The following is a 72089-nucleotide window of genomic DNA, read 5'->3' as shown; positions in this document are numbered from 1 at the left end:
CAACTCTGTGCAGTTCTTAGACTTCAATGGGAGGAAAAACTCAGTGATGTAAGAAAAATAAGAATGTTTTGAATGTTCAGGTTTACCTTTGCAGTGTTTACTGGCTTTGTAGGGCCATATCTGTTACTAACACTATTGCTTCCTTCTAGGTTGAGTGCTATGACTATGATAATGATGGGTCTCATGATCTCATAGGAAGTTTTCAAACGACAATGTCAAAACTGAAGGAAGCATCTCGGTCCTCACCTGTAAGTCTTACATAGTCTAAGCTACCTGTGTGTTCTTGGTAAGATGTTTTAGTCATTTTGGAGCAAAACTTATGTCATCTGACTTGCAGGTGTTGAAGTTGTGTTAGGCTACTACTGCTATTGTAGTTGAGGCCAAATCATCATTTACATTATACATCGATTTTCCTAGGATTAATATCTTGGTTACAGTTTTTTGTATTACATAGCTAAATACCCAACCATCAATACAAATTTCACTAATCATAAAAATACAGAAATAAAAAAAAATTAGATTGTCAAAAGATAGAATGCAGCACAAATTTAACTACTGTTTAAGGGGCAAAACTTCTACTGTTATTTTCAGGTTTTACTGAAAATTATTTTAAAGGTGTGGCACTTATCAGTTATCATGCATACATTGATGAATATGAAAAAAATCAGTATTTATGCCACTGCACAAAAATGCAACTGAATGTGTTAGTCTAGGTGGCTCTTCTTTAAAGTAATATTACTTTTCCTGATCCTACAGACTGTAACAATTTGCAAACCTTTTAATAGGCAGGGTTTACATGCAGAAGACAGAAGTTAGCATAACCACCTTGACATAAAAGCACGTACTTGTTTTCAAGCTGTGGTAGTGAATTCCTGTGCAGTGTGAAGTGTGTTGTGTAAAGGCTCCTTGAGAATACAAATATCGATTTTTATTGCACCCCTAATACCATAATAGGTGCAGTCTCTTTTGAATTTAAATAAGAGATATTTTAAGTTATAATCTGTACCTGTGCTGTTTTTGGAAATGACTTAAGAAAGTTGTTTTGATAAGAACTGTGGCCATACCTACTCTAATCATGTGTGATCTGATTAATTTGTTGTCTGTAAAATATTTCTAATGCACATTAGAACTTGACTTTATATACCCCAAGTGTGATCTTTGTTTACTCCCAGAATTCTGACATCAGTTGCACCTATGGGAGATTTGGCACAACTTTCTTCAAGTGTACTTGAGGCAAGCATAGATGTGACTGTATCCTCAGTTGCTGAAAAAACTGATCTTGTATGCCTGAAAGGGATGGGAAGCTTTTAATTATCTGGAGAATTGCTGGTCTTAGTGTGGAGTTTTTTTCTCCTTCCTGTAAGGTGTATCTTTTCCCCAAGCATCCTGTTAGCAAACTCTGGTTGGAGGATTATAAAATGTAATTGAAGGATTCTCAATGCTGCTGTGTGTCTGTTACTAGTGAGTACCTCACCAAATGACATAGTACAAAAGCAAGTCCCTGAAAGACAATTTCCATCACATAGAAATGATGCTGGTGGTGAAATGTATAAAAAAAGAGGGTAAGCAGAGGCATGTAGACTTCTCGAGTCTTGACCGTGTTAGTGCATTTTTTTCACTTGAAACCAGTTGCAAATTCTCTTTATAAAAAATTAACTTAAGCCAAGCAGCAGAACCTGTTCCTGTCAGTGAGCCAGAAGGCATGTCTAGAATACTGCTTCAGGCTGTTCATGAACCAGACACGCTGCATTGTGCCATCACACAGCATTGATGAGGGCAGGAGCTGCTTAACCTGGCTAGCTGTCTATTGTTAAGGTATTGGTTTAGTTGATGAAGCCTCGACGAGTGATTTTGGAAAACTTAAACATATAATTCTTATTTCATATGTTACTACCACAGCTGCTGGAAACAGTGATACTTTGCTTGATTTGCCATGTCTTTACCAAGTGGCAAATTGTTAGCAGAATCCTCAGAGAGAAAATAGTACAGAATTTCTTTGTCCAAACAAACATATTACTAACCTTTTGAGTAAGAGAGGATTTCTGTCCTGATAATGATTTTTTTTTCCCTTGCTGATATTGGGCAGGCTGGGTTTAATTTTGCTTGATTGTGAAATGAACTGCATTTTTAATACAAGCCCAAAGTACCAGTCCTAGAATAAAGGATTATTAAATTTGGTGCATAAATGATATTATAGCGCCTTTGTTGTATTTATTTGCATTCATGCAGGTTGAATTTGAGTGCATCAATGAAAAGAAAAGACAGAAGAAAAAAAACTATAAAAACTCTGGCATTGTGAGCGTTAAGCATTGTGAGGTCAGTAATATATTCTGGTATGACTCTGTGTTTTAAAGCATAACAACTCTCATCTAATATCTCTTCACCTTCAAACTGTAAGAAACTTTAAAATGGCTGTGAGTTCCAGACACAGTAAGTATTTAAGGGACTGATTGATATAAGGAGACAAATTGACAGCTGAATCACATGTTTTCCCATGTCACACACTTTCTCTTGAAGATGCCATTTCTATGGCAAAGGTCACTTACCAGTTTGTACGGTCATTCCTTAACCTCTGCATTTCCCAACTCACTGTTTTATGGTGAATTAAAATTGTGTAACTCTGTCATATGTTGTTTTATAAACGATAGTCTTTTTGGAGCAGCTTTGTTGTCTGCCTGTAATTTTGTAAAAGGCTTGATTCTGATGCACTGAGTGAATGCTGGCACGTGCTGCTGATATCATTGCAGCAGGTGGGTAGGATAGCTATAGAGTAAAACTAGTGCTTTTCATGGTAAAGATAACAAATCTAGAACCTCAGAAGTTGCTGCAATAATACTTGCTGGTTTTTTCCCATTGAAAAAAACAAAATTTCTCTCTTCTATTTTTAGATCATTGTAGAATGCACATTCCTTGATTACATCATGGGAGGGTGTCAGCTGAATTTCACAGTAAGTTAAGTCATTTATATGAAGTGGCTTTTGGGTTTTGGAACAGACTGAAGTACAGAATCGATTGCCTGTGCTCTTCATTTGATGATTGTATTTTGCCAGAGTGCATCTACTGTGTTTAGAGAGAAATATTTTCTTTACGTATGGCACAAAGTACCTGTAGTTATGTTTGTTAGGAACTAGCTAAGCTGTGTAGATGGAGACCAAGGAGAAATTTACAGTTCTTTGAAAGCAACATACAGAGGTCATCATATGGGTTAGGACCCTTAAATTATGTAATTTGTGAACCAAATGTAGCACAAATAACAGTGAGATGTCTTCACCCTAGTAATAAGCCTCATCACCAAAGCAGAGAAGACCCATTGAAGTCAGAGAGAGAACTCTGGGCTTCTGTGGTGCCTGACTAGTTGTACTTCTGAGAGGAAAGATGTATGTAGCAAGATACAGAATGAAATTAATTTACCAGCTTTTGAAGAGCTGCCGTGAATAGTAACTGAAAGTAAACACAGTGAAAACCTGACAGGTTGCCCAGAGAAGTTCTAAATGCCCCATCCCTGGAAGTGTTCAAGGGCAAGTTGAGTGGAGGTCTGAGCAACCTGGTCTAGTGAAAGCTGTTCCTGCCCATGGCAGGCAGATTGGAACTAGATGATCTTTTTGGTCCCTTCCAACCCAACCCATTCTATGATTCTCTGATTCAGATGAAAGTTGTTTCAGCCCTTCTGAAGAGATGCAGAGCTTTTACTGGTTTTGTAGTGACATTGTTTTAAGAGTGTTAATATTCAAGAAAGCTGAATCTAAGTGTTGTGCCTGTTAGATTTGTAGATGTCCTCCTAAGGACTGTTTTCAACTGTTCCATGATTTTCACTTTGGCTTTGCCAGAGGCATGAAAAATAATTTTAGCTCTAACAGCAATCAGACTTAAATATTACATTTGACAGGTGGGGATAGATTTTACAGGCTCCAATGGAGACCCTCGCTCTCCGGACTCTCTGCATTACCTCAGCCCTAATGGAGTTAATGAATACCTGACAGCCATTTGGTCTGTAGGAATGGTCATTCAGGATTATGATGCGTAAGTGTTAAATTTTTATTTAGGCCTTTTTTTTGCCTTTTTTTAAGGTATATATAGATTTTGATGGTAGTTTATAAACCAGTGTTGAAGGTGCCTGCAGATATATTGGAATGAAACTGTTGAGCTAAAATATAGAGCTAAAAATAATAATCACTGCACAATCATATAATCACAGGCATAAACTTGTGTTTACAGCAGACAAGCAAGGCTTTTCGTCTGTGATGTAAAGAGCAGCATTGATTTAAATAAATTATTTCATTCTTGCTAGTTTGGTGCTAAAGACTAGTTTTGGTCCTGCCAACAATTAGAAGGGGGAACTTCCATTTTTAATTTTGCCTCTTAATAAAGAGCATTTTTAGTGATGAAAAGTAGCACTGTTAGTGAAACTTACTGAACTATGACAGCTTTTAAAGAAAGGCACTGACTTAATTTTCTTTAAAATTGCTTTTTTAGAGATAAGATGTTTCCAGCCTTTGGGTTTGGTGCACAAATTCCTCCTTCCTTTCAGGTAATGGAATATGTAAATGCACTACCTAAGACAGCTGAAAGAACTTACTTCAGGAGGAGACTGTATATACAGTCCTGACTATGTCTTTTGTGTATTGACAGGTGTCTCATGAGTTCCCAATCAATTTTAATCCTTCAAACCCATTCTGTAGTGGTAAGTCTGAGAAAGTAAGATCAGACCTAGAGAATGAAATGGCTAAGGTGAAGGGATAAAAACTCTTGAAAAGTGAACTGAAGCATGCGGTTCTAATTACATAATTAGTTTAATCATGTGGCAGGAAACAATTATATGACCAATTTCCTAGTTATGAGAAATAGCATTGCATCTGTCTTCTGTAATGATTTGTGAAAGAAGTGTTTTAAACAGCTGGGGCACAGGGCTGGGAACAGTTCTCTCGTGTTGTCAAGCTACTGTATTTCACTGCTGGTGTGGAGTGTTCTGGTTTGAGTGTGATGCTGCTAATGCCTGTTCAGTGTGGTGTCTCTGGTCACACTACTAACTACCACAAGCTGCCAGGTGAAGAGAACTGTTGTAATTCAGTTACATGCACTTCAGCATACAGTATTTGGCCTTTCTGTTCACGTAAAGCCATTCATGTTATATGTGGTCCTTAAGCATTGGTTAAGCAGAAAGTCTCCATTGTTCATGAATCACTTATTTTTTTCATCATGGTTAGTTTTAAATCTTTGTGTTATCTCTTGAGTTAAGTAATTTATACAGCTTTAGGTAGATTGAGTGCTTCAAAATGTCCCAGTTCTAATATGAAAAAAAAAATATGATCCATTTCTGTTCTCTAGGGATCCAAGGCATTGTTGATGCATATCGGGCTTGTCTTCCTCAAGTGAAGTTATATGGACCAACAAATTTTTCTCCAATTATAAATCATGTGGCAAGATTTGCTGCTGCAGCTACACAACAGCAAACAGCATCTGTAAGTTCTTTATCATGCCATGTGTATTTTTTCTTACTTTTTTATTTCCCTTCTATTTTTCTCCTTTAATCTTGTTTCAACAGCTGGTCATTTGCCTTGTGAATTAGTGTTTGTTACTCTTAAAACAAGATGAAAGCTACTGTTTTTTTGCAGATTGTACACAATAACCCTCTCATAAATTAACTAAATTAACTCTTCAGAGTTGAAATATCAACTTAAAAATGCACAATATCTTTATGGTATCGTCTGTTCAAAGTTCTTGCAGTACTATACAGGTGTTAAAGTCTAATTTAAGCCTTTACACACAAAAGAGTGATTTAATCTCAGCTGAGAAAAATCAGCTAGATCTTGTTTCACATCAGGTAGCTGAGAGAGAGTTAACTAAGGCAGTAAAGAAATGGATGATAAAGCTCCTGACACCTATGCACCAACACAGATAATTAACTATCTGTACTCTAAAGCTTTAGGTCCTTTCACTGTCCAAATTAGTAGGCATATTCAGGGAGGAGTGGGCTTCTGTAGATGAGCAGCTGTTTCTTTGCAGTTTTCTACAGTGGACAAGTGTCTTTGGGTGATCATGACAGTGTTTAAGCCATTAACCATTTCAGTCTCAGACAGATACCTTGGTAGTAAACTTCATAAAGCAGCTAGAAAATGTGATTGAAAGAATTTGAAAATGGCCATGATGTTTTTTCAGCACAAAAAGGTGTGGTTTAGTATTTTCAGGATGCTATAATGAAGTCAAGGATAGCGTTTCATAAAGGTATTGATACACCAGAGGGGAAACAAGTTTTACGGGCGTTATCTGTCCAAAACCTCAATAAACTGCCTTCTATCTCAGGAAAAATAATTGGAAAAGAGGTTAACTGTTGGTTTGTGTGGGGATTTTGAAGAGGAGAAGGGTGATACCATTGGGTTTTTGGAAGGTGACTGTTTAAAGATGACTTCTTTTTAAAAATGACTTCCTTTAAAAGATTGATTATGTTGTCCCTAAAAATTTCTTCAGACCGTACAGATGAAACCTGACTATAACTTAGATGTTTGATTGTAAAATTCAGTGAGTGCACTGAATGTACTCGAAGTAACAACAGTATGTAGTCTGTATGTGCATTTTTCTAAGTGTACTTGCCTAGATGTTTGCTATTTCTTTACCATAACACGTTGTTTATTGATTGACAGCAATACTTCATACTTCTGATCATAACGGATGGTGTGATAACAGACCTTGATCAAACTCGAACTGCCATAGTTAATGCTTCAAAATTGCCCATGTCCATTATCATTGTCGGTGTTGGAGGAGCAGACTTCGATGCTATGGAGTTTCTTGATGGTGACGATGGAGTTCTTAGATCCTCATCAGGAGAACCAGCTGTCAGAGACATTGTTCAGTTTGTGCCGTTCCGGAAGTTCCAAAATGTAAGTAATCTTAATGTTATACTTAATAAATATTATAGAGGTATCTGAGTTTGCTAGGATATCCTACATATAGCCCTAAGCTTTTGTAGTGTCTCCAAGATGAACTCTGAAATAAATCTTTATCAAATGGTAAAAAAGAAAAACAAACAAAGAACAGAAGACTACAACATCTGTAGAATTTCCATTAGGTGAGCTGGTTTGTCTTTATAAAGACTCTGTTTCTGGTCCCAGCAGTACCTTTCTGACTAGTTGCTGCAGGCAAACGACCTTTGTAAAACTCTCTCAGACTTGATTAAACAAATGGATGTGTTTTTAATTTGGGAGAAAGAACTTACTGTGGTTTTGTTCTTATGGTAATTTTTTTTCTAGTGGATGCCCATTTGTGAATGTGTCTTAGTCTCACATTTTAGTGCAGTGTTAAAATTCAAGGCTGAATCAGGGAGGTCATAATCAGTAATGATGATACTTTTCATTTTCATTGAAGCAAATATGCAAAAAAAAAGTGATAAAAGAACGGGCTCCTGACATTTTTTAATTTCTGTAAAAGCCATTAAAATATGTGAAGGCTAACTGAGGACTACTTTTAAATGTCATATGGTTTGAAACTGTTGATTAAAATAAAAAACACCAAAATTTCCTCAGGATGGGGAAGATCAATAATTTTGTTTCTATAGTAATATGTTCTAATTTTGTTTTGTGTCTTAATACTAATCCTGTTAATACTCCTTACATCTTATTTTGCCTTTGTGTTTTTGTTTTTACTTTTGATACCTGTTCATTGTTTAATCTCAGAACAACTCAAGGCAAACTGAACGAAGAAGGAGAGCAAAATCAATATAGAATATGCTTACCAAAAAATGCACTTGGGTTAAGATTACCTAGCATCCATATTCAGTATAAATTTATATATTCAAATGCTTTCATTTTCTAGAAAAAGGGATATTTTTCCCCCATACACTTAGTCTTACAGTAAAAACAGTATCTCCAGAAGAACTGCTTGATAAAAAATACAGTTACTGTGGCTGAAACTTGGTGAAAAAATTGCAGATTTAGACAAGTCCCTGAAGGGTCATCTTAATCAGATAGTGGAAGTATGTTTACATGGCTGGAATCTGATGTCTGCACTGTATATTTCATATGAAAAAAGGTACCTTCAGACTTGGCAGCCTTTTGTGCACTCAGCTCTTGTTACTTTGGTGAAACAAGCCATCTGATTTCTGGTAACAGGAGTGAGAAGGTAAAGATATCAGAGAAGCTTTCATCTGTCACACAAGGGCACTGTGTAGAGTCCTTTGTATAACGTCAGACTTTAAATTGGCCGAGTAGAGGAGGTGCTTATTACTTGTCTTAGCATCTCTGTTAACAACTGGTGGAAACTGAAACTTGATGTTCTTTTTTTATAAGTCTCCAAAAGAAGCACTGGCGCAGTGTGTCCTGGCAGAAGTCCCTCAGCAAGTGGTGAACTACTTCAGCACCTACAAACTGCAACCTCCTAACAATCCTGCTGCGAAGTGAATGGGCTGAGCAGAGGACCTGAGACTTTATGCTTGCTTTGCTTGCTGTATCCACAGGCTTTAGTTCTCAAGATACTTCTGTGTACATGTACACAATGCCTCTGTATGGTAATGTCTGTTAGCTAGAAATCACTTTGCCAAGTGTGCCTTTTAAGGGCCAAAATTATAATGGTGTTAATATTTGCTGTTGATTTGAGAGATAGTGCTTACATGGATGCATTTTATTTTGAAAAGTAAGAGTGGAAAAAAGAGGTTGAATATGCAGAGAGAAGAGGGAGAATGGCTGAAAGTGGAAGAGCTGCCTGTTTGATAAATATGGCCAGTGGGAGTGTTCAGTTACTTTTGTGTGGAGTCAGCACTGAGTACTGCAGTTTCTCAGTGATCATAAAACCAATCTGAAATAGAAAAGAGGGTATATCCCCACCAAAACATGTGCTTGAACAAATCTGGAATATTTCAGGCTTCTGTGTCTATAACAAAATTTTGTCACGGGAGTTTCATGATCAGACAAGTGCCTCAGAGCATTAAGGCCTTCCTTGCACACTGGCTTCACATTTACCACTTCAGTGCCTTTGGCCAGTGCCTGGGATTCAGGGCTATGTGAACATCAACCAAAGAAGTCATTAAAGTATATATTCTTTAATAGTATGCCTTCTCTTACGGTAGTATGGGAATAACTAGGATGAATCAAGGTAAACCTCAAACATCTCAAAAGAATACTATTGACCTTAGAGGCTGCTACTGTAAGGGCTGTACGATGTGTTTTAATGTGGAGTGTACTGGAAAACGAAAACTTTGGGTTTTATTTTCGTAAGGGTTTTCTTTTGGTTTTTTTTCCCCCCCAAAGAACAGTCATGACTATTGATCTTTGAAAGACTTTTTGTGAAACAGGAATCCACTTTTTGCTTAAGAAGTTTCTTATCTGATTTATGACTGTATATTTTCAGGCAAAGGCAGTTCTTCAAAGTGCTACCTATATCTATTTTTGTCATATTTTGAGTCACACTGCTTCTTCATGAGCCTACCAATGAAAAGTGCCTACAAAAAAGCCAATATTCCCTCTTCCCTCCCTTTAGGAAGACATAAGAAAGTCAAGTCTCTAAGCCCTAATCCTATAATCATACTGCATTTCTTTAGGGCAAACAAACTTCTGGTTCATTTTGTTGACTTGAGTTTTCATCAGTTATACCAAGTGTAAATCATGTTGTTTCTTAGTGGAAGCTTTCTTGTCCCCCAGTTGCATACTGCTTGCTGAGGATTTCTTCTGATCCTGTCACTGTGTGTAACATAAGTGGGTGTAAAAGGTCACATTTATCACTTTGAAATGCCAATCTTGAACGTTAATTTTGCAGTTTCACATTTGAAGTGGTTTAGAGTTAGGCATCCAACTAATTTCATGTAAGAACAGAATGGACTAATGCTAAATTTAGCACACTTGGACACTCAAGGTTGCACCAGGTTATCATGTATGTGACTTACCAGCTCGCAGTGTATGTGATTTTTGGTTGCTGGACCTGCTTTGTGTAGGTTTTGTTTGTTTCTTTTTTTTTTTTTTTTTTTACAGATATAATCCTGTAAAAATCTGAATTCACATTAACATTGATGGATGAAAGATATATGAGATGTATGTATTGAGATTGTCTTATACAAGATAATTGACAGTTATCAATCAATCATGAATGGATATGTTATCTTCATTCTATTTTCCTTGGTGGAAGGGGATCCTAAATGCTTTCAATAGTGGAATACAAAGGAAGAGATTGTGTTTCATATTAAGTCAAGCTCTTTTTTAAAAAATGTAATTCATGTATTTATGTAAAAAATCTATAATCATCTTTTTATCAGTGTAATGCAAATCTGTTACTATTTTATATATAAATTATAAGGAATTGCCATATCAAATATGCAACACAAAATACTAAGATCGAGGAAGTTGTTATAATAAACCTAAATCACACTGCTGCAAATTGAGAGTGTATGATTTTGGAACAATAAACTGTTTCACAACTACCTGCTCTGTACAGAGCTAACTGGATGCAGTATTAATGCTTTATCTAGATTAACTGAAGTGGATGGGTACTATTGATAGGATTACAGGATACTACTGAAGTTCCTCTGAGCTGTCTGCCAAAAATATAATGTATCTGAGTTCTGTTATCAATTCTGTTTTAAGTTGCCATGGAAGTGCATTTAAATAAGTGTTTTAGATCTGATAGTGGCAAGAACCATTTTCCGGGTATAACTTCTCTTAGAGATGTACAGCTAATGCCTGTTGAAAACTTCCAAGGTAGACTGAAGCAATATTCTGAATCAAAAAATGCAGCAGATTGAGTCAAAGTGAAAGGTAGTTACTGTGTTGTTTTGCCTTTTTTTTATTATTATTTTTAATGTATTTTTACGTGTAAAAACTGAGTTATTAGCTTGAGAACGAAAAGCTAAATGACAAAATACTATCAATTTTGTAAAGTGAATGTGCTTGTAGGTCACTGGCACCACCTTGTGATAAAAGTGATGTATGGCAGTCTTTGTCATCGGATGCTTTTCACCATTTATTGGTCGTAATATAAATATGTACAGCAGAGAGCTAATCTGTAACCAGAATTTTTTTACTTTTCTATGTATTTCAGTTCTGATGAAGTTAATTGATTTGCAATACCCTATGCATTAAAATGATAATTTCAGTATACTGTTTTGTTGTACTTTTGTTTTCAGCATTTTCTGCGTAGTGCTGAATGCTGCTTTTGTGATTCCTGTGGTGACTATGCCACAGATTTATAACAAGTATCATCAGATATGAGGAAAAATGCCTTTTCATTTAGTGGTTATGACTCTGCAGTGTATGTTTTGTTTTATAAAGCATCTTATATTGGCTTTTAGCAAGAAGATATTCTGAAACTGGACAGTTTTAGCTGTCACTGTTTCATGCTCTGTGCCACATTACAGTTTTCCCATGCATGCCATTTCATACAATTATTATCAGGTTTTCAAAAAAATTTTTCAGAACAGCATCTACATTTTAATTGGAGAGGCATGGAGATTTGATTATTTGTACTTTTCAAATACAACATCCTATTCCATCCTTCAGTTTCTTTACATTCAAGTGTAGTGAAGTCTGAGGTACTTTATTGGGAAACAGAGATATTGGAGACATAATGTTGCAGCAGAATTCAATGCCTTACAGAGCCTGAGTCAATTTTGATAACTGGGAGTTGTGTCTTCTAAGTGCACTAGCGTAATTCACTTGGCTTCTCCAAGGCAAGAATCTCCAGTCAAGAATCTCCAGGGTAGAATTAGTTTGTGAAAGGATTTATTACAGCTTACATCTTGACCTTTCTTGTCATTCCTTCTGGCTTTTTGCCACTACAAATAGTTGCAACTTGGATTCATGGAACCTTCTTGCCCCTGCCCACCCCCTAAAAATGGAGGAATTTTGGGAAGGGGAAAACTCCAACAACTCCAACAACAGAAAAGTAGGATGTCAGAGAAAACCAGAGGGATGTTACTTCTGTGTGGCCACAATCTTCTGCACTGATTTTGGGTCTAAAGAACTCAAGAGCTGTGTAACTTGGTAATCATGCAGACAGAACTGTCAGGCTTTCCTGCAATCCTGGGCAGTTATGAGCTGTAGCAAAGCAGCAATTTGTGGGATGCTCTGTCACTGCAGTGTAGCGCTCGATGCTGCAACCTCAGCCCTTACTTTGGGCCTGATGAACTTAAATACACCCGCAGAGAAAATGTCTGAAGCTACCTGGTAACATTTGTGTAGGCAGAAGGGAATAAATTCTTTTGCAATGAGAGCAAGCTTTACTCATTAATATAAAAGTGTTAAAATATGAGGAGTTCAGTTTTTCCCTTTTACATGATGTTTTGACAAATCTCAAAAAAAAAAAGTGAAACTATATATTGTAATCAATTCATAGATGGTTATTATTCATAGAGGACCTCATTTGTGAAACAGTTCTGCAGTATTTCTGATTCTGAGATTTCATTGAGTCATTCCTGGATGTGCAATAGATGGGTAATTCTTTATGATGTAGCATTAAATTTTCTCCCTCTGTTTTGATGTCATTTTATGTATTAAATAACAAGTAATACACAAATAAAGATCTTCCCACATAGCAGTGGAACGTTCGTCTCTCTGCTAATGCAGCAGAACTTTCTTTTTGAAAGAGATTTGGGTTTTTGTCATATACTTTTTTTGTCATATACATGTCAAATACTCCATTTGTGGAATAAGTAACATACAGAATTTAGTCACCCAGCTTTTACTCAGGCAAACTTCCAGCTGAGCTGCCAGCCTTTTCTTTGATTAAAGCCTTTCAACTTCTCTAAAGTACAGATGTACAGAATGTGTAGCCTGCAGAGTCATATATAGCCTGCAAAGTGAATGTTTAATTTTGACATGGTGCATTCCTTGGTTGGCTGGTCAGCTGAGGAGCCCTGAAGCCTGCCCATACAATTTCTTGGCTCAGCCTCTGCATTATGTTTTTAGTTCACAAAACTGTTCATCCAATGAGGTCTGAAAGGGGATAGGGAGAGAGAGGAGATGCAAACCCATGGAAGAGAAAAAAGTAATTGAGAATCTTCAGCCTTTTGTTTAATACTGCATCTGGCACTGTGATGAGTTGATGCAGAAGGCTGACAGTGTGGGAGCTCCTTGTTAGGAGGCTGTATCCCTCTCAGCTGTGGCACTCATAAAACCTGTAGTTCACAGGTATGATATAGCTCAGCCCCAAAAGACATGGGTTTCACTTTACACCATCGGTCAAGATCTGTGATGTAGGTGAACAATTGGAGCATTGCTTGAAAGTACACACCACAAAGCCAGAAAGTGTAAATACTGCTTTTTATAAAATAGCCTTTATTTTTGAGGTGGCTAGTTTAGATATCAAAGTTCTTCAGCTTGTTAGCTGTATCAACTGCTTACTCTTCAGAGAGCATGCCCAACCCCTTGAGAAGATCAAGTGTGTAGATCAACAGCCCAGTGGGGTGGACTATCTAAGTCTTTCCCATGTTTACTTGCCAAAGACAACTGGAGCAGATGTTTATGCTTTCAGAGGACTGGCAATAATTCTGCAATCTGCTTCCCCCTTGCGGATTTTGTGATTTTGTTTTTTGACAATGGTTTTGTTACATTGTCCTCTGTCCCAGGCTAAACCATCCCAACACACAGCACCACAGCTGTCTGCTCTGAGCCACGCTTGTCACAAACCCAGGTCACTTATTAGAAGTATAAGGGTAGGAGAGAGAAGGGTAGAGAAAAACATAAGGACCCTCAGCAACAGTAGAGCAGTAGCAAGGAAAAGGATAACTGTGGGAAACCAGAGGAAAAAAGAGAAAAGAGTACATGCAACAGTTAAGAGCAAATTGAGCAACAGGAACAGCAATAAGAATGCAAGGATAAACAGGAGAGGGAAGAGAAGAAGCAGAAACAAGATGGAGGAAGAGAAAAGGGAGAGCATGGATCAAACAAGAAACAAGTTGTCCTGAAATGCAATCTAAGCTTTAATTCCTAGGACACCAGTTCTCTCTTCAGGCTCAAGGTTAAGAATGTAAATTATTTGTCCCATTGTACCAGGAGAGGAGGGAAAGAAGAGGAACTGAAGTAGATTTTTCTCATGAGTAGTCTCTACTTTTATCTTCTGTACCCAAAAGCAAAGTCACACCAGCCCTGAATTCAGAAGCTTGAATTCAGCAAGACAATAGATGGGGCCAGAGCCCAAGGCATCATCTATTTCTTTTGTGACTCTTTAACTTCAACTTTAAGGATCTCTCCTTCTCCTGCTCTGGGGGATGGTGACATACTAATGATCAGAGACTCCTTACTGGTTACTCTCTGCATAACTGCAGGCTTAGCATCTGCCTTTGGCTCGCTCTTTGGAGCAGGGGGTGCAGAGGAGGCTGCAGGCTTCTCAGTCATCTTCTCCTCTTCTTTAGGCTTAGTCTCTGTTTCAGCTTTAGCTTCCTAGAAACAAGAAGTTTAATGTTTTCCAATACCACAGAAGAAATTCTGGAAGTAGTTCTATTTTGTATATGCCATGGAAAGGCACAACATGGCAACTGTGATTAAGGGTATGCAACATATGTAAATTTCTATTTAGATGCTTGAGAATCAGTTTCTAAATGAGAAATGTAATTTCAGAATTAGAATATCAGTGTAAACCCTAGGACAAGTTTGTGGATAATGATAGTATCTGCTTCTTACTAATATAGCAGGATGAAACAGGCCCGTTTTGGGGCACAGAACCCTGCCTCAGGTCTTGCCTTCCTTTATGTACTTACACTAGTGGAGAAAGAAAAAGTGTTACGTAAATCTTGGCATACTACCCACAGCCCCAGTTCCTTGGCCAAGCCTATTTGCAATTAAGTTCACAAGTAACATTAAACTGAGCAATGTTTCTGCTCTAATCATAGTGTTGTAATTATTTGTGTAAGTTCTTTATTTAACTTAAATAAAACCCCAGCCAGTTCAGCTGTAAAGAAAAGGATTCTGTCAACTTTGGGTAAATATGTAGAACTGAGCAGGTTCATTTCTCAGAATATAGTATAATGTTGGAGTTATTTTTTATCAGTTAAAATAACAGTTTTCTCATAAGTGCAATATATTAGAGATTTAATCAGTTTTGTCTGTGTGGGCTACGCTTTACATTTTGTCTTCAGGATTTGTAACAACCAGAGATCTGACACTGAATTGGAAAGTTCACCGTGTGCCCGAGTCAGCTGGATCAGATTACTGTGTTAAGACATTTCTGTATTTACTGTTGTTTACATAAAATTAGAAGATCAGATGCCCTCGGGGCCTTTGTAAAGTCTATTTTATAGACTTTGAGGATTTTTGTTTGCTTACTTTTTTTTTCTCTGCTCTGCACAGAGTCCAGGTTCACAAAGATTTGAGCCAAATTTTAGAACCAGTGTTTACAGAGATTAGGAAAGTGGTTATATCTCAGCTACTGGGAGTTTTTGCTGTTGATTGCAGTAAGTCTAAATTTTCACCTACTCTGCCCAAGCCCTCCCAGTATCTTTCAGCACCTGGAAGATTCTACTCTATTTTCTGTGGCTTTACCTCAGCGTCTTGTTGTCTCTTCAGCTGCAGCAGCTTAGCAAGGCCATCTTTTCCTCTGGCTCCAAGCATCGCTTTAAACAATTTTGGAGTTTCCTGTTTCTGCCCGAAGAGACTGGCCAAGCCTCGTGGTTGTTGTACTGGTGGTCCTGGAGGAGGTTTCCCCTTCTGTTTCAGCAGCACCCTGGAGATGGAAGGAAACGAGGACACAAAACAGTGCTGTGAAAACGAGCAAAGTTCCTGCTAAGCTGAAGTACCACATTCATGCATGAAAATCTGGCAGCTTTTACAGACAAACTTTATTTGGTTCCCAGGTCCAGTGATAACAGCAAAACTGGAAATGGTAAGGGTTTTACCCCAGGCTCTGGTAGAGTTAGAGGAAACTGTTCAAATTTGAAGTTGCTTATCTATATCCTGGAGAATAAACAGGTGCTGGCTCAAATTAAGGTGTCACAAAGCAGATGAGAGTTTTATAGGGAGAAAAGAGGTGTGGAGGGGGATGGGTGCCCCATACCTGAGGTGTCAGTCTCTTGCCTGGACTTCGGGATGCAAATTCAGAAAGCATGTAATGCTCCATTGGGAGTCCAGCTGATACTTGTGGAAGTAATAGTTTACCAAACTAAATTCCAGCATGGCTCATCTCTCATAAGTCAGGTTAGACAGTGGTACTTATTTTTGGTCTTCTTCGGTAGAAGAAGTCACCCTGAAGATATGAACATTACTGCCAATCATATGGCAGACTAGATTTTCACACCATTCTGTAGCTGTACTGGTTTGCAGCCATAATGACAAGAAGTGAGAATGAATGTCGAGGGTAAAGATTAGATGACAGATCTGAGATAGATGAAACCAGTGAAAAGCAGAGGGTTCCCCTGCTTTCAGTGTCTATTAGATTACTGTACAGTTTTCAAGGCAACTTTTCTATCCTTGCAAGGCTTAAGGCTCTTTATGAACAAGGACTATACCTGCAGTCTGTCATACAGCAAATCCTATAATATTATAATTTTCTCCAGCATCTTCTGCTTTGGTACTCGAGTAATTTCAGAAGTGGAGCTTTTACTTTTTTTTTCAGTTTTATTGTCATAAATTAAAAAAGTACACTTCAGCAACTTGCATGGCTTTGTTATGTAAAGACGTGGGTATCGGGCAGGTGGTGACAGAACAAATTTCTTGCTTGAATAAATCTTCTGAGTTTTGAAATAAACTCAGGAGCCTTTTAAAGTTGTCAGATGGCCCCAGAAAACTCTAATGTAAACCTACCAGGGCAAAGCAACTGGCAACTTCTTTCCAAAACTGAACATAACTGCAATCCTTATCAAATCAGTGCACACATTTCCTCTTGGTGCCTAGTTTTGGCAGAATTAGTGGATGCCTAGACAACTGGGCAAAATACTTGACCTTCAGCACAGGGCAGGTACTGCATATGTTTAAAATTAAACAGAATATCCTGTATTTAGTCTGATATCTAGAGAGGGCTGTGAGCTCAAATGGGAGTGCAGGTACTACGGCTGGATGATTAAGCTCTGCAGTTGAGAAAGACTATTTGGTGGAAGCAGAATTTAACGGATTGGCAAAATATGATCAGGGTGGGCAAGAAGTCAGAAGAGGTAATGTGGGGCAGAGAGAAATAACAAGTAATGATGGTCATACTACTGTTTAAATAGAAGCTAGAGAAAAGTCAAGAAAGATAAGTTCTGGGGACCATGGAGCTAGTAGGCTGGAATGAAAATAAACATCATCAGTCACATTGTTACTTGCCCTAGTGAGGAACCTCTTTGCTAGTGGTTCTCCATTAAAGTCATTGTAAAGCTCACTTATGTACCTGGCTGTTCAATCTGATGTTCTGTAAAGGCCCTGTACAATTTGGATTAGAAATATGTTCTTGTCTCAGGAAGGCAAATTGTCACTGCCAGTCAGGTAGATGCTAAGGACTGAAAAAAGTTTTGCTACACAGAGACATTTGTGTTGAGACACCCACAGCAAGGCCTGCACTTGTTTTAGTCCTCATGTGAACTTGGCATTTCTTCAATTTTATTGTTGAAAATTATTTACATCAGAAGTAGGCCAGCTTTATTTACAGTGAGTGAATGATTCTCCAAGAATTTTATTTTTCTTGAGTAAATAATTTCTGCCAGACTCTGGTTTTCAGTTTTCTCACATAACATATCTCATGTTTGAATGTTGGCAAGTTGAATGATACAGATTAGGAAGGTCTTTCAGACTGACAGTTACAAATGTGTCTGCCAGAAAAAGAGGGGGGTTTTGTTTTGAAAGTAAGGCATTAGACCAGTTTAGCCAGCAGCAGTTGGTCATAGGAAGGATACTTAAAACAAAAAAAATATGTCCAAATAACAATTAAATTTTTCATCTTGCATTAAACAAATGAAGAGACTCTCAGCTGTGGTGATAAGCAAGAGAATTTGCATTCTGCTCTTAGTACTAAAATTGCTCTATCGCTGTATTCAAGATCTACCCTAAATTTTTTCCCTTGAAGATTTCCCAGTGAATTAATATTTTTAGACAACCTTTAGTATTATCTCAATTTGAAATTATTAATAAAAAAATGGTCTGAGCCCCATAAAACAAGAATTGATACCTATCTAAAATATTAATCAAAGTTATATAAGTATTTGTTTTAATATTAAATATATGTCTAGAACACATTTCTAAATATTGCATCATACAGATAATATATTTAATTTATAAAGGACAGTAGGAGACCTCTGCAACTGTGTGTGCAAGGCTGTTTTTACATGCACACAAAGAGTGTTTTTCTGCAAGCCAAGACAGCAATCAGTATATGAACTCAAGCTGAAAATACAGTTGAATGTCTTCTCTTTATACAATTCTGTACAATTCCTCAGATAGAATAAAACTCTTTGCATAATACGAAAAGCAACTAAAGAAAATTGCAAACAGCTTTTGAGCTCTGATGAATCATTTCTCAACAAGTCATTGAAAAATCATTTTTAGGCTTTCCTAACAGAAAGGTTATTTTATCAAGGTAGACGAGGACTAAAGCGATCAGCTTTTTCATTATGGTGATGATGTGAGGTGAATTTTACAAGTAAAGCAGTCTCTGCTCAAAAAGAATCATCTTTGACTAAGGACAGTGTTATGTATGTCAGCATTGAATCTGTTTTGGTTAGTGTATGAATAGTTACATGACTAAATATTTTAAAATAGATACATTTGCCTTGCAATGGTTCTTGGAAATGTAATATCTATTTTAATTGTGAAATTTGCTTTATTTACCTAATTTTTTTTACTTCAGTTCTTAGCCTGAAATGCTGTAATATTAGTATGAGTTAATAACTTTTGAATTCTTATGCTAGCAAATTAATTTTCAAGCTATAAAGTTATCAAAGTGATGACTCAGCTTATCTATTTGCTTTTTATAGCTGATCTCTGTAAGAAGCTGGTGCTCATTGAAATTAGCAAATGGATCAGGAAATGGCATGTGTTATCAGCTGAACGTGCAGGGTTGTGGTGGCTCAACCTGGCACCTCCGTGCCTGTGAAGAGAACTGGTAAGTCAGGAAAGAGGAATAGGTCTGGATCTTGCTTCCAAGCAGGATTTCAAGCTCCAAAGGGCAAACTCATTGAAAAGCAGCAGCTACCACTTCGAGGCAAATCCTGGACCAAAGTGATGGAAAATGTAATCTTTCACAGAACTAAATATTCCTGGTCGTTTTGATTTTTTAAATAAAGTTTAAAATTACAAAACAGCTGAAAGCTAAAGCTGAGATCAAACATTTAGGGATCTTCCTGTCAAAAATTTACATAAGATGGAGAAATGTTTTAGTTTTTCCAGAATTACCATTTTCTGATAGGAAATAGCTCTAGTAAAATACCAGTAAATGGATGAATGAGGACATCTGGCTTAAAATGTAACTTTCTCTGGGCTAATGAAGTGTTGTTATAACTGAATTTCTCTCTTTGTGAATTGTGTGTGCTGACAGGCTCTCATTAAGGCAACAGTCTGTTTGCTTCTGATTCTGAAATTATTTTACTTCCCCAAACTGATATCTATGCAGGCAGGGCAGGATGTTAATTGGAACTCCTATTACTTAATCTCTTTCTGTAATAATTTTCAAGGATGAAATTGGCAAAGGACATGTTTGATTATTAGTCTTCCATCGGCAGTCTAATATAATTCAGGGAAGTTTTTTGAAATAAACAGTTTTTATTTTCTTCAATTCCTTTGCCACTGGAGACTTTTTAAGCATAATTTACATGCATTTTTTTTAGCAGAGTGAGATTAAATAGCAAGTGTTTTATCAATCATATACTTAAACCACTTAGAAAGAAGCTAATGTATTTCTCTAAAGAAATCTTGAATTGGCAATCAGAAGGAAATCTGCCTGATATCAGGCTATAACCACACTATGAAGTGAGGGGAAAATTTCTATGTCCTAAGTAAGTATTTCTTCCATTAAAAAATATTTTTTTCCATTTTCTTCTGGTATTCTGTATTCAGAAGACCTTGACAAAACTTACATAGAAAGGCACAAACTCATTATTTTCTGGTGTTTTGCCACAAGGAAGAGTATATCTCTACCAATACACTTAGTGCTTCATGTCTGCCAGTTACTGCAGTTTTTCTCCTCAAGTTTATCCACTACCTGACATTTTATATGCAAATTACATGTGTCTGAATGGGTTTACTGCTGCAGTAGGTCAGTGATGAATAAAACAAGACTAGAAGTGTAGCATTATAGCATTGATGAGGGTTTTCCTGGACATACTGGCAATTATGTAAAGAGTAACAGATATTGGGAAATGAATCTTTAAAAGTTGTTGTGTGGTTTTCACATGGAAACAAGCACTCACCTGTATCAGATCAAAAGTGTGAAAATCCCTTCCTTGTTTTGAAACCAATCATTATAATTTCTCAGTTTAAAATATAAAGTTCTCACTCCATGTGTGTGTTAAATATTGGGGTTGCTTTAGTTTTTCCTTTTGTCTTTTCATTATTCAGTCCTTAGTGGTGATTTCATTCTCAACCTTTCCACATAATTACAATGCAGCCTTTTGTTTGGAGGCTTTGCTCGGGTAGTATATTGTTACACAGAGAAATAATAACCTCCAAATAACCTTTTTTCAAAGAGCTGGTATAATTTCACTTTCCCACACAATGAAGAAGTTCATTATCTATTGGATATATCAGATGTTTTCCACTTGAAGTCTGTGCAAGTTCTGCACACACATCACTGGATAAACAGAATGTTTCCCCTACTACAAACAGAGACACAAGTAGAAGACAAATGTAAACCTGACAGAGAGCTAAAAAATATTTTTTTCCATTTTCTTCTGGTATTCTGTATTCAGAAGACCTTGACAAAACTTACATAGAAAGGCACAATACAAACTCATTATTTTCTAGTGTTTTGCCACAAGGAAGAGTATATCTCTACCAATACACTTAGTGCTTCATGTCTGCCAGTTACTGCAGTTTTTCTCCTCAAGTTTATCCACTGCCTGACATTTTATATGCAAATTACATGTGTCTGAATGAGTTTACTGCTGCAGTAGGTCAGTGATGAATAAAACAAGACTAGAAGTGTAGCGTTATAGCATTGCTGAGGGTTTTCCTGGACATACTGGCAATTATGTAAAGAGTAACAGATATTGGGAAATGAATCTTTAAAAGTTGTTGTGTGGTTTTCACATGGAAACAAGCACTCACCTGTATCGGATCAAAAGTGTGAAAATCCTTTCCTTGTTTTGAAACCAATCATTATAATTTCTCAGTTTAAAATATAAAGTTCTCACTCCATGTGTGTGTTAAATATTGGGGCTGCTTTAGTTTTTCCTTTTGTCTTTTCATTATTCAGTCCTTAGTGGTGATTTCATTCTCAACCTTTCCACATAATTTACAATGCAGCCTTTTGTTTGGAGGCTTTGCTCGGGTAGTATATTGTTACATAGAGAAATAATAACCTCCAAATAACCTTTTTTCAAAGAGCTGGTATAATTTCACTTTCCCACACAATGAAGAAGTTCATTATCTATTGGATATATCAGATGTTTTCCACTTGAAGTCTGTGCAAGTTCTGCACACACATCACTGGATAAACAGAATGTTTCCCCTACTACAAACAGAGACACAAGTAGAAGACAAATGTAAACCTGACACAGAGCTGATTACCGCTTTTCAAAAGGCAGATTAAACCTACCAGCAAGAGGATTAACAGTAACAGGAAAGCAGCTGGAAGAAACCAAGGATCCAGTTTATCACATGTGGCAGCACATGTATTTTATTAGTTTTCCTCAGGCCAACCTCAGCAGGGGAGTGCAGTGCCTGAAAACTAGCACTTGATTGGCTCATTGGGGAACGTAGCACATAAGAGTTAATGGATTTTGCATAGCAAGCACATGGAGAATATAAAAACCATTTGTAGCCACCAGAAAAAAAATGTCTCCTCCAGATAAACTCAGACAAAAAAAAATACGGTCTATCATCTTTTTGTGTCGTATGTTCTTAAATAAATATTTTTTCAAATTAGGATGCCTGATTTTCGTCAATTTAATCTCTACTTCAGCTCTAAACAAACTATTTTTATTTGCTATTTTAGGTTTTTTTATCGATTTTGTTGGAAATTAATTTTCATCTTTGCCTTCTGCTGTTTAAGGGCACCTCGGCTCATTATACAGGCAATAAAATGCATTTGGTCCTGCTGTATTGCAGACAGTGTAACAAGGAGATGTGTCAAATCTTTAAAATGCCAAAGAAGAAATTTGTCTGTATATCCCTGTGTACATTGACCAAAACATTGGTCTCAGATCTTGCCATATTTATTGCTTATGCTTTGCTTAGATTTTCCTTCACTTACCTGCATCTCCTTGCTCAGTGTCCTCTTTGTTGATCCTACTTACTTTTGAGCCTTTCTATGGTAGCTGTCATGCTTACCACAGAGAAGTTAAACAACCATTGATTGTTTGACCAGTTCCAAAGAAAGTATTAAAAATAGTGATGAACGTACCTGATCTCCCCAAATACAGCTCCTGCTCTTAGTGTAACCAGGACTTTTGTACCATCAGGACCTCCAAGGACTTGAACTTCACCCTGTTTGATGATGTACATCTCTCTGCCAATCTCTCCCTGGGCACACAAACACATAAAGAGCCCATGTTTTAGCAGTGTTTTTTGTTGTTAGAATAATATGACAGTTTCCAGGTTTACCAATATTATGAGGCAAAGCAGCAATTTCATCTTAAAAGTCAAAAGGCTGCAACAATGTAGCCAGGACTGAAAATGTATGGACTTGCACTTCCTGTCTCTTCACTTGGTCCTCCAAGCCTGCATGCAGCATCTCCTTGGTAGAGTAGGATGAGATGCAACATGCATCCAAGCAGGAGGTGGTTCCAACAGGGTTTTATTCCCTGCTATGTGTGTAAAATTTGAGAGCATATTTGTTATTACACAGAATACCTTAATTACTTTTATACTGTCTTAATTCAGTTAGGATTCATTTTATTTAAAGGACATTGTTGACCAATATATGAACTCTTTTTCTTATGTAATCTTATTTCAACAAGACAAAAATGCTCACCTTTTTGCAGACAAAGTCACCAGGTAAATACACAATGGATTTCAACCTTAGCAGCATGTCATATATCATCTGGGTATCACAGCCCTGTTAAAATAGTTAGAGTTGATTGCTCCGTTAATTCAGTAGCAAAAGCGACTATTAGTGCTTACACTGGCTTCAAAGCCCAACAATACAGGAATGACCAAGGGATTAATAAGTGGAATGCAAACTCAAATCACCATAAAGATCAGCTATTAGAGCTGAGAAAAGACTGAGAGTTGTTATTTCAAATACTTATAAAGTTCTCTATGGCTGGAACATCTTTTCATTTTTTACAAAAGTGAGCTTCTGTACATCCAAATTTGCTGTGGAAGCTCAGTTAGTGTTATCATCAGAGCTTTATGGGTCTGTTATGGGAATCTTATGGGAATTTTTTTTTTTTACTGAACCAGGGGAAAAAACCAGATCACATCAAATGTTGGTATAAATCTGTGAATTCCATGTCTTCAGGAAATGTGGAAAAACCATACAACCATGTAACATTTATACAGATATTTCATGTGATTTCTTAAAAATATCCTAACAAGCAAATTTCCTGTATGTCAAGACTACTTCTAAAAATTCAGAGTCTTCTTAGTTTTGTCTCAGAAAGCCAATTTTAAGTACACATTTAAATATTAGCTCTGGAAAACTACTATAATAAATAAAGAGAAAGCTCCTTTGCACAAAAACTTACTAAAATGCAGCATTCACCACATGAAAGTTATGTTGCCAGAACACATAGCATGGGAGATCTTTCAGGCAGAGCTGGGCAGCATACAGCAAGGTGAAATGTGCTAAAAATTAGATTATTCTATGTCTGACTCTTCAGATTAATTAACTCACAGTCTGACCATACCATCAGCTTTAATATGTTGTCATAACAGGACTGTGTCTTAATTTTATTTGCTTTTTTTAAAAAATCACTGCCTTGACAAAAAAACCACATTCAAATGCAGACACTTGGCTTTATTTGCCATTAATTGAGACATTTCTTAGACTTATTTTGCCTTGCATATTTACGAACATGTCCTTAAGTATTGCAAGACGCACAGAACAAGGTTTCTGTCTCAGGAATACCACATATTTCTGCATTGTCTTGTAAAATTACTTGCTTTGAATAAGTCCACTTTATTGACAATGGCAAAGTTCACATCAATTGCGATGGCTAATTGCATTCTTGTTGGCATCTGCTCCAGTAATTCTGATTCATCTGAAAAAAAAAAAAGGAAGAATGGAGGAATGTCCATAAAAATGAGCTTTGTACAGAAAAATAACTTAATGGAGCTATTTATGAGTTCATGTGAGGAAGCTGCTAATAGGTTTTTACTAAGATGTTTAATATATCTTGTCTAAAATTATTACCAGAACATTATATTAATGAATTGAATTTGTGAAGTAGTAAGTGTCATATTTCTTTGTAGTTTCTTTTTTTTCCAAAGTAAGTTGAGCAGCCTCCTCTCACTTCCCGCATGCAATTCAGTAAAGGAGAAATGTGAATTTTACCCTATATCTGTATCTATACACTTTCACTTGGACATGCTAAATAACTGGAATTGTAAATCCTTACCCAGCATTCCCTGAGAGTCCCATGTGTATTCATACCAAGTTCGAACACGATTTTGGACCAATCTTGGAATAGAATAAGTGTTCATATAGGAGACAGTGTTATCCACACAGGAACGAAAGTAGTTCTGTCCTGCTGTTGCTGCTCCAATTACATCTCTCATCTGCAGACATCAATTGTTGTTACACATTTCAGCAAAAATAGTCTTGATTTTAATATCTTGCCAACAATATATAAAAATAATGAAACACTTGTTTGCAAAATCACTGAATAATAATACATTCAGCTGCGTGTTTTGAATAGGTGCTTCATCCGCTCTTTCAGAAGCATTACAGATTTAATCTGATTGTGTTGGAAAGTGTAATTATGGTTTTAGAGGAATCATTTCTGGGGTTTAGCTTATTCTTCTGTCTCATATTTCTGGACATGGATGAAAATTATAGATAATGCTTTTCTTAAAAATCCGTAATAAAGCTATTCTGCATTTGGCATGCAATGCAAGTCAGAAGTGAAGCAAACTGGGCTGAATTTCTCTAATAACATCATCTGACACCATTAGAACTGAGATTGTGCCACTGTTTAAGTAGTTAAGAGATCAATCCTAAGTACTGTGAGCTGAAAGCTGACCTAAAAGTTTTTAGTGCAGGAACATTATTTAACATTTCAACACAAATTTAATTCAGTTTTTAGAAAGTGGATGATTTAGTGTTCATAGATATTCTGTCTTCAAAAGCTGAAGTATTTAAATGTGTTTTTAGTGGAATCTGGAAGCTTCATCTGGCAGCTGCCAAGGATTAGCATCAGCCGTGGGCTGAATGTTGCTCTTTATTACAAGGATGCATTTGATTGCAATGGGAATAACAATATTTAAGCAAGTGTGCTAAACCAGGAATAACTCAGTTATTTTAAGAGCTCTTTGTAAACAGGAACTATGACAAACAAACTGCAATGAAGCAATTCGTGTGATAAGCTTTTAAGTTTGAGTCTGCAAATGACTACACTGGTTGCAAAAACTAATCTGCAAAATCTTCTTAGGGAATGAGGCTTTCATTGGCAATTACAAAAATTTAGGAATCAATTATAAATGTGAAAACTCTGAAGTTTAATTCTATGTACTTGTTTTCCAGAAGAAATATTTTATATGAATGCTTTCTTTTATTTTTGGTAATTCTTGGTTTTGGATGAATTTAAAATCCTATAGACAAGACTCTCTTTCGTGACAGTTACCTCTTCTTACACTTCTAAAGAGCAAGAAACATATGCAATTTTTAACTGTTTGGTTGAAATTTTCAAATACTGTATTAAAAATAAAAACTTTCAGGTTTTTTGGGGTTTTTTTTTGATAATTCTTTCAATAACAGGCATATACAAATCAAAAAGTCTGGAATGATTTCTACAGAAACTGATAAGACACAATCTCACATAGGAACCACAGCATTTGTTTTTCTGTAAGCAAGGTATTTTAAAACCTGTGGATTTAAAACTGGAAATATTTGAAAATATAACTGATTTGCTATGCTATGGTCCTTTTTTTACCCTCCTGCCAAATGAGAACCAAGAGAAATAGAAACCAGTTGATTTTCAGATTAACATATATATTATAATTTGTAGAAGAGACCAGAATTCTAGTTCAGCAAAAATCATGGGATTTCCATTAACAGTATTCTATTGGTAGTAGTATTGAACGTGACTTATTCAACAACTATAATTTTTATATCAGATTTAACAGTATAACATGAATGTCAAGGAACTGTCTCCTTGGCTGTGAGTAAGTAAAAAAAAGGAATTATAAATAGTTTCAAGAATCATCTGTGTCCTGCAGAGTCTTGGCTTTAAATCAGCTTTTGTGCAAAATAGCTACAAAAATGGTAACTGATTAAAGACATCTGTTTGTCAGAAGGATAAGTAGGGATGACAGTAGAATAGAGGATGGAAGCTAAACTTTTTCCCAGAACTAAACTCCTTTAAATTGAATATATTATCACTACATTGCAGTAATTTGAACGTAACTTGTTATCGATTTTTTTTTAATGTACCTGACCAATTAAGCTGGAGAAGACAAAGACACCCATGAAATAATTCAGCAGTTGAAAAATTATCTCAAACAGCGTTTGTGGTTCTGCAAGGCCACCGATGGTGATTAAACTGCGAACCGCCCAGTAGTAACACCTCAGGTACCTGTGGATACAAACAGCACTTTTATTAGAGACTGTAGGTACTTATGTGGTTGAAGTTAAACATATACCTGTCTGAGTTGGGCCTTTCAGTGACACTTTTCAGTTCAAAAGACTTTCAGCATTTTTATAAAGAGTTATGAATTTACAAATGCTATAGCTACATAAATCGGGTTGAGCTGAATGTTCTCACTGACAGCAAAATAAGAATATATGGGAAGTGCAGTATTTGCTTACTGTTTTCTAATGTTACTGTTTTCTGGTAACACTCTATGTAGTGTTACAGATGACTCGTGTAAAAAATTGCCAAGATGGACATTACAGTGTTAGGATGCTACCAGTGAAGATGTCATGATGTTAAAAGCAGTGTAAAAATGTTAGAGACTTCCCAGAATCTCTCTGTAGCAGTATACTAGATGCTCAGACATCTGAAGGTCTCTTTCATGGCTTTCACTTGATGATACCAGTACAAATTTGTGGGGACGACAAATGCGGTGTTCTTCTTGTGTCCATTCCTACCCCTTTAACCATGCTGGTCTTCCTCCAACTCTGCTTCACAGCAGCCTTTATTGGCTCTACCTCCTGGGTTATGTCAAACAGAAGTTACATGCTTGCACAAGCTGTGTGTTTATCCAGCTTCTCCAAACCACTCAGCACTGAAAGGTTGATTCCTGTATTACACAGTCTCCTAGTTGCTGGCCTTCACTACTCCTGTCACCTTGACAAACACTTTCCTGCCTTCTCCACTACTTTGCCTCCTTCCAGGGGAGACCTGTCCATTAATGGCTACAAAACCACTTTAAGACTTTTATCAGAATTCTCTTGACCTAGAATCCAAATAAATACAGCAGTAAGCAGTGGTCAGTCACTAAGACTCTGCTTCAATGAATGGCTTATATTAACTCCTTCACAGTATCCATCTGCTGTCTGTTACTTTTCATACCTGAAGTGTGAGCTGTGTGGACAACATTTTTTGTTCTGTTTGTACAGCCTTCTTTGTACAGCCTTCATGACAGAGCCTATTGCATTCAAGTCGAATATTTCTATTATTATGATAACACAAGTTTGTGAAAGCAACAAAGGACATGGACAGAATGTTTTGGAAAAGTACCTTGGCATCTCTAAAATTCTGGTTTAAATTTCATTCTAGAACATGGCACCACAAGTAATGCAAATCATTGTCAGAAGTATGCTATCATTTTCTTCTTTTCTGAGCAAACAAGTCTTGGTTTAGGTATACTTTTAAAAGCCTCCTGTTAATTAGAGGCTAACTTGCTACATTTCTGTACTATCAGACTTCAGCTTCACTGATGATTAGGAGTGGAAGTTCATTTTCCTTAATTGTACAGTGAGATTTTCTATTATTTCAGCTATGACTATTGCTTTTGAAGCAGTGATGACTCCTTCTATTTGTTGAATTTTATTGGGTTTGAAATAATAATTTAAAAAAAAAAAAAACAAACAGAAACCTTCCAAACACTAAAACACAGAAGAAATACTTTTGGGAATGTTCATTTTGAATTAGAAATTCTAGCATGCATCTTCTTATGCTTACCCTGAATCTGAGGCCACCTGATCCACTTGCAGACCTCAGGTGTACATTTTATTTATTTCTCTCTACTTTTAAATTCCTCTCTTGTTAAGATATGAACTCCACTACTATTAATAAGTGGTTCCTGTGATAATACAAATGTAGAGTTTGTTTTGTGCAAATATGAGAAAATAATCTCACAACCAATTCCAATGAGGGTTTTTTTATTTAAATCACTCAAAAGTCTTTCCAAGTTTTTCACCTAAAATTTGCTTTACCAAGCAATTGATTTCTGCTTTTCGTTACCAAGGCATTTTTTTCTTGGTTGCAGATTAATGAAATGCAGTAACAATGATCATATTTACCACAGTTTTCTAGTTTTCAATTTTAACAGCCAGAACTGGCCATTTTCATTTAGAGTCCTTAAATTAAAAAATTCATTGCATATTTGCTGTCATATCATTTTTATGTGTTAGGGATGCAAAATGAACCTCTGGCTTATACCACTATAATATTTTCATCTGGGTTAAAAAAAAAAATCAAATATGCATGTTTCCAACTAAGTATGCATAACTTGCAGCTTTATCCTAGAGTTCTGTAGCATAAAAAAATAGTATGAAAAAGATGCAGATCTGTTTTGGAAGAATGACAGATTTGAGTATAAAACGATGCCTCTAGTTTGGCTAATAGGAATTACCATATAAGGCATATTAATATCATATTTGTTTGCCATAACTGAGAATGCTGTAGTGCTTGAAACATGTATAATTTAGTAATATAAAAGTAAAGAAATTAACATTACTTCTGTTCTAGTTACTATAGGAAACAAAAGTAATTAACTAACTCCTTCACCTACAACGGCCCTGCATGCTAGGCTTCCTGACTCCACCATGATAGAAAATATAATCTTATTTCTCAGAATGTCTACACAGAATGAAAGCAGCTCCTCAAAGGAATTTTTCTTTGCATTGTTGTATATACAAAGCGTGAGAGATTTTTGGCATCTTCCTACTCCTTTCTGAAGATGTAGTTAATACACTATATTCTTCTTTAATTTTACTTAAAAAGAAACTTTCTACTGGCAAAGTCACATGATATTCACTATCTCTTAGGGACAGGTTTTCTCCATTTATGCATTTTTGGTTTTATTTTAATCTGAAAGTAACACAGTTGAAATACAGAGCAGCTTGCTTTCTTCCCTAATAAAGGGAGAAATGAGATTGTAAATTTTGTTTAAGGAAACCCAGGAAAAACAGACTCCTATTTCAACAGTATTAGCAGCTCTGCTTCCTACTAGCTTGTGTCTGGAAACCATCACTGTTCACCATACAGCTTACTGCCCTGCTATAAATTTACTGTTGAAGCAAACAACATGAGACAAGAAAGGGATTTTTCCCTCTGCTCATCATAGAGAGTATGTTTATCCTTCAGGCAATCAAACTATTAGATTTTTTCCCTAAAATAAGTCCAGGGTATGAAAACATTCAGGAACACTGCAAATCAGTTACCTTATAATATTATGCCAATAGAAATATCTTTTTCATGAAAGTCCATTTTAAAATACACTAAACTCACTGCTCATTGGACAATGCATACTAAAGAAGTGGAGTTGTTCTAGACACATACAGTGACCATTTTCTGGGACTTACAGATGTCCACTAAGTCTGTGCCCAGAGCAGGAGGGCAGCAAGCTAAAGAGGAACATAATTGAGATGCAAATAGGTGTCTGAAAGAATTTTGCAGATTGCTTGTGGATGACTTGCAAACAGCAGAAGTATACCATGAGGAAAATGAAATTATTTGTTTTGCCTAAATTTACTGCTGACCTGGAGGGTATGCATGAGAATTTCACCTCCCTAGTTTTAGTTTCTCTAGGGACAGTGATGAAAGAGAGATACTTCCTTCTGACAAATCAGAACAATGATATTACATTCCTGCCTTGAATCCTTTTCTAAAGGATTTGTCCATTTTCCCCAGGAATTAGGGACACTGATCTCTTAGGTAGTTAAATTAGATTGTAAATAAACACATACAGTTCAAATTCTCCACTTAATTAAGAGGCCTTTTCAATATCATGCTACTGTGCTTACATAGACTCTACACTATGGTGTCGCAGTAGTGATGCTGCACTTCTGCATTAGGGGAGGGCGAGGTCTGTCTGCCTAATTATATCAAGCTCGTGAGTGCACTTTTAATGCTGGGAACACCTTGTGTGGCTAATTTGGGTGTGTTGCAGGGAAGTAAAGTAAAGTAAAGACTACCTTTTGCACGTCAGGCTTTGACTGTAGGCTGCCCTGCAAAAAAGCTCAAATCTTTTTGGATTGACACTAACGCTTTAGAATCTGGACAAGAACTGGAAAAGAATAGAGATAGCAGAGATTTGCAAAAGAGCTATTTTGATAATTTTTCTCATGGTTTGAGTGTGTATGCAGCTGTTAGTTATGGATTTAATTAATCACTTAGTATACCTTCTCAGTAACATATATGTAATCAAATTGATAAAGGAATCTTTTGCCTGTTTATTCTTTTTAGCCTGGAAAAGAAAAAAAAGTATCCTAGAAGTGTTGACATTTTTAAGAACTGGTTTTAGCCATAACTAGCAATATTTTATGGACACAGCAGGGATTCTTCATAAAACATTAATGTCACTAAATGAGTGCCAGATCATTTGCTTTGGGTCAGTGTAATCTGAGACCACTAGAATTTTGGTTTATTTGTCAGACTACTTACTGTCATTTTTTAAAATTAGCTAGGTAGCTATGTTTGCCTAATCTTCTTTCTGAATGTGTTCCCATTCTTTGTGAGACTATTTTGCTTCAAATATTGTCAACCCTGAATACTATGTGAAAGGAAATTATGTTGTACCATAATATATTCTGCAGCACTGGTAAATTTTCATGACAGATTTTCCCCATACTGTTCTTAAATCCTGCTCTCCAAAAAAATGGATACCTAGATACCTGGAAGTATCTTATTTGATAGGTTTAAGTTCAGATTGCATCTCCAATTGTAACTAATGTTCACACAGTGACTCTCTGTCAAAAATCCCTGAATATTTGACAATTAGATAATATATCATGCCTGATTCTCTAAGGCAATGACTATTCCATACAGAAGGCATTTGCTGTTAGTGGGATACAAAGCTATACTTTATTAAATGCAGCTCAGCCTGGGTTCTTTGGGGTTCCATGTACATGACACCATATAATCCAGTGTGAGTTAGATACTGGCAAAAGAACAAAGTCATAAATTCACCAAGCAATGTCAAGATGAGGTAAATTAATGGTTTAATGAGGTTTACATGGATATATGATAGAATCATAGGATCATTGAATGATTTGGGTTGGAAGGGATCAACACCCCTACCATGGGCAAGAATACCACCCACTAGAACAGATTTCACTCAGACTCCCATCCAATCTGGCCTCTCTGGGCAACCTGTTCCGGTACCTCACCACCATTATAGTAAGGAACTTCTCCCTAATATCTAATCTAAACTTTCCCTCTTTTAGTTTAAAGCCATCCCCCTTGTCCTATCTCTACATGCCCTTGTAAAAAAGTCACACTGTAGCTTTCTTGTAGGCCCTTTTAGATACTGGAAGGCTGCTGTAAGGTCTCCTCAGAGCCTTCTCTTCTCTAGGCTGCACAGTCCCAAGTTTCCCAACCTCTCTTCATAGGACAGGTGCTCCTGTGGTTAACTTAGTAGCTCTCCTCTGGACTCATTCCAATAGGTCAACAGCTTTCTTGTGTTAAGATATACGCACATCCTAATATGTATTTTATTTAAGCATCTCAGTTTAATGCAGATCTTGAATTACCGGTTTATTATTATTGTTTATAAAATAAATCTGCCCTAAATTCCATGCGATTTCAGTGTGACTTCATTTGAGAAATGTTTTTGTCTCCTCATGGAAGAGATATCACAAAATATTAAAAAACCCGGCCATTGTCTCTGGGTACAAATGCATTGTCTGTGATCAAAGTAGTAAATAATTTCTACCAATTGTTTCTCTGAGTGAAATGCCAAAGATTTTTGTCTGTGAAAACTAGGAAGACTTTCTTTCCTGTTCCCTAAACTTTTTTGAAGAAGCATTAAAAAACTTGAAGACCAAGTAAACTCTAATTTCAGAATTTTCAAGTTTTTTTAGTCTTACTTACCTTATTTTTAATTATGAGGAAAATATTCCCAAGAATGACATTAACAAAAATATCTATAATGGAAATTAGTTTTGCATTTTTCTTGTCAGATTTCTGGAAGCCTTGATCCTGCAAATAAATACCTGTCTGTAACTCCATTTACATAAGTGGTCCCACTGAGCTCCATGACCCTGCTTTCAAATGCCTGACTGCAGTACTGAAGCTGTGTTTTAGTGGTGTGTGGAAACTTCAGACATGTAATTTTTTTTTGAGATATAATCCTAATTATAAAAAAATCAGTGCTGCTTTATATGAAGTTTGTTTTGTTTTCAAAGCCTCTTTTCTTATCCTTCAAGATAGTGACTTCACATTAAACTTGTGAAGTCTGACAAAACTGCAGACAGGAGCACATGTCCAAGGAAAGGGTGAAAGGTTCTTTAAAAGGAGGTTTATGACAGCAGTAAGATATGTGGTTTTGCAAAGAATGTAATTAATGAACAAACTGAACTTCTGTCTTTATATTATGACTTTTGAAATAAATAAATGTTCATAGAACTGAACCGATGAGATATGTTTTTATAAAACTACACACAAAATATATTTTGCTATTTTCTCTTAGTTCCTCTTAATCATCTTAATAAATGTTCCTTATTTGGTGCCCAACCTAGTGTTCTCATAAGGAGAGTGTGGAAAGGTGTGCCAATATTCTGTCCTTCCCACTGGTTACACTCTGCCACATTTTTAAGCATGATCTTCCCAAAAGATGAGAGAAAGTTGGTGGAATTTTTTCAGACCAATCACCACAGCGTAGAGGGACTAAAATATTGCACTTTAGTGGTACAATGCTGTGTGGCAGCAAAAAACTCCACTAAACTATTCCTCTCTTTCCTTTGAGGGATTGCTATATAATCCTTTGAATGGTTCCCATGTGATATGCAATCAGTAAGTTTAATTTATGACCCTTGTTACTTTCTAAATGTTTAATTAAGTTGGTGCTTTACACTGACTCATAAACCTATAAAAGCTGAAAGTGGTAAACTGATTATTCACTGCACCTGCCCTCCCAATATGTTTGTAATGAAAGCTGCTAATCAGCAGTCATGGTGCTAAAAGTTTGCTATTCAAGCACTTGTAAAGTAAGGGCATACCCTGCAAGCAAAGGCTTGGGAAAAGGAGGGGGAGGCAGGAAGGAGCAAAATTAACAAAAATCTCTTGCAAGAGAAAAGGACTTACATGTTTCCTTCACCATCGTACACCCATCTAGTGCTGCCAAGTCCTTCATAGTCTGAAGCCCAATAATACAGGCATGCATTAATGTGTAAGATAAACAGCAAGTATCCAGTTGTTCGAATGACCCTATAAAAGGCAACAGATTCCTGTAAAACAACTTACATTTTTCCTTCGTTTTAATTTAGAACCCATACCTTTTTTGCATCAACAATGTTAATATTACATGTCTAGTAGGTAGTTCCCCATCTGTACTGATTCTATGAAAAAAATTGCTGGCAGTTACCCATCTCTCACATTTGTCTAAAGTCAAAAAAATGTCTTTCCTAGAATATTTGACATGGGGTAACTGTTAAATTATGGTTCCCTGAGGAGTTTATAATCAACTTCTTTAAATGGCTATGAATATTTACACAAATTTGAAGCTACATTAGTGAGGCTAGAGGGTACAAACTAATGCATTTGACAAACTCTCTTCAAGATAGGCTCTAAACTTCAGAACCAAAGCTGAGAAATGTCTGAGGTCAGAAATGAACTGCTTTGAAAGAGCTGTGCTAGGAAGCCTGCAGTAGATTCTCTCAAATTTAGTGTTACAGCAGGAGTTACATCACTCCTAATCCCAGTTCTTATGCTTATGGCCAGTTCTTTGAAGAATACCAATGATGAACTACTTAACTACCAAGCAGCTTTCTCTTTTATACAATAATGATCTCATTGTATATCCTCTGTTCAGTGAATGGGGATCAAAAGAAAGATCTCCTGGATTTAAGTCTCCATTCAAATATTCATACAAGCAGGGGATAAATAAGCAGGAAAAGTACAGGACTTGCCTAAACATAGAGAAGCTGGTATGTAATTAGTTTATCTGCTACAGCTAGAATTCAACACAATTTGGAGCGCAGAATAACTGAGTATGTGGTTTTATGAAAACTTAATAAGATCTAAATATGTTTGATCTATAAACCAAGTTAATGGGAGATATCAACCATTACTGTGATTGGTTCTGTATTATGCTGGTTCTTCAGGTGCTGTTGCATGCCCTCCTTGACCTCTCCGTGCCATTAAGCAATCTACCTAAGTGTCCTCTTCTTCTTTGTGATACTGACAAATGAATGCCACTTCTCTGTTTAAAAGTTGATGTGCTTCCAGGACAGCTCTGTTCAGGATTGCAAGCTATGGAGAACAGCAGATAGCTGCTGTGATCTAGTAATATTGCAATATCGACCATACAAAGTCTTGTGTACAAATTTGAATCCGTTCAAGTGGACTTCTGAGATCTGAGTGAAGATTCTGGAAGCCTTTGCTACAATATATTTTATATTTCTCTAGACACATATTGAATCTATCACAATGGGTAGATAAAATGTAAGTAACCTTTGCCAGCTCTATTCCTACAAACTCAAACTAGTTAGTTTGAGAAGAGAATCCACCCACGTACGTACACTTGCCGTGTAGAAGTTTAGTTTGATATTATTTAGTTAATTGGTGATTTATTGCTCAAATTATGACTATACCAGGATCTCAGACCAAAGCAACATTGCTACATTAAAATAAAATGCAGTAGTTTGCACAAAAAGCCTGACTTTTTTAGACTTTTTAGCTCCCGCTTATGTTCTTCTTCTGTATAACTACCCCTGTTCTCCATTTGCCGATGAGCAAATCAGGAGTTGGTGCTTTCTGAAGTATGAGGTAGAAAATAGATTCACTTTGTAATATTTAGATTCTGGAATTTACATTCTGCAAGTGATTTAATACTGAAAATCTAAGTGGGCCTGGGACCAGGCAAAGCAAAGACACCAGAAGCAACACACAGTTGTGGAAACTCAACCAATAACATGCTAAAGAAATGTCTAATAAGGCAAAGAGCTTTGCAGAGTAGCTGTCTCTGTCTTTCCATCTGCTGTATATATTTCACAGGACCAGTGAGATCTTGCTCACATCCCTTTCTCAACTTCTCTGAACAATCATTTCCCATTCCGTCCCTTTATATAGTGGGAAATTCTGTTCCTTGTAAAGTTGTTTATTTTAGTGAAAATGAGCTTGCAAATTTGTTCCCATTTCTTTGAAATCCATGTAGACACAACATTATTGTTATATACAAACTAGTTACTTTATCCAGAATTATCTGTATATAAAAACTTTATCTCCTAATACTCACTGCAAACATTATAGGAGATATAGAAAAGTCATTGAGTTATTACTCCAAAATGCAAAAGACATAATATGGAAAATACTTAATTAATTTAAAAACAATTACCTCTAAAACTTATCAACATTAGAAAAAGTTAAAAACCATAAGCAGAAGAAAACCCATTCTTTTAAATGAAATTAGAAAATGGAGAAGATAGAGAGGCAATGATTCAGACACTGACATCTGTGGAAATTCAGAAAAATCCTCTCTTGAACCATCAAGAATTTAAAAAAAAAGAAAATAAAAGAAACCCAAACAAACCACAAAAGAGTCTTCCATAACTGAAAAGAGAGGGCATTATATAAGAATATCAGTCTATATTCTTACATAAGAATAAGCTTTATGAAGGTCAACATCTCAAAAATACTTTCATAGAACTTTCAAACTTCCGTTTTATTTCACAGGTACATGAAAATATGAAAGAGATGATGTTTCAACCTCCTTTTCATATTTAACTAGTTTTAAAATCTCATAAAACATCCCATTTAAATGTATAAATATCAAATGTACCATTAAGTGCAATAATCTCTGAAATAGAGTAAGATGGTAAACAACATATTCTTGTTTCTGCATCAGCAACACAGAGGAACAATACATAGCCCAAAACTGGCACAGAGAAAAGAATCTATTGGTGTAGAAATTGCACAAGATAAACTAGGGCTGATGATGTTGACAGTAGATGACAATAATGGTGACAGAATAGATGGGTTCATTGGGTCTTAGCAGCATCAGTGACAGCTGAGGGGCCTATGAAACTTGCCATAACTATGTCCATGGACTGCTTGAGCTGCATCCAAAATTCTTCCTGTCAATGCAGAAAGTGAGAACACAGTAGACAACATTTATAATCGCTATTTGAGAATTGTGCTGAGTTGGTCCTTATTCCAAATGTAGTCAATGCAGTGAAGGATCAAGCTTCTGTACATGCCAGGTTCATAGGGAGAGCATGTTTGAAGAAAAATGTTGACACAGGCTCAAGATCATAACTCTTATTAAGTACAAATAAACAGCTACTGAGGATTTGGAACTGCTACTAGCAACCTAAAGAAACTTCTTTAGTTCTTTCACTAAAGAAACTTCTTTCTGATACTTTTGATCAATTAAATTTTGGCAGGAGCCTCAGTTTGGTAAATATTTTGTCTGAACTAGGCCAACTGAACTGAGCTAGATTTCATATGTGAGTGAAGCCTTACATATATTATTTTAAAGATTACAGTAAAGACATATTTTAAAAAACTTAAATTGAACAGTTAAAGACATATCATATTCCATCCAGCGCTTAACCGACAACTCATAAAATCATGTGATTTGGATCATATGAAATGGATTCTGTGCCCAACTCTGCATGCTACTCAAGTTTTATCAGCACATACCTGTAGATGTATGCTTTTTCCATAATAGCTTCCAAACGATCATTAAACTCAAAGAATGTGTTATGCTGAATGGGAAAAAAATGAAAGCAATCCAGTCACTGTTCTTGAGTACACATCTTTTTATAATAGTACAGACATTAGTTCACATACATATTTTGAAAATGGATTTTTCAACAATCAAGCTTTCTTTAAACATTGTCCTGGTTCCAGCCAGGACAGGGTTAATTTTTGCAGTAGCCAGGAGGGACATGGCGAGGACCCAGAGGTTATTCTGTATCACCTCACCTCATTGCTGGGGGTGGAGGAAAGGGGCTCCATTCCAGAGAGAAGCAGTTCCTTCTGATTGAGCAAACGTGGTGGGGGGAGCTGCGTGGTATTGTCGATTAATTGAGGAGTTTTACCATGTGAATAATTTCTCTCTTATATCTTTTGTTATTAATATTGTACTGTTGCTGTTCATTTTCTTATCTCGTTTTTTCCAGTAAATTGTTCTTATCTCAACATGTGATCTTTGCGTTTTGTGCCTCCAATTGGAGGGGGGGGGGAGCAGCGTATGGTTTTTAGTGGGAATACTAAATTGAAGAATACCATTCCTAAACCATGACAAACATTTAACTAAATGGTGAACTGAAAAGCAAAGGTAAAAGTTCAGTTAAATGGTTTTTTGGGTGTTAAGTGTCCCATTAATCTGACTACAGAAATAACCTTGCTGATTTGGTCAGACTGCTGCAGATAAAATGACTTCTACTTCCTTGAACGTATATGATTGCTTGGACAGCTTGGTCACAGAGAATTACATGCATTAACCCTCCTTTTTTCTTTTTTCTGAAATTCCAGTAGTTCTCCAGTAAGTGACTGTATGTATCAACAGCCACATACTAGATGATTCTATGTGGTATCAACTGCAGCTGTATCAAATTCTTCCTATTAAGTATTTGTCCTTGACCTTTAGTGATAGCTTTTAGTATTTGTATATATTTTTATATAGATTTTTCTTTGTTTTTGTTCAGTACACATCTGTTTGCCTAATATGGGGTCCTATTTAACTTTCCATTCTTTCATGTTATTTCGGTTCTGATTTATGGAATGTTGAAATTTTGTTGAATATTGAAGTGAAGAACACCCTCATTTTATTATCAGAGTTCTTGTGTCTCCCCCACAATGTTAAATGAAAGACGATTCTTTGTCAACATATTGATTGTATGAAGGGAAATGTATTTAGCTGCGGAGAAGCCTGCTGTGTACCATGTTCTAATCCCTTTGCAGACCCTTCATTACACAATTCCAGGTGTCTTTGGCTCAATAAAAAAGTGGGTTTATGCTTGATAAATATTCTGTGCATAGTTTATATCGTCCTTAAAATTCCTTCCTTTGCTTTTAAACACCAGTCATAACAAACAGAAGAGGAAAAATCATTAGCAATAATGAGTGATTTTTTTTAATCTTTGAAAACTAAGCAGGTAATTTGAGATAAATTTAATTTAAATTATGTAAAAAACCCCAGCTTTAATTACAAAACATCTTTTGAAAGTAGGAATTAAAAGCTGGAAGAAAAGTAAGAGAACAATTTGGCTAGACTATGACTTGTATTTTTTGTTGGTTTATTTACTGATATTCTACCTTAGCCTGAAGATATTTTACAATTTCTAAATTTCATATTCCTAAATATTCTAAAAAACTTTCTGTTGAGTTGCAAAACATTTATGCATGGTTAGCCATCCATCACTAACACAGAGCTTACCTTTAGCATCCTGTTTACTCTAAGTGCTGGATTAAATCCAAAGAAGAAGTATAAAATGTCAAATGGCAATACTGATATCACATCAAGCTGTTGAAGAGTAGAGAGGTCAATTTAAACTTCATAGTAATCATCATGCATTTATTTGCTGTCAAAAACTTGCTTAGATTGAATCATGACTGTAATAATATTTGAAGAGTCAGCATGCTAAACATGTAGCTTCCCAAAGCACTGACAGGCAAGATTATCTCTTTGAAAACATCAACAGCTTTGCCCTGCTTTTAAGTTCTCTCTGCTTGAGATCTTAATCTGTTTCATGGGGATTATAAATAGTATCTCGTAGATTTGATTATTAATGCATGCTGTTGTTTCAGTTGTAGTTCTGATAAAACTAAAATGTGGCTGGTGAGTGGGAGACCACTCCACAAGTACATCTTAAAAGTCCTTCAGCTTCTAAAACCAGACTGCCTAAAGCAATCTGGGGGAGCACAAAGAACTTCATATTGATATCAGTAACACAGGGTCTACTTACCCGAAATTTCACAGTGCTGTGGTAGAATTTTTTCGTTTCCACTTTATCTATCTACAGTGATAATGAATGGAGAAAAAGACAAAGTCAAGAACAGAATGTCAAGAATTAGCCTCTGCTACTCGACAATAATAATTATCTACTGATAGTAGGGATGATGACAGTTAAATTAATGATAGTCTAAAAGTATGAATGGAGGGAGAAGTAGTACTTTTATTAGTCCAGTTTACAATAGATCAGATTTTATTAGAACTATTTGAAAAAATGAGGCTTGGGATTTGTCTGATATTTTCCAATCTGTTCCTTACATTTTTTCCCCACAAAACTTTCCTCTCAAGACATCTATACCATTTAGTGCTTGACCCAAACCCCTTCAATTTCAGGGTGAAAAACTGCATTTATCTGCAGTGATTCCAAGAAAAATGCAAAGAGTGTTTCTGATGGTGTTGTACAAAATCAGCTCTTGAAAAGCTAGCATTAATATGCTAGCATTATTAGCATTATAATAATCATCATTGCATTCATTAGCAGTGATTAGCTATTCATTTTTAATCTGTTCTTCACGGGAACTGAGGCTAATACCTTAATAAGAAAGGGTAATCACAAGTATCTAAAAAAAATTATCTATTTTTATACTTTCTGTATTTATATCAGAGACACTTTAAAAAGAACTTTAAAATCTTAAGCATATTTTCATGCCAACTTTCACTATTATCAGTTTAAGCATTAAACTAAACGCAGAAGATCAGGCAGTAGATGATCTCTTTGTGTGCTAAAATCTATGAATTGTAGAAACAGCTTCAAGGGAAATACAATGTAAGCTTCCTATGTTAGAGCTTTAACTTTGCTCATAAAAATTGAGTTTTGTGGGATTTAGACAAGACTGCCAGTTGCTGAATGTCTTGGTCTGGAAACTACATTACACTGCATTGCATTTAATATCTATTCAAATGATATTTGCACAGCTTTATCTCTAAGGGTATCAGTAATAATGTGTATGTACAATGTATAAAATTTTATGTAAAAACACTGTTAAAGCTAGTTCCAAATTACATTTGAGGATATATAATTTTGAATTTTCTGTCTGTTGGACACAGTAATGTCAGGCTGAAGTTATCAAAACTAATTTTTTTTCCAAAATATTTTTTTTCTATAAGAAGTTAGAGAATCAAAAGCAAGGAAGATTTTAAAGAAAAGTTAATATTCTAGATGTCCTTTTGGTATATTAAGGGCAAACTTTCACCCCTTTTCAGATACTTGCTTAAAATTTTATTTTGGATTTTTCTATAAAAAGATAAACCAAAAACAATAGTAAGAATTAAAATTGAATGTACATATTTTCCCAAAAGATAATATCTCAAATTAATTATTTTCAAAGTATCCTAAAAATTACAAGGATTTGCTCTGACTTTAGAAAAAAATAAACCCACAATTTCACAGTCTTTTACAAAACATCCTTTCCTGTCCAACCCTAGCAGAATATGCACTGTCTTCGACTATGATTCTGGTATAAGGGGAATAGAAAGGTCAAACTTTCACACAAACATACAAACAGATGTATATATGCATGAGTACATGTGATGTAATCATTGATTCAACTTAAACTTCACCAATTTACTCCTTTTGAGGACTATATGCTTGTTTCAACTGCTCTCATCTGTTACTTTCAAATCTGTTTTTTCTATTTTTAAGAATGTAGGCAATGGTTATGTTTTTTCCCCCCCATAGAAGAATGGAAGGTCAGTGAAGAATGGCAGGTCAATGAAGAAGAAAAAGTTACATAATTTGACATAGTGAGAAGAAAAAGTGTCAGATTGGAGGAATTTCTACATTCTACTTTAACACACATCTACTACCTATGGAAATCCCACCTCCAGTACTTACTATTATGTCTCCCCCTCTTATAAATCGCACTCGGGGCTGGAAAATCAGTAAGTCACAGAGGTAGCAAATATCACAAATGACATCAATGGCAAACCAATATATTGCGTTACTTGGGGTTTGATATGGGAACACATAGCGAAGGGGAATAAACCAGCAATTCCAGTTATAGGCGATTGTCACAAGCATGAGCCATCCTACGTAACGGCGATCTGAAAGAAAAAACATTGAACTTACAGGCATGAACTTCGAGTCTATTGTCATTCTTTTAGACACATTTATTGCAGTCTCTTGGAATGATTCTGTCCAGAGCAACCTAACATTCTCCCTTTTTCAAGGCTACACACTGCTAAAGTGATTTAGATGGAACTAGGAGTCACATAAAGAATTTGCAAATAGGAAAAAAGATGAGGTAATGAGAACATGTAGAATTTTATGCGTCCGAAGAAATTTCATACTACCATTTTGCATGCTGTTCATGTGTGTTATAACTGACAAAAGAATTATTTGGCCCTAATGAATGGTACAAATTCTAGATCAAGAAACTTGAATTCTAATTGTAGTTGGTTTGCATACCATCTTTGTGCATACCATCTTTGCAACTGGTGTCGCTTTTCATGTCTTTTTCCTGTTTGGAAAGATGTTGTTTAGGGCAGGACCCCTGCATCCCTCTGAGTTGCAAACTGGAATGTGTATCTTATGGTGGCTCACAGGTGCTATGTAACACCAGGTCACTTCAATAAGTGTTTACCCCATTCTGTTGCATAGCTTTTAATTTACCTGTGTATGAGTCTATGGTCTCTGGTAGCTGCAGATGTTCCATGTATTTTTTCAGCGGGGGTTTTTTGAATTTACAGCACAACATATCGCAGTAATGATCCTCCTCTGGCTTTGCTTCTGCCTCCTCTTTCTTTTCTTCTTTTTTTTCTTCTTTTTTTTCTTCTTTTGGTGGGGGTGGTTTCTTTGGTGCTAGACACATAGGATGCCACAAAGGGTGGCATTTTAATAATGGTTCAATAACCACACCCTGTTTTAACATGGACAAGAACTTCATCATGTTAAAATCTCTTCTAAAAACACTAGGCAGTGACTAAGATTGCAGTTTATTATACTAAATGCATTAGAAAAAGAATTGGAGAATGAAATCACTACTGGCATAAACGTGTGCATCAGCTATCATGAACAGGGCACTTACGTTACAGAGTATATCTGTATTGCTCTATTTCCCTGAACAGTGCCCACAAGTTATGCCTTTTATAAGACGTATAAGAAAAGGTTAATTCATAATTCAGCATTCTTTAATGCAACTGGGCATTTCTCTTTCCATGACTGTTGCAAAGAATGCATGCAGTGAGAATGGAGATAGGAAAAGACACCTGTGTCATGGGCTGATCTCTCCCTTCTCCTGAGACCTGATATACAAGACACAGTAGGTGAAACTAGAGGGAAGCCTATGGTTTTGTATATTTCTAGGCTTATAAAAGTCTTGTGGCACTCCTTTGAGCCCACTTCTTTCTTCTTTGGGCTGGATAATGTTGTCCACACATGTATGCTCTTAATTCTGGTTAGGATACACATGCTTAACAGTAAACTGGTAAACTAGATTTGTAATAATTTAGGAAATAAATGATTTTAAGTTCTACAAAGAGAACAAATGAGGTAAATGAGCAAAGAAATAATTAAAAAGAAAAGGATTCCTTTATCAGATGGTATAATTTATAGTTCTTCATGCACCCTTTTTTACAGTTTTTTAAAAAGCACATAAGATATAAACAGCTTCTAAAAAGTTTCAGAACATAGAATCACCACATTCAATTCTTTGTGAAAAGGAGAAAAAAGTCAGACTTTCCTCTGAAGAGGAAAAATATTGATTTGTTTTATGTTTCATATTTTTTAAAAAAACAATGATTAATTAACATCAGCTGAGTCTGATCCATTCAAAGCCTGGATTTAAAGTCCTCAGTGTGTCCAGAAGATTGCTGTTAAGGGTAAGATTTTTATTTACTTTATTTACACAGCAGATCTCATCATAGTGACTAATATCCACTCATAATATATGTATGTTTCTTCATATGTCTCTGATTCATCTCTGTGAATAAACATATTTGGGAGCTATTTTAAAATCCAGAGAGCTTCTTGACAGGAATGATTCTAGATATTGCCTCTATAAATTTCAGCAATATAAATCTTCAGCGATGGAGTTCAAAGGGAGCTTGTATCTAAGGACCTGGCTTATTGTAGAGAACTATGGATAAATTGAATTCAGTGGGGTGCAAACTGATCCTTTTCAGTGGATAAATACACTATACTTACAAAAAATTTATCACGGTATTTTCTGTTCCCATAAAATAATTTTCAAGTTTTAAGCTCAACAAATTCACAGCTATTTTGAGAGTCACTTACAAGCTGTAGGACTGCCTTCAGGTGAAGACAGCACTGGGTCGTTCAGCTTTTCCTTATAGATATTTGACCTTTCCCGCAATTTTTTGATAATCTCTTGAAGCTGGGCCTCAGCATACTCATTTCTTTGGAAACCTGAAGGTGCTGGGTTCTGTGTGCTAATTAAAACAAAAAGAAATAAAGCTTTATGTACTGGAAATCAATGGAAGGAAACAACTCTAATTCTATTTCTGAGCTGAAGCCAGACATTTAGATCTTTACTGAGCATAGTGCTTTTTCACATCACTTAATTCATCCTAAGAGGAAACTTAAGTTACCTGCTCTTGCTTTCTGCTTATGCCAGCAGCAGTTTATTTCATGCAGAGGAGATCAGGGTACCCTGTACAGCCCACTACACTAATGACTTCCCACTGCTGCTTTTCACCAAGTTCTACTGTGGCTATGTAAAGCCTAGAGCTAATCTGATGTATTCACTAAGTGACAAGGCATGCTTTTCCCATCTGTGCATAAAAATATGCTCATTATTGTATGGTAATATCCTTATGATGACAGGACATAACTGAGCTAAAGACTGAAATGGGGGGGGAGACTATGCTTAATTGATGCTTGGGAAAATTGATTTCATCTAGGTTTTTTATGGTTTGTTATGGCTCACATGAGGTAAAAAAGTGCATCTGTTTTCAGTGAAAACAAAACACTGGTGTTCTTGCTGAGGTTTCTTCCTTTTTTTGCTAGTGGCTTACTCTGGGTCATAGTAACATCGAGCTGATATTCCAGCACTCACAGCATTTCCTCAAACCTGAGGACTGTTGATTTTCAAACACCTGCAAACTCATATTCTGCACTGAAACAAATGTTTTCATTAGGATTTGTGTATGCTGGACAGTCAAATAGAAAGTGATTCTTGATCAACTCATTTGGGTTTATCCATATTTGAAATTTCATCCTCAATTACTTGCTACGGCGTGATTATGCAAACTGGGGCTGCTTTGGAGTGTCACTCATCTGGCAACTGGGCCACACATTTGGACTTCCTCTATGTGGAGACCAGGATATAGAATTTTTTCTGTACCTTGACTCAGTACTTCTCAGCTGATGTGACATGCTGATGTAAGAGTTGAGTGGAAATGGCTGTGACTGGCACAGGGCAGCTCAAGGCCTCCTCCCACACAGGTCACAATTGCTATCCCTGTACCAAACCCCTGAAATCTATGCCCAATACAGGGGTTATAGTAGAGAATTGTTCTTTTTGTCTTAACAGTTTTTCAGTTGTGTACCAAATGCCATGGGGACGTGGATGTTACAGCGAGAGATGCGGCAGACCAGGAGTGAATTATGCTTGAAATGACCAAATTCTTGAGAAAATCTTCCCAAAGCTGAGTAGAGGGAAAGTGGTATCAGAGCACCTTGGGTAGAGAAGAAATGAAAACTACTCCAAAGTGATCTCTGAATAAACACCATATCTCCTCAAGACCTAAAACTACGTTGAAGTTCCTAACAGAAGGAGCTGTAACTAAAAAAGGACAGTGTCAGTGTGGGATGTGTGTAGCTTTTTGAGCAGCACAGTTTTCTGGAGACACAGCACACATCATGATGTCCAAGGAAGTATAATTTAAGCATGTGAAAATCCTTCAGCAATAAAACCATTGGATAAAGTGGAGATATGCTGTAAAAGCAGCAGAAGAAGCAGAAGTTCAGAATTATATGCTTGTCATTCCTCTAATTTAAGTCTAGTGTAGCGTCTATTTCTTAAAGCTCCCCAGATGAGATTAATCAAAACAGTTCTGATACATTTTGTAATCTCATCACAGTTCCTTTTGTGTCACATATTCCCTTTGCTCAGGCCATCTGCAATGTAATGAAATCCTTTCTTGTTTTGAGCTAACATGTCACAATTAGTTTTTTGGCTTCTATGCAAAGAATTTAAAATAATACATCATCTTCGCTGTTGCTATACTTGCTCAGGGCATTAGCTATCTTGAAGTTAAATACACTTATCACAAGTGTCATGTCAAAGGCCCCTTCTATCCGCTTTCTAGGGACCTATAAATTGCATGGTATTTTCTTCTTATTTCACAGAATTTCCAACAAAATTTAAAGTCTCCTCTATCATGAATTTGGTGCTATATCTTTGCAGTGTAGTGCAGAGGAATAATTTTTCTGTTGGTACTGATTAGAATCTACGTGACTTAGTTTAAAACTATTCACCCCACAGTTGATGAAAAATTGATTTTCCTTGCCCTACTTCTCATTTGGCTTGCATTGCCTCCTCCTCTATTTTTCTCTAGCAACAAAATGCTTACTTTAAATTTTCTCTTGTTAGTACAGATGGAAGAGGCTGCGTGTTGAACACAGCTAATTTGAAGATGTTTATGTACATTCACTTTATGTGGAGGTGCACTTCAAATTGCCTTGGTTAATGAAGCCCATTCAAACTTCACTAAATCACTTCTAATAAACTTGACTACTTGTCTCGCATCAGGTGGTGCTAGGATTTGTCTCCAAGTTGTTATTCTTTAAGCAAATTTATCCCTGACCTTTGTGCAATATGTTACAATAGGCTTGGGTCTATATTACTTACTGCACCATATAGTCCTTTACAGAGTGGAAATGTTTATTCCCTGAGGAAGTAATAGTTACATGTGGCCTAGGAAGTGAAAGTCAGGACCATAACTCATGTACTATGCACACATTCTTGTTATTACCTCAAGCATATTTTGTTTAACAATAGCAATATATGTAACTTGAGAACTATAATAATAATGTAGTTTTCTGATATTTTTCACTTGTAGGTTTTATTTTTTTAACTTGTAGGCTTAACCTTGATTGTTTAGTGAATAAAATAACAGTGACTTAATTCTCTCCATGCCACAAGAAAAGATTTAGACACCTAGTGAAAGAATATGGACTTGAAACGGGCTATGGAAATACTGTGTTGAGTGTGCTAATGTATGCAACAGCTGTTAAGGACTGTGACTTGAAAGTTTTCTGTGTTGAGAGTTCAAATAAACAGTGATAAAGAAATGCAATACTTATTTCAGAATAAATGAGGTTTACCCTCTTCTAAGTTGCAATCTAGAGTTTAATCCCTTCTTGCTTTCAGGCCATGAACACTAAATACCTGAGTTTGATTCAACCTTTTGTGTAGTAGGAAACCCCCAAGAAAATGTATTTCATAAATGTATGCTGCTGCTTGAAAAAAGTCCATACCACTTTTTGCTGATTTCCATTATAACCCCCCCCTTTTTTTTTTTTTTTTGCAGCACTTAAGAAACTTTGTCCTAACTACATGGAAATAGAGTTCTTGGTCTTGCAATGGAGCTTTTAATGCTTTTATTGAGCCATTTCACTGTGATTTATGGTTGTATTTACGACCTGTGTCTTGAAAAAAAATATTTGTTTTTATGAATAAATTGTGGATAATCTCTGATTCAGAAAATCAGTTTTTAAAAGGATGTGACATGCATAGCTATACAGATGTCCACAAAACATGATGGTATGGCTGAGAAAGATTTCAGTGAGATGGAAAAATGTAGTTCCAGGCATTGAGAAATGTCTTGGTTCAAAAACATATCCTCAATTTGTGCTGACAATCCCATAGTAATGCCATAGAAACCAGAGCCCTCTATATGCCCCAAGTTCCAAGCCTGAGTTCACACATCCTAAATTGCTAGGAAACCTAGTAGTAGAAGAATAACATGTCAGTCATCTTTTTGGCAAAGCAACAGAGGTATTCCAAAAAGCTAACTATTTTGATTATGCTCCCTTCATAGTCGATGGAAGGCTTCCCTGAGGAGAGATTCAGAATGACTGTGACAAGTTTCTGCTGTGAATTGCCTGCAAAAGGAGCCCATTTTTCTGCTTTACCTGCACAGGAAGCTGATGGAATTTAGAAGTGAGCTTTAATATTTTCTTTCATGATGTTGGTACAAAACGTAGTTGTGTACTAATGATGTTTCATAGGACATTGGATTTGGAGGATGAAAAAGTAGGAATGATTCCTGTACTGGAAAATTTGAATTATTTAGTCTAAGTAATAGAAATGCGAATGCATCTAATGCTCCATACTGCAGACATGTACTTAAAATCAAATTGTAAGAATTTCTTCTGTAGGTGCTGGGATCATCAGATGTAGATGACAAAAGGATAAATATCAGAGTGTTTAGTCAACAGCAAGATACCTATGAGACCTATGTAATCTGGCTATGAAAAACATAGGTGCAAATGTAGCTTTAGAATGCATATGACATACTACCAGGGAATGAAGCATTAATATTGGGATATAAGCCAATGTGAGAGTTATTCTGACCAGCTATAATCAAAAGGTGAATTCATGTAGGAGACTCTATATAGTCTCTTAGAATGGTCAAGGCTGCTGGGAATGTGGCTTTAAAAATGACAGTAAAGCAGATTGAGAGGCAGAAGAATCATTGTCTATAAATTCAAATTTTGGTGAAGAACTATATAGAGAAAAGAAGTATTTGAGCTGCAGAACGGTAAGAAGAATATTGTAAGAAGAAAAAATGTGAATAGAAACACAATGAATTAGTATGAGTTAAAGGTCTGAAGAAAGTTTCTAAGCCCTTAATGACCGGAATTCTAGGCAGCCTTTTAATATGAGTGAGTAGCAACTGAAACAAGCATGATAGACTTCAAGATTGTATTAGCTAGGATCATAGAAACTGTTGTAGGTTATGATTTACAGGAAAGCAAAAGAATCTATGCAGCATGACAGTAGACCCTTTTCAGCAAACAAACTTGAATTATATAAAAGGTTTGGAAAGTGAATAAGTGATTTAACCTGTATATTTACCACCAGGTCCACTACCACCATAAATCTGAATAGCTCAAATGCTAAGAAAGTGAGATTCTGAGATAAATATATTATCTTAAAGTCTTGGAACAAGTTGTTGACTCATTAGATTCCACTGAATTTCAAAAAGCTCTTAATTAAATTTTAATTTTCATTAGCAGTCTTGAAAAAAGTATCTTCCTTTGACCCATCATCTGTTCCTTTAGTCATAGAATCATCAAGGTTGCAAGACACCTTCAAGATCACCTAGTCCAACAGTCAACCAAGCACCACCATAATCATTCTTAAACTATATCCCCAAGTACCGCATCCAGATGCCTCTTGAACACTTACAGAGATGGTCACTCCACCACTTCCCTGGGCAACTTATTCCAATGCCTGAACACTCTTTCAGTGATTTTTTTTTTCTAATATCTAATCTGAACCTCCCCCGACAAGGGAAAATGTTTGAGAGATACCCATCTTTAGTGATCCAGAAGATTATGTCTTTCTCTATTTGCTGCATATTTTGAAATACTAGCATTATATTAAATTTTCTTTGCAAAAAAAAAAAAAGAACTAATTACATTTTTATTTTAATTTTATTTTAGGATTGAGTTATTCTTCACAATGAAATTTGATTTTAAACTGGTTACTTTTGTCCTACTATGAATTTTCTTACATATTTCATTAATGTAAACATAGTGATATCATAATATTTGGGTGGGTTTGTTTTTTTGTATATATATATATATAAGCAAGAATGGGTCATAAGCATTTATAAGCTTCGTGTGGACATCATCATGGCTAGACTTCGCGAATGAAGATTAAGGAAGGCTCTATCCACATTTATTACAGGCACGCTGTCATGTGGACAACATATAAATAAAACTTTCCATTGAAATGCATGATTTTCCCTTAGTTCAGAGTCTGTACAGAAATCATGCTTGTTTGGGCCCTAAGTACGTGTTCTTAAAATAAAATGGAAACACTGTCCATTTCCCAGGTCTCATGTTGTATTCATAAAGCCAAACAGTTATGGAAACAACATTGTTTAAGGAAGGTATTGTCTGTCAGAGTTATTTACTGGTATTGGACTCAGAATAAACTTCCTGATGGAGTAAAGTCTGAAATCTAATAATCTAGGCAGCATGAGATTCCTCTTGTTTAGTTCAAAGATTTGTCAGAACAGCTTCTTTGACAATCATCCTAGTTATTATGTCACAAGAGTCTGTGAATCCTCTAATCTTCTTTACCCTTCTCTCTCAGGAGAAGTCTGTCTCAGTACTGAACACTCACTGAGGTACCAGATTAAAATGTGAACAAGATTTTATTTTAATTAACAATTCTGTAGTAGGAACTATGCAAAGAAAGTAGTATGAATGTTGAAGGTATCAATGAGCTATGAAAAAATCACCTTTCTTTAAGGCAACTGGTGATATAAAGTTGTTTAATTGCACTAGATTTTTACTATGATGTAAAAAAATCATAATTTCTAATACTAATTGCTTTAGAACAAAGGTATAATATTCTAAGGAAGTCATTGGGTCTTTCTTATCTGTAAGTAAATAAATCAATCTGGGATATCTTCCACTTATCAGGAATTTTTAAAGATATTGCTCATCATATACACATAGTGTTTGTTACATTCAAACACATTCAAATGCAAACTCATAACTTATTTACATAAGCATGTAATAATTTATGCCTACATAAAAAAATGTCTTAGAGCATGATCCAGTGCTGCACAGGGCTCACAAGCAGCACAGCACAAATCCTTCTTCCAATTTTCTATTCTTCAGTTTTTATTAATATGCAGGGAACTAAAAGCTAAAATTAAAAGACCATAAAATTTCCCATAGTGAATTTTTTAAAACATTGCAAAAAAAAGTCTCAAATTCGAAAAACTTAATTTTCATTAGATGCTTTCATTTTTCATCTGTTTCCATACAGACCCTAAAATAATCATAAAAATCATAAGACTGTAGAGAAGTTTGAGACATCCTGTAAGCCTGGTCCCCACAGCTCAAAGTAGAATGAGGTATACCTGATAGATTCTTGTCTAACCTGTTCTTAAACATGTCTAGTGATGGCTACTCCATAATCTTCCTAAAAAATTTATTCTAGTACTTTACTACCTTCATTTTACAATTTCTTTTCTCAATGTAAATGTCTTTCAGTACAATTTGTCCTATGCACTGTGAACATGGAATAAAACGTATTGTCTCTTCTCTTTTATATCACTCTTTGGTCGTTTGCACATTTTTGTTTTCTCACTGTTTTTTTTTGTTTGTTTGTTTCTGGGTTTGTTTTTGTGGCTTTTTTTGTTTGTTTGTTTGTTTTTGTTTTCTTTTTTTTTCAGAGGAAAAAGATTTGGGACAAAGGTAATAATTGTATGCTGACTAAGAGTAATAGTTAATTTTATAATTTTCAGTGTGCAGAGATGTGCGTACCTGGATAAGAATGTTTTAGCTGGTATAAGCTTCAGGAATCTATATTTCAACTAGTAAAGTTAAAAGAGAAAGAAATAGTGGTGTAGATTCAGCATGCATGGCAACTAAAGTTGCTCCTCTACTGGGAGCCCTGGTAGACTTTTACAATATGCTGAGCTTCATGCCACGCACTATTGTTGCCTATGCTAATTATATAAAATTACTTTGGTGCAATTGTCTTTGTTGCAATTCTACCTTTATTGGTGGTAAACTGTTATGCAGCAACCTGTGTAGAAACTCACTTGATGTGCCTTTTCCAGGATCACAAAGAAATATGGTGAGAGAGAGAGAGAAAGAACCCAATCCTCTGAAATGATTTCCAGTTACCACTATTTAAGGCCATGTTTTCCCCTTCTGCAGGTGTCTGATACATTCTTTTCCAAATTCAGCAAAAAAGTAGGCATATTCCCTGCAGACACAGATCATCACACCTCTCCTGAGTATCATTTACCCAGGGCACTGAATAAGATTGGGCTGCCAGATTTGTTTGACTTCTCATCTCACCCTCATGTCTCCACCTGTCACTGTTTCCTCTGGTCCTCTCTTGGGTTGTACAACATAGGATGTTTTAAACCTAAATCGCTCATATTTGGAAAATGAGTAAATCACTGCAGACACAGTATTTTAATAAAACATGTTGGACAAAATTAAATATAGGCATGAATACTTACACTTGTCATGAAGTAGTAACCAGTTTTCTTTTACTAAATAATAATAAACATTATGTCTTAGATTTATATGCCTCTTAGATTTATCAAGAGAAATCCTGATATATTTGCAAATGTTTGGTACAAATGTGATTTAAATAACTGCAATTTATATTCCATACAGTAATGTACCTGTCACAATGCTCATTACTTTGTGTTTTTTTTCCCTGAAAATGACTCAATACATAATAGCAGAGATAATATTTTGAATAAATTATAATTTATTCCTTTACAAAAAAGGTTACTTCTTGCTTTGAAAAATATTAAGTCAATGGAGGATTTACACAAAATACTTTTAATTAAAGAAATAAATCAGTGGCAAAATATTACAAATTCTTACATATACTAAAAAGAAAAAGAATTTCTTCCATTTATACCGCCAGAAATGAATATATATGGATATTATGACCATGTAATTTAAAATAATGTCATGAAAGAAGAAAAAAACCAGCATTTCAGTCTGTGTAATGGCATTCCTATCCCTTTACTCACTTCATTTAATCTTCAATGAAAAACTTCCAAATTCTCTACCTTTTTAATTTCAGGCTACCTACTTGATTGTCATGCAGACTGAATGGCATTAAATAACATGGGTAACTGCATCCTGCAGAACAGATGGAATTTAAAGGCTCTAGGAAAATACATCTCAGCAGTAATTACAGCAAGTTTAATCCATTTTGGTACAGGCCGTACACCATCACCTTTCTATTTAATTTGTAGATTCTCAATGTAGTCATTGCAGAAATTTAAATCCAAGAATTAAAAGTGACAGGCTCTGAAAAAAAAAAAATACCTAAGCAGAAGGAATATAAGTGCCAAGAAAAGTATTTTTATTTTCTAACATATTAATGTCTTTTCAGTCAAGCTTACAAAATGCACTGGATGCATTCTCTCTGTTTACAATTTCAAGCAATGCAGTGATTAGCTGTAAACAACTGAGGAAATGTGTTTGTAACTGCATTTTAACAGAGATTTTTGGAAGGCCCAGCATTGACCTTGTTTTACTTCATCTCAATTGAGTTGGAGTTTAGTGCCACGAGTATGATCTTCTGTGTCCCTACAGGAATCAAGGATTTCTGGACACTGCGGAGGGTTGTTACTGGGTCTGTTTCACCAGTGTGTGGAGATTTTGTTCTTGTGATAGGACATAGTTTCACTAAGATGCATCTACTTGGTGAATTGATGTGTTGTAACTAGTGTATAGCAAGCACTAATAAGCATGGTAATTTTCTTGGTCAAGGTAATTGAGGTAAATGAAGTGCATTACTCACTAAGAACATGCTACCAGCAGGAGTTCTCTTTATTAGCCTGGTTGTGCACCACATAGAAAATTGCCTCTTAATCTTTGTTTTGTTTTCCTTTTTTGCTATTAGCCAAATTAAAGAGGAAAAAAATCTCCTTTATGGGCCTAAGAAGGACTGGTATAGTCTATTAGGTAATAGGAAGTGGCTATGAAAAGGGCGAACTAGAAGCATGAAATTCAGTCTTCCTGAACCACCCGTGTTCATATGGCAGTTTGCAGCACTGAAGCTCCCTTTAGTTTGAAAATGTGTTTCTGCATTTGAAAAAGCAAAATCAGAAGAGTAATCTTTCTGGGTGGGAATGTTGAATTTTTTTTTTGTATAATTGTTAACATTTTATTAAAATTTCTTTAGTGCGTTTTATATTAACTTATTTTTTTCATAATAGCTAGGTTCTGAAGGTGGCATATCAGATATAATACTTTGTTCCTCTCTAATCATAACTGAGAATGTATAAGAACTTGAGGTGAAACCTAAGAGCACAGGAAGTACCAGTTACTTACTGTATTTTTTTATTAATGTGTTCTTGGATATTTGGCCTGCAAATATGGATTATTATTTTACGCAGCATTTTGCAGAGTGGGGTTCATGATCTTTGACTGGGGTTTCAGAGTACTGACTTAGTATAAATAGTACATTGTAATCTCTTTGATAATCTGGGAAGATGAAACACTCTTACAAATTTAGCTGGGCTTAAAGGCTTTTAGAAGACACAGAGGAGAGAAAAGGTCATAGAAGCTCTGTGTGTCCCTCCATTTTCTCTCATCTATCCTCTCAGATGCTTTGTTCACCATTCTTCCTACTTTTTCCTGGACTTACTGTGACTTCTTTGTCTCGTTCCCTGATGCCCGACATCCACTATTAGTTTTTCCTTAGGCATCCATTTCCTCTCTGCTTTTATCTGCCAAAAGACTTTGTGCAGTCCTCTTCTTCACCGGATTTATCATGCCACAGGCTCTGTATTTGCTCCTAGCCTTCAGTGTGGAAAGAGTCATGCAAAGGTTTCACATTAGCCTCTCCTGTGTCACTTTGTGATCATCTCAGTCATGGCTTTCCGATTATATTTTTTTTGTTAGATTTTGGACTCCAAATAGTATTCTCACAAAGCATTTTGTCACTTTCTTTTGTGTACAAATGGCTATATTCCTCTGCTGGCATAGGCCAGGGGCTTGTCCTTGTGAGTCCCTGGGGACGTGCCAAGTTTGCTTATGTGCTACCAGTCCCTCACAGGAAATGTTTGCATGGCAGCTAAAAAAAGGTGAAGGATTGTGTGTGCACATACGTGTTTTTACAAACCCTCCACGACAGAAAGGAATCTGCTTATGTTATAAAGCCTGCAATGATGCTTTGTGCTAGTTCCTTGTTAATAAGACTCCACTGTCTTCTATTACAGTGCAAATGAGGTCCTAAATGTTCTTATGCTTCCGCATTTCTTGTTGTGAAGAGAGAGAATAGTCTTAGCCTGCCGTTCCAGAGGTTATTATTACTCAGCAAATAGTTTGTGCGAGCCCACCTCTCAAGCCTGTCAAGGTCCCTCTGGATAGCATCCAATCCCATCCATTCCCTCCAATGTGTAGATCACACCACACAGTTTGGTGTTGCCCAATACCAACCCCAAGGGACACCACTCATTACTGATCTCTATTTGAGCAGTATCCAAATGTAGATTAAACAGTGACAGGGAAAATTCCTGGCCAATGGGACTTTTAGTTGACTGTCCTCACTATCCTAACAGTTCTTGGTATGACTTTAATTAATTAAATTAGCACTTTTCCAAATAACTCCCAGATATGGAAATACCTAGAAATTAGCAATGAGCAAATTCTTTGGGAGGAATTTTTTACTGTTCTAGTTGGCTTCAGTGTTGGACAGTGATTTGAGCATGTTTCATTTATAGCTACTTTTGTTGACTTTTGTTGTATCTATTTGACTCAAATTCTCATAGCTTTTCTCACATGATAAAGGCAGTTGATTTCCTTAAAAATATTCTAGTGAGCAGATTTGAACACATAGACTCAAGAAAGCAGTAACTTTGATCAGGAACAATTTCTGAATAGACTTCCATGAACCTTCAGAAGCAATTAATTAAATTCTCTCAAAGGTATATTTTAAAAATTATTCTCCTTCAAGCTCATACAATAGATCTGTTTAGTTTAGTTTCATGCCAATGGGATGACACCAGCATCATGCCTTCCAAGCTCTACTGCAGAATTTAGTGGGTAACTGTTTTACCAGTAGAATTTACCAAATATTTACTGTATTTTTAGAAGCCGTTGCTCAGATTAGACTGACTAGATTTATCTGGATGCACATATGACACTGAGTCAGAACAGTTATGAGAAGAAAATGTTTAACGTAAACATTTTTAATTCCCTTTTAACAGACAGATTCTGTTTCTAGTAATAAGCAACATATCTCTTTTTTTCATAAGCATATAATAATTATGTTAACCATGGTTACAGGATTTACCAGTGGAACTGTGTCTAATAACATATTGTACAATGATAAAAAAAAGATTCTTTATCTAGGTTTTAATTTTTGACCTACTAATTCCCATTCAAATTACTAAGTTATTTGTAACATTTCCATTCTTTCTAGTCAATTTATTTTTAATTGCATGCATTATTCTATAGAGGCATGTGCAGTAGCATTTTGCTTGATTATTCTTTGTCACTGCAGTACAAAGTCTGTCTTGGCAAAGGAGAGGAAATAGGTAATAATCTTTATAAATTACCTCCATGTCAGGGAAAGACTTTAGTTTTGTGTCGTCAGGATAATCAAAATAAGAGAAAGCAAAGACAAGCAGGAGAACTTTCTACCCTTTTCTAGTCTGAGTGTATCTGTTTTTCTCCTTTCAAAGTGATCTCAAAAGGCAGAAACTTCATGAAGCTTAGCAAAGGAAATATAAGTTTCCATACATGGAGTGCAATAACCCCATGTGAGAGGAAAGGCTTGGAGCTGACTGACTAGAAAACAGCTTTGCATAAAAGGATCTGGCGGTCCTGATAGACAAGACATTGACTATGAATCCACAGTGTGTTCTTGCTGCAGTGAAGACTAACTACTTGCTCTGATTTAGAAAAAGCACCAGGGGTGCACAGTAAAAGGAAGAGAGATGACAGAAGCAAGTTAAAGCAAAGGAAAATTTAATTCTACCTAATTTTCATAATAAGAGTGGTCAAATGGTGGACTAAATTGCCCAGAGAAATGGTGGAAACTCCATTCTTGGAAATATACATTTACAATTACACTGAACAAAGTTCTAGGCAACCTGATCTAACTGGGAATTGGTTCTAACCTCTAAATACTCCTAGTGTTTGGACCTCATTGCTTCTGAAGTTCTTTAAAGATCTTTATCTTCAGCAGTGACAGAGACAGTGGCATCAAGTGCAGCCTCAGCAAGTTTGCAGATGACACCGAGTGGTGCAGTTGACACACCTGAAGGTTGGGCTGCCATCCAAAGGGACCTGGACAAAATTAAGAAGTGGGCCCACAGGAATCTCATGAGGTTCAACAAGGCCTAGTACAAGGTTTTGCCCTGGGTTGGGGTAACCTCCAGTATCCATACAGGCTGGGGGATAAATGGATGGAGACTGGCCCTAGGGAGAAGGACTCGGGGTGCTGGTGGATGAAAAGCTGGATATTGGATCCTGGACTGCATCTAAAGAAATGTTGCCAGCAGGTTGCTGGAGCTGATTCTTCCTCTCAAATCTGCTCTACCTGGAGCACTGTGTTCAGCTCTGAAGTCGTCAGTGTAGGAAAGATAAAGACCTGTTTTAGCAGGTCCAGAGGAGAACCACAAATATAATCAGAAGGCTGGAACATCTCTCTTATGAGGAAAGGCTGAGACAGTTGGAGTTTTTAAGCCTGGAGAAAAGAAGGCTTCAGGGACATCTTTTTGGTGACCTTTTAGTACTTAAAAGAGGCTTACAAGAAAGATGGGGACAAACATTTTAGCAGGTCTTGTGGTATGACGAGGCGTTTTAAAGTTGGAGAGGGCAGATTTAGATTAGACATAAGGAAGAAATTTTTTACCGTCAGAGTGATGGAACACTGGCACAGGTTGCCCAGAGAGGTGGTGGATGCCCCATCCCTAAAAACACTCAGGGTCAGGTGGAATGGGTCTCTGAGCAACCTGATCTAGTTGTAGTTGTCCCTACTTATTGCAGAAGGGTTGGAGGAGGTGACCTTTAAAGATCCCCTCCAACCCAAACAAGTCTATGATTCTACGAATCTGTGATTCAGTAATGAATGTAGACTATTGCAAGATTATTGTTTTCTAGACTTCATATTTATCACTATTTTAGCAAAACAGTCACCTCAGCTTTTTCCAAAGGTTGAATGACCCTAGATTTTCCCCTGAAGTAATATTACTGTTTAGTTTATTTGTCTCTTCTCAGAAAGAGGTAGTACTAGTACTCTGGTTGTGGACATTAATGCTGATTTAATGGTAGAACTAAGAAAAAAATATGCAGAGTAAAAAGTTTCGAGTCAGAACGATGTGACAAACATTCCAGCTATTCAGGGCAGCATTCTGGGACCTTGTTCTTTGCTAAGGTAGAGTAATAATAACTGAGCAGCAGCATGTTAAAATTAGCATATAATCATAGTTGAGCAAATCCTTTTTCTCATTCCTGCAATTTAGGATGATATACACAACAAACTATCAAATGAACATAATAAATGAATGCCTTATATATATGTTGCCTTAGAATTGAAATAAAGTTCTTCAGATCCTTACAGGAGGATTAAAGAATTGACATATGGAACATAGAAATATTAGGTCATGATGTAAGGGAAAAAGCTTCAAATTTTTTAATTGAATTTACTCACTTAGCATCTTCTTTCCCATCTTTCGGTTGATGCTCTTCCTGTTGAGTTGTCTTAGCCGGTTCAGTTGAGTTTTCAGTTTTTGAAGGCTCGGGTGCTTTTGCTGATCCTGCATTTAGAAAAAAAGTTTTATTTTTTTGAGTAGAAATTTTTAAAGAATCACAGTAATACTTTTGAAGGAATCACATTTTGTCCGACATTTCTGTAGTGGACAAGCACTACATGACACTGCTTCTGGGACCTGATCTCTGAACAATTTCCTGCATAAATCTATTTCAATGCCAGCTATAAAGAACTTGTTTATGATAAATACACCTTTTAGAATATGTAATTTACTTGTGGTTTTTAAACTAGATGCATCAGTAGCCAGCTCAACAATGGTCAATACAGAGCTCTTCTATATTTATGAGGGACAAGAACTCATGCAGTATGATAGAATTTTAGTGTGTGCTTATTTAAAAAAATTGTAGAGGACAGATAGATAGATCTGTCCAGAAACACCTTGTGAAATACAGGAAGAAAATGAAGAGTAGCTTATTTGCTTATGCATAGAAATGCTAATGACATTATTTATACTGCAGAGTTTGAACTGCATTGTTGTTGCTTCAGCTGCCATGACAGTCCTGTTTGTTGCTGAGTAAATTATGATAGGAATATAACATTAAGGATGTGAGTATGTCATACTTTGGCTAGTATGACATACTTTTTGTTACTATCAAGTTTTTTAAAGGAATCGCAAGTAGGAAGCTTGTAGAGTTTGAAACAAATGGTATAGTCTCTTGCTATTTAAGTGGCCTTAAGTGATTATTTGTTACAATTGATCTTATATCTCTGTTTTAAATTTTTATGTTGAAAAATAATTTGATAGCTTTCATCAGTCTGACACTTTGCATAAAGGAGGGACAAGCTCAACCTTCATAAATACTTTCACTATGCGATTATAGAGGAAAAAGCTTGGCAGCAAAGCATCTCAGAAAATAAGTCAGGGGCCTGTTATGTATTCTGTATTCTGTATTTTAAGTTTGAGATATCTCAAAGAAAATAAAACCTTGACTATTTTGAATACATAGTGTAAGATTACTTTTCTGATAGTTAAGCTCCATATTTAGAGAGCTATTTCACTTCAGAGGGGTAAAGGCAATTGCAACACTAAACTGTCAAGCTACTTATCTGGAAGGTGGTTGCTTGAAATTGCATTGAAACAAAACCCCGTGAAGGACTGTGGGTCAGTTTGTTTACAACACTGGATATACCAAACTACCCTCCTAATTCAGATTTGGGATCATATGTTCTTCCAGGTATCTATTAAGAACAGACACTATGTTTCTTGAGCTGTGTTTCAGACTTCTACCACACAGACAACTGATTACAGGACCAATGGGGTATTTCTAGAACTTTTTCTTAGTATTTAGGTTAAGAAGCAAGAACATCCTATGTGAGCCCTGCTGTTCTTACAGGAATTCATTTCTTTAACAGGATCAAGGGCAAGACCTAGACAGAAGTGTCTGTGTATGCCAGAAATGCTCAGCCCACAGTCCAAAAAGCAGCTGAAGTGAGAAAAAGAAATCCATGTTCCCCAATATGCTGGTTAACTGGGTTTTGACTTAGCAAGCTTAGGGGTTAATTTTCATATAATCCCTTGAAGAAATGTGGCACTACAGAGTATGAAAAGACAGTCTGCAGGATTTGTATCACTTATAACCTTTAAACTGGAAAGATTTTTTTGAGGAATTCCATTTAAAACTCCGATATTCAACTGAATTTTATGGCTTGAATTGAAAACAGTATCTTGCCCACTTAGTGAAAATGCAGATTATTGCTTCCTTTCTGAAGCAGTCAGTATTGCAGTACTATCTTGAGGAAAAGTCTGTTGAAAATATGTCAGTACTGAATGTTTCATGAACGTTACCTGAAGGATCTGTCAGTGAATTTTCAAGATACAGAATAGCATGCATTCAGGGAAACGAAGACTGCAAAGAGGACTGTTACTGTTCCTATCCCCAGGAAGGTTCAAGAAAACATGAGAGAGTTTCTACAATTTGATTTCAGGCGTTCAAAATTCTTTTCTGGGAGATCCAGCCAAAAAGACTGTTTTTTTTTAGGAAGGAGGGATTTTGAAGTGGGTTCAGGCTTCTAACATAATGAATATGTTCTCACAGCAAAATAAAATTTATTTCTCCTAGGCATTTCATGGAATCCTATGTAAGAAAATCACAGAGGAGCCGCAGTTACAGAAAATAAAGGGGGATTGGACCTATTTATAACTGACTAATTTGTGTCTTGCTACTGAACCCTAACCCGTTAAATTTCTATTTAACCCTTTCCTCAGGGGATCTCTACAAATTATGCTAGTGACTGTGCTCTCCTTGTTGCACAATCCTTCTGTGATTTTGTGGTCAACATGAGATGATTTAGAAAAGATGATGCAAGAGCCAAAAATTTCATCACTTACTGCAGTTTCTGGTCCTTTCTGAATTCATGGTTCCCAGTTCTTCCTGCCCTGACTCCACCAGCCAAAAAGCCATGTACTCAATCAAGAGTGAAAGCAAGGCAAATCTCAACATTTCTGTAATCATATCACTTTGGGAATTTTCTTTGTTATAGTAGTTGCTCCTAGTTGCATCTATACTGGTATAGGATACAACTTGATATGAATAATCAGAACAGTGAAATGCTGCTGAAGGTATGGCATCCAATTTGTATCTGTCAGATATAAATATCTGGCATATCTGGCAGATGTATTTCAAATGAGGTCTATTGTGATCCTCTGAAATTAATGACTATCAGTAGCTCGAGTAAAGTAGTTTGACTCATGGAGTGTTTCTTCTGGTTTAATTTTATTCTAAAGGAGTCCAGTTCCTAGAGGTTTTTTTGGTGGAAAAAGCAGAGCACAGCAGGGTATAATCAGATTTTTTTCAGAAGGGTATTCTTCATCTCAAATAAAGTGCCTGCGTAGACATATTATTTAGTGTAATGGGCTCCTGAATAAGACAATCCTCTGGAATGACAACATGTATGAGAAGCAAAGACCTCAAAGTAGAAAATATATAGTCCTTGCACATAAAAATTTCATTGCAGAAGGGTAACGACTCCTCAGCCTGCTAGATATTCTCAAGGAATTCAGTCTGATATCTGAACCCAGACTGACCATTAAATGCTGACTGGACTCAGACTGATGGAAAACCTTATAATCCCAGGAATATTCCAAACTTTCACATACAAAAATTCATAAATTTCTAGGACCTATACAAGGTTTATTTATACTAGGATTAGAATAGCACGGCCTAGCACCACTGCCAACTAAGTGTTAACTTTTAATTGTCTCTTTCTAGGTGAAATTGTGAGGGCTATCTGTATAATCACATTTACAAAAAAAAAAAAAAACAGTTTCTTCTTCATGGCTTAAATCTAGCTTGTAGCCCTCTGACTTATGTGGCCAAGCCCAAGGGAATACCCTTAAGAACAGCATGGTAGTTTTTTTAGGGAAAATTTAGCATACAACAGTTAGTTTCCAGAATAGATAATGATCCATCAGGTAGATGGCAGGCTTACAGGACAACAAAGAAATCTTCTATTTGCTCTGCATAACTTTGGTCATGGTAAAGAAATCATGAGTGTGAAAAAAAGAGGCAGAATCATGCCAAGGCACCAACAATGAAAGAAATTTTCAAAACATATAGACCCATGCTTACTCAAAAAAATAACAGACTTGAGTTTTTCTAAATTATTTCCATTCCCCTTATACTGGAATAAAGGTAGGTTAAGTTGCGAATGTATTAGTAGTAGGAGTTGAGGAATGTAGCTCACTGGTGTCTACATATTCTAGATATTTGGCCTGCCCAGGAGAATAATATATTTTAAAACTGAATTGGGTAGGTGTTGTTGGTTCTCTTTTAAGAAGGAAGGGGAAAGTGACAGTTGTGGAAATATTACTTTGTGGGCAAAACAATGTTTAATGGAATCCCTCAAAAAGGTATCTGATTAAATTTAGAGGCCCACTGAAACCATGTCATATCGATGATCTGTCCAGGAGAGCAAGGAACAAGGAAAAGACTCAAGTCATGAGACCTGTTTGTTTACCTTTCTTAGTCTTTCAGATTTTTCTCATTTTTCAAGGTTTTGGTTCTTCCAGGAGAGAATTAGGCCAGGAAAAAAAAATTTTATTCTTTGGCCATGAATACTGTCATATTCCTTCCAGCAGTAGAGCATAAGATTTTTATTTTCTACCATAGTAAGTAGTTAGCAAAAAAGAAGGGCTAAGTCTGTCATTTTACACTAATTCATCATTTCTTCTACTTCCCAGTCCTATTTTGTCGGGGATGAAGAGGAGACAGAATTTGAATGGTGGAAGAAAGAACAAGAGAGGTGTCTGGAGATGAGTGACGTCCCCGACACGGATGACAACTACATCACCCCGATTTGAGAGCTTTATACTCATGTGTTATGGACATTTAGTTAAATTCATGTTTACTACTTGTTTGAACCCTTAAATCAGTTTTATAAAAATCCCTTGTTATGTATACCCTTGTTTTTCCCTTTCCTGATTGGTTCAAATTCGCTGCATTGAAGCGGTTACTCTCCCAATAGGGAAATGTTCCAACCCCTTTTTTCCTTATATGGTTTTCATTAGCATACTCCTCCCTAACTCCACCCCTTTTTCCAGACCCTTCCATCCAACCTTATAAAAGCAGGTGCATTCTTAATAAAGCGGCCATTTTCCCTCCAATCTCCCAAGAGTGGCTTGTCCTTTCTTCTGCAAAGGATCCTGACACACTATTTCTGCTGCTACTGATGTTGTTCAAAAGCCCTAGATTTGCAAAAGGTAATTACAACCTCTCCAGCCTGACTAGGACAGCTCCTTCCTCTTATTCCCACCAAAGGGCCATGTGGAGACTGAAGTGCTGAGATGCAAACCTGTTGTTCAGAGCAAGGGAAGAGATTGCCTGAGCAAGCACTGAGCAAGCAGCTGCAAACAGCAGCAGGACGCTTAGGGATAGAAGAAAAATCACTTTGCACTGTGGAGACAGCAGCCCTACTGGTAATTTAGTATCAGTATCCATGCCTCTGGAACAGTCAGACAATCTGAAGGGACTTTCTGCAAGAAAGTAATAAAATACAGATCTCTCAGTCACTAGACTGACTTTAAAATTTGTATTTCTTGGATCACTTACGTCCAGCACACATTTCGCAGCCATAGTAACTGGCCTGTATCATCAGAAAGGTATTAGCCCTATTGAAAATAAAAAGTAAAAAAAAAAAAAAAAGCAAAATGTCAATAAAAAATTAGTTTTTAACTATAAAGATATGAATAAGTGTCAGCAGCAAGATAGCAGCCATTTGAGTCCAGAACAGAAAAAGTTCTTCCCTTCAGGAAGGGAAGAATTTCTTCCCTGGAATTCCCAGCCAGCTCCATTGCCTTGTATTAGCAGTCTGACCGTAGTCTTATCTATGCTTCCCCTCACATCTGTAGTGGTTGGATATATGTGAAGGTAGAACTTGTCATGGTTAGCAACTACTTATATAAAAAGTGGAGTTCCTGGGCTTCTTCTTGGGCTGTTCAAAAGCACATTTTAGCACAACTTGATCGTTGGCTGACATAATCTCACTTCATTTTGAATTCACAATATATTGTTTTACAGAATGATTTACAAAACATTGACTTGCTTGTATGTTTGTTTTTTCTTTGGTGGAAGCTGTATTTCCATCAGAACACCCTAGTATAATGTCTGTTTTATATAAATTAAATGTATAGTCAAATACTTTCTTTTACTGCCTTGTGGCTTTTACAAACATGTAGGCATTTTAAAATACACTGATGCTTAAAAACTACTATATGATCACACAATGATAATGTTGTACTAAATATAGTTAATTGACTTGTTATGTATGTAATATAGTTGTAAATATTAACACTCCGTTCTGATGTTTATGATCAGGATTAATGAAGGCAGTGTTTATTTAAAGAACATTTAATGTTGTTTTTTTTTGTTCCTTTGGCAATGAAAGTAGTCCTGAAAATCTTATTGGTCTGAACTTTCTTGATCAGATTTTCAAGACAGCAGAAACACAGAATGGAATTAGTCATGGTAGAGAAAAAGACAAATATAAAGGAATACTTTATTTTTCTTCTATTGAATACATACATTTAATGGTTGCCTGAAAACCTTGTGTAGCTTGGTATTTCTGCTCTGTGCTGGTTTTGGCTGAGGTGGAGTTAATTTTCCTCACAAGGGCTGGTATGTGCTTATGGTTTGGATTTGTGTGGGACACAGGGCTAATAATATAAAGATGTTTTCATTACACAGAGCCAAAGCCTTTTCTGGTTTTGTACTGGTGAGGAGACTGGTGTGCATGGGAGGCTGGGAGACGACATAGCTGGAACAGCTGACCCAAACTGACCAAAGGGATATTCTAGACCATATGACATTATGCTCAATATATAAAGTGGGGGAAAGAAGTAGGAACAAAGTTTGGAGTGATGTGGTTTGTCTTCCCAAGTAACCATTACATGTGATAGAGCCCTGCTCTCCTGGAGATGGCTGAACACCTGCCTGTGGGAAGAAATGAGTTAATTCCTTGTTTTGCTTTGCTTGTGTGCATGGCTTTTGCTTTCCCTAATAAACTATGGTTATCTCAACCCATGAGTTTTTTAGCTTTTACCCTTCTGATTCTCTCCCCAATCCCGCTGATGGGGGAGTTGGGAGAGAGGCTGTGTGGGGCTTGGTTGCTGGCTGGGGTTAAACCACAACATGCTCATATGATAGAACTATTTTAGTTAACATATGAACAACGTTGGCAATTTTAATGGTGCATGGAAATACTTGAGGGTAGGCAGCATTGTTTGGAACAGGAAACACCGCGTAAAGACATGGGTAGATTCTGCTAGTAGGAGACAGTGGCTAATGTTTGAGAAATTTTTTTTTAGCAGTGACATATATCCTTTAGAAACATAGTTTTAAACACTTAAAATCAGTGATTTTTTTTTGCCATTTGCTTCTACTGCAAAGTGTTAAAAAATTCGAAATAGGTTAGAAGTCTCAAATTGGCTGTTAAGTGTTATTACCTGCAAAAGCAGTTTCTCTTAAGTAGAGTAAAGATTGACTTTACATTTGAAGCAGTAGAATGGGACTGAGAGAACTGGTCTACAAATTCCCTGTGATACTTTTGACATTGTTAATAATTTCTTGATTGTCCTTGCCTCCCAGAGGTGTTCTTGAGCTATCCATAAATGTCTGAAAAACGGCTATAGAGTCATGAAGATGTCAAGAACAAATAAACACACAGGAAACCTATGGACGAAGGAGAGAAGAGACTTCAGCTCTGACATCACAAAATACACAGCTTTATGACTTTACAAGAAAAATTTTTTGAACAAATGCTATGAGCAGGGGAAAAAAGTTCAGAAATCAGCAGGGGTGAAGTGAAACAGTCAGTAAGTAGGTCCATTTTGACTCTCAACTTCAGTGGCTAACAAAAGTATTATATAAGCTTATTTTTTATGTAAAGAAATAAAGATTGCATGAAGAAGCTGAGTTTGTTTTCCTAGCATTTAGACCTTTCACTCATGTGAAAAATAAAGATCTGAGAGGAATTAAAGACTTCATATCAGCAGGAGTGAAAGCAAGCTGATTAAACATATTTAAGTTCTTGGTAATCTTTAAAAAAAACATTTTATGGGAATAATAGCTGCCTGTTTTCTCAGTGCCAGTGAAGAGTATGAAGGATAAAACAACAAGGAATAAGATTATTTCAAAGTCTCTTTGGATTGACAGGTTTAGTTCATTGGACTGCCTCATATTATATCAGATACATAATTTGTATTTTTTGAAATATAAACTACTTATTTAACCCTGGATTTTGAGGTGCTAGGGGACAGGTTTTAAAAAGCAGCTTAAGAGTCAGATTCATAAGAGGCCAAAGGGAGATTTTAGCTGCAAAATTTCACATTTAACTCAAATCACCCTTCTCAGAGGATTATAACTCAGTTGTAGTCCATGTAGATTTAGTTAGTACCTTATTAGCCAGAATTAGCCAGAGTTTTACAGCAACGGGAGTTTAGTACCCTGAATAAATATATCTGCTTCATTTCTGTCTACAGGAAAAGAGAGTGACCATCTTTTATACAACAGCTAATGATCAAAACTTTCCTCTGAGGAGATCTGAGTTCTGGGCCTTATTTATTTGCAGTAGGGTCAAATACCTGTTGGGAGAATTAGTTTTTCCTTTTTTTAATGATTCAACAATGTCGTTGAAATCAAACTGAAATCAAAGTTCTTCATTCCTCCTACAAGGTTACTATTTTAATTAACTTATAGGTTGGTTTCATGATCCACTTTGTATTCTATTTTCTTACATTTCATAGCATTTTGCGTTCTTTTCTGCGCAATGATCCAGAGATTAGGAAGGACACAGAGTTTCCTCCCACATCTCTCTAGTCTAGGTAATTAGGAAACTCTATGGGAATGTGAGAGACATAGGTTTGAACTCTCTTATTACGAAAGAGGCAAGGTATAGCAGCTAGGCTAATATGTGAAAGGGGGCAGCTATCAACAGCTTCTGGTTTGGTTTTTTTTGTTAGTTAAAGATTTAGTGAATTATCTTTGAATACCTAAAAGAAAGTGGGAGAGAGTCTGGAGCAGAATGAAGTTCCTTTTGAGCAGCCCTTCCTTTGAGGCACTGCACTGCTCACTTGAGATGCTTTCCAAAGCATCTAGGCTCTGAAATACTAAATATCACTGAACATTAACATGGTAATCTCCCAGATGGGGTGTTCTGTCTACCTTATGATCCAGAGATGCAATTGCAGCATGTATAGAAATACCTATGGTAGTTTTGGTTTAGCTTTCTCACTCAAGTCCTACCAAGAACGAAGCAGTGTCAACATGGACTTCAGTAAAAGCTGAATAAATGTGACTGTGATTCTGGAAAGAAATCTTTGAGACACTTGTTGATTTAGTAGAAACAGCAAGACCAAACCCCAGAATATTGGAAAAAGACTATTTTCTAGTAAGGGAAAAGTTAGAAGGGGATGAGGATAGACTTCAGAACAGAAGTACTTAAATGTGGTGCTGAGAACGTTTAGAGAAAAGGAAAAGAAAAGGGATGAGCTGGAAAGAATCTTACTGGAATTATTGGTTAGGAAGATGAAAGAAACTGTGAGACAGAGAGTGATAATGCAGTCAGCAGTTAGCAGGTGGAGGCTGGATGTGTCCTTCTAAATAGTATAACCACCAACAGAGCTATTGAACAGCAGTAGGTAAAACAAGGGAAACATTTGTATAGCCAGTCAGTTATGGGAGGTGATAAATATGCAAAGAAATTATAGCAATTGGATCCAATATCACAGAGAACCTGTAATTAGGTGAATCACACTTTGTTAAATACATAAGAAAATGTGGGGAATAAATTTAAAAAATTAAACCGTTATGGAACAAACTGACTAAGCACAGACAATTAAGAATGAACTCATCATGCAGAGGATTACTCACAAAGCAAGCTAGTGGGAGAGAGCAACTGAGGAGGTGGAGATGGGGCAATGAGTAGCCAACAAAGAAGCCAAAAGTACCAGGTGCTGCTGAGTGAGGTAAGTGGCCAAGTTTTAATCAAACAGGCTCCAATGGTGCCTCCTGCTGAATCCTCATCTGTGCTGGGGACGTTGTGCTGCTTTGTGAAGTGTGAGGAGAAAGAGAGAAGGTGATGGCTGGTTTTGGTCATGTGAAAAGAAGGGGGTGCAAACTGATACTATGATTAAAGGCTTTACCGGTTTATTTCATTCTGATTATACCAGAGAAGCTAATGAGAGATTGTGGAAAGGCTTTTCTCTAACTCTTTTGAAGTTCTCCATTTAGGTGTTCTCTCTTAACTAATGTTGTTTGAGCCCTGGCTGTGCTTTTAATAATTTTCTTCAAATTTGTACCTACACCACAAAATGCTTTCTCAAGTCCCTTGCTTACCCACAGGTATTCTTATTATCTTCTTCTAGAAGCTGTCCATATGATTTGTAGGTCTGATACAAAGTCCACAAAATTTTGCAGGAGTTTTATCTAGACCCTCCTGGGACCTACTTGAGTTCAGCCTCCCTTTTTTGCCCAGAGATAAGGGAGTTCCTTTTTCAACTCTGATCATAAGGATGTATGTACAAGAATTCATAAGCTTTTCCTCAGGTGTGGTGCCTATGTAAATTCTCTGGCTTTTATAGCTGTTGACTATCTAACTCATTAGTACCCACATGGCTGTTTGAAAATGAGACTTAAAGTGCTTTCCAGAAAACTATGGATTTAAAAGTACCCCAAACAACCATGGAGCCTAACTACGTTGTTATACTTTTCTAAAGTATGCTATCACTTATTTTATATTTTAGAAGGAAAAAAAATCACAGAATATGCTAAGCTGGAAGGGATCCACAAGGATCATTGAGTCTAACTCCTGGCCCTGCACAGGACAGTAGTTTAGTGTCACAAAATATAGATTAATGAGTTATATTAATCTGTAAAATTAGATTAGGTTTTGGATGGATACTTCATTCTGTCATGGGATAGCATCTGTGATTTAATGTTGCTAAAAAGCCACAAAACAAGAAATTTGATTTTTTTCCATTGTTGCTACAATTAATTCATGTCAGACTTTGTCTTCCCTTGATTTCATGCTACAGATATTATATAACAAGATAATTGCATTAAATCGACTTTGTTTAAAGTTTCATTATATGAGGAAAGGAATTGTGATACTTCTTATGATTACACAAAGCACAAGTAAGGATTATGAAATATCCTTGTAGTCTTTTTCCAATCTCTCCTCTCTCCTTAATTCATCTTTGTCACAGAAAGCTTGAGGTTCCTCATCTTTGCTTTGCTGCTTCAGTGAAATGAACATGAACTGCTCTCCCAAAGAAAAGCATGAGGTGACAGGAAAACTGGACTCTGTGTTTTTCTCTGGTACAGGAGGATGCAAAAGGAAAAGGCTGCACCACTAATGCTGTGAGGGAGGGAAGAGAGGACATGGCCCAGCAATAGTTGTGGCTTCACCTGAGCCTTTCTTTTGGTAGCTGCTGTAGCAGTCATTTTGGCTCTGGTATAAGCAAAATAGGCTTGGTTGTTGGAGGTGGTGGAAAAGGGGAGCAGAATAGCCATGACCAGCTGCTTAGGCAAATGAGTACCTCGTTTTACTGCCCTGAGCTCTATGTTCCTGTGTTCCAGTCCTCAATGTCTTCTGAATGGTGCTGGCAAATATTTTTAAAGACTTTTTTTTTTTTTTTACTTATTTGATTTTTTAAAAAGCGTTTTAAATAGCTGTTCCATGAAATATATGAACATCAGATAGTTTAAAGTCTGTCTTATCTTTGTGGATTTTTAATGCATGTGAGAAATATACCCAAAAGATACATTTCAAATATGCAATTTTCTTTCATAAGCTACTAAATACTTATTTTATAAATACCTTTACTACTAAAGTGAGATTTCTAAGTCAACTTACAATAAGAGGAAATAGATTTTCTTAGACTAGCTGATTAAAGTGGGCAAATTCATGAAGGGACTGTGTGCTCAAAAGCTTGTTACCTTTTGTTATGGTTGGATACTGCTCCTATTTTTGTAATAAATCATTGGTCTGGGGTCAATGACAATTCAGAGATCTCAATTTCTTCCACAAAAAAAAAAATAAGAGCTCCTGCCAGAGCACTTAAAGGAACAACAGTTTTATTTACAATGCTATATAGTATACATATATTTTGTCCAGAAAATCTTTGAATACTCATAAATAGCTTATTACTCACCTTGTTGGTTTGGTACTGGTTCTGCTTTATTATTGGCCTCTGCTTTCTGTGGTTCATCTGTTGTTTTATTTTCATCCTTAAAAAAATAAACAGGATTAGAAACTGTAGATGCTTCCTGTTGAGAATGATAAAGGTGGTTTGATGTCTGCAACATTTTTGTAGGAATTGGATTAACCAAATTGACCACACACTGACTGTCGCTCCTTGGTGTTCTGTCTGTGTTTCCAAATGGATTCACAAAAGGACTTGGATGCTGAAATAAAAAACTAGTATCTCCACATCCTCTGTGCAAACTCAGTTGCATAGAGTTCTGCTGCTGCCTGTTCACAGAGCTGACTTGCTTCTCTGAGTTAGTCACACTTCTACCTAAATCTTCTGTTGGGCAAATACACCTGGTATGTTTTGATCTAACTTACCACAACGACAGATCTCAATCTTAACAAAATACTGAGACAGTATCAACTTTCACTGCAAAAAAATAATTTTCTCCCACATTTACTGACTTAGATCCATGAATCAAATCCTTTTGTACCCGCACCTTCGTTTATCTTGGCTTTGACAGAGTGATCTTTGGAGGAAGGAGTGAGAAATGCATGGGAAGTCTTAGGTGTTCACAGTACTATGTAACAGCATACTGTTAATCAAGGCCATGAACATTTGTTATCCCAGATAGAATAAATTGTTCTGGTATCATGCTGATTAATAGAGAAAGATAGTATCAACATATGGAAAAGTTATTTGACTTTAGGAGCTTTCAGGTCTTCGTGCACTTTTTTCCCCCCTTTCCTAACTCAGCGAGCTTCTTTTGTTTGCATTTCTGGGATTAAATTGGGGTTTGTCTTTTTCTATGAAAATATTTGTGTTTTTCTGTCTGTTTTTATTCAGAGAATCAGAAATCGAATTTCTAATATATATCTACAAAATCAATATATAAAAAATTAAAATTAAAATCCCAATAAATCTCTGTGCACACTAGAGGTACTTGCATGATGTTTTATTGTATATGTTCTTTTCTTTGTTTCAGGGCTCCCTCCTAATAGCATAAGTAAATTAATCAGTGCCTTAATTAGTACATTAATCAGTTACCAGATATTATGTAAATTTCTTCTTTTTTCTTTGATGGTATTGCCTTGCAGGCAGAAAATATCTTGATCCTTGATCCATTCATCTGCCTCTATCTTAACAGTATTTTGAATAGTGGAGGCTGATGGTGATACGATCTGAGTGTTGCGCTGATGTATGAAATTATTCTCACCAGAAGAGTAATTCATGTTTCCAGTGAGATCTTTTCCTAGAGCATTTTGTCAAGTGAGATATTAGCCTGCACAGGAGTCACCTGTTGAGATTCGGGATTTTTCTTCTTTCAAGAGAGCATTTTATTGACGCTAGAAAACTGTATTGTAAAAAGAAGCATGAACAATGCCTGTAGATCTGCAACATATGAAGGTTATTGAATACAGATATTTTTGCCATTTTGTGTGCATGGCAGCGCAGATATGCCTGTTCATCTTATTTATAACAATGATAAATCAAATCCGAGTTGTAGTTGGGTTGGATTAAACTGCACTTCTTCTAGAGGTTATACAAACCTATGAACTTCAGAAAACATCAGTCCTAGGAAGTGATTCAGCCTTATAAACGTTTATGTTTCTATCAGTTTTACTTAAAACTGAAAAATTTATGGAACTCTTGTACATGTAAATCAAGGCTCCTAGACGTTATGTCTGAGTCTTGGTATATGCCCAACTGTTGAGAACGTGTTAAAAGAAACTGCTTAATTAAAATTAAATTTATAATGGAGGAGTTTCAATTGTTTCAATAAGCATGAATTCAGGTTAATAGCTCAGGCTGATACTAAAGAATCTGTTTCACTCCCCTAATTATTTGGCGAAACCCTAAACTGTTGCCATTATGCCTTGTAAAATTTTGATTATGTCAGACTGGAAAAAAACAGAACACCCTCTAGGACATTACTGGGCAAAGATAAAAATTCAAAGGCAACAAGAGAAAGAGTATCCATACTTTTGTTTAAGTTTAAAATATTCCATTAATTAAATTGAAAAGAATGAATTAACTTTTATAGTAGAAATACTTAATAAAAATTTAGAGTGTAGACTAATATGACACTGTATTTTTCAAAGAGGAGTTACATTAGTAAAACAAAGCTGAAAAAAAATACTTCTTAAAAAAAACTATTCAATTACTTTACCTTTCCAACAGTCATCAGGAAGCAGGCTGATCTATACCCTTATGTCATTGCAATATTCAGAAAGGACACACTGACATTTCTTGCCGGAAGGAAATAAAATGCAGAGGAATACATCAGCATATGAAAAGCAGCGATACCAGTATTTCTAATTCTCCATTTACAATGTTGATCAAAACCTCTATAAACTTGTACTATTTCAGGTTACCCCTATTAATAAA

At 36.2% G+C, this 72089-nt stretch overlaps 2 protein-coding genes across 3 annotated transcripts in view; one reads left to right on the top strand and one right to left on the bottom strand.

Moving 5' to 3' along the window:
- The window catches only part of CPNE3 (copine 3), a 28764-nt gene extending 17691 nt beyond the window's left edge, over positions 1-11073 (top strand). For both annotated transcript variants that reach the window (XM_018078745.2, XM_018078739.2), the window contains 9 exons: positions 150-248; positions 2230-2316; positions 2889-2948; positions 3887-4020; positions 4474-4528; positions 4630-4681; positions 5326-5459; positions 6639-6875; positions 8280-11073. In XM_018078745.2, the coding sequence (XP_017934234.1) occupies positions 150-248; positions 2230-2316; positions 2889-2948; positions 3887-4020; positions 4474-4528; positions 4630-4681; positions 5326-5459; positions 6639-6875; positions 8280-8390 (969 nt within the window). In that variant the 3' untranslated portion in view covers positions 8391-11073. The remainder of the gene's footprint in view (positions 1-149; positions 249-2229; positions 2317-2888; positions 2949-3886; positions 4021-4473; positions 4529-4629; positions 4682-5325; positions 5460-6638; positions 6876-8279) is intronic.
- A 3047-nt stretch (positions 11074-14120) lies between these two features.
- On the bottom strand, positions 14121-44874 carry CNGB3 (cyclic nucleotide gated channel subunit beta 3). Its single transcript, XM_018074704.1, has 15 exons — positions 44843-44874; positions 43778-43928; positions 42151-42280; positions 41374-41582; positions 39493-39543; positions 38964-39050; positions 37223-37287; positions 33665-33787; positions 26626-26767; positions 24593-24752; positions 24138-24235; positions 23005-23088; positions 22435-22553; positions 15453-15633; positions 14121-14354 (listed from the first exon to the last, which is right to left on the bottom strand). Exons 1-15 carry the CDS (start codon positions 44872-44874, stop codon positions 14121-14123), a joined length of 1866 nt encoding a protein of 621 aa, XP_017930193.1.
- Between the last annotated feature and the right edge of the window lie 27215 nt (positions 44875-72089).

Source organism: Manacus vitellinus, unplaced genomic scaffold (assembly GCF_001715985.3).
Source record: "Manacus vitellinus isolate BGI_N305 unplaced genomic scaffold, ASM171598v3 scaffold_1_pilon, whole genome shotgun sequence".
NCBI classification, from domain to species: Eukaryota; Metazoa; Chordata; class Aves; order Passeriformes; family Pipridae; genus Manacus; species Manacus vitellinus.
Note: the sequence above shows the minus strand (reverse complement) of the source record. Positions and strands in the feature narration are given on the sequence as shown.

Excerpts from the sequence above, each read along its gene's own strand:
- CNGB3 (XM_018074704.1), bottom strand. The coding sequence starts at position 44,874 with ATGTCACATCAGCTGAGAAGTACTGAGTCAAG. Across the intron at positions 41,583-42,150 it reads GACCATAGACTCATACACAG|ATCGCCGTTACGTAGGATGG; the intron begins GTAAATTAAAAG and ends TTTTTCTTTCAG. Across the intron at positions 39,051-39,492 it reads ACAGCACTGTGAAATTTCGG|CTTGATGTGATATCAGTATT; the intron begins GTAAGTAGACCC and ends ACTCTTCAACAG.